We start from the raw sequence: 72,089 nt of genomic DNA, 5'->3' as shown, positions 1-72,089 counted from the left end.
CTCATCGCCATTCATGAAAACCTGCTCCAGTATGGCTCTGCTACTGAGGCACCGCAAAGCGGCTTGATGCAGGATTAAAAAAAAAAAAACGCTGGACTGAGTTTTTCAGCTGCAGTAGGCCTACCAACTTGTCCTGAGTGGGAGGACTTTTGAGACAGTTTTGTTAATGGATATTGCAGATGCCATGAGAGATCCTGTGGTGGACCTCGCCTGCAGGAGTCTCATTGGTTGTTCAGCCTGGGTCCAGCAGTGGACTGATGGGAGCCCCTGCTGCCCCCCCCCCCCCCCCCCCCACACACACACACTTCCGGGCCAACCTCTTGAGGCTCAACGGGATGGAGGAGGTTTTGGAGATCCTCAGGGACACAGAATAGGATTTTGTAGGGTTTTAGGGCAAGGGTTTTAGGGGTTTTAATCAGGTTTAATTAGTTTTAATGTTTAATGTTTTACCTGATGTTGCAGGGTCCTCAGAGTTACTACAGGGGGTCCTCCAAATTTTGAGTGATCGAAACTTTTTTCTTCTTTTTTTATGTTAGTTTAGATCAGGCAGTGTTTCAGACACCTAGGGGGCCTTGGACATTCCTATAAAAGGCCCTGCAGCCATTCTGTCCACCTTTTTGACCTTCAAAGAGTCAGAGAGAGAAGACTTGTGAATGCTCACTGTAAGTTTGTTGACATGTGATGTTCTTAGTTAATATATTTGATTTATATTATCTTTGCACTGTCAATTTATGTTCTCTGGCTCTGTTTTAGGAAACTTGTGAGCTATTTTGTTTTGTAGATCGGCTATTTCACAAATGCTGGAATTGTTTGTTTGTTGCCATGCTGTTGCATTGTATTTGAGTTTGATGTTACTTTTACCATTACTGTATTCGTTACATAGGCCTACTGTGCATTTGTTCTGTGTTGTACATTCCAGAAACCATCATCATAATTACATGTCTGACCTCTAGGGCATTAACGAAAAAGTCTACAAGACTTCATTACACAAGTCGACTCCCACCAGAGAAAGTCGAAGTTGAAAAAATAAAATAGAATACTTTCTATTGTGAAAATAGCAGATCCGAAGGGGCACGGTGGTGCAGTGGTTAGCAATTCGCCTCACAGCTCGAAGGTCCTGGGTTCGATTCCCGCCGGGGGAAGCTGTGGACGCTGGGGGCGTGTTCCTCCACCCGCGTCATCAGCACCCACACCCTTGCTGGGGTTGGCGATAGGGCCTTTCTGTGGTGAGTTTGCATGTTCTCCCTGTGTCTCCTTGGGCATAGGCCCTCACACAAAAACATGCAGTAGTCCTGGTTTCTATACTACCTCCCCCTAGCCAGCCGGGTGCTCCCCTATGTCCCCTGGCGCGGCAGGGGGAGAGCGGAAACCAGGACTACAGGTTACAGGATGCAAAACCGTGGGATAAAAAATAATTAAAAAAGAAAAAGAAAATAGCAGATCTACATGCTCACAACACCTTCACAATTTCTGCCTCTAATATTTGACAATTTGGACAATGTTTAATTTGGCATTTTAGAGGTATTAAAAAGTCCTTAAATTGTCACTTAAGAAATGTGCAGATACCTTCTATACACTTAAACTTTATGTTAGTTTGTTTACTGTTGAGTGAGAAAACAATGTTTCACATTAAGTTAATCATCTGGGAACGTCGGGCCTACCCTTGGAAGTTGGCTGATGACCGCGGGTTGTTTCCATTAGACACTGAGAGCATCGCGCCGCCGATTTTCGCCATTTAATCCAATGCATTTCTCAAACTTTAAAGCTTTAAAGCTCTTTATCCCTGATGTATGTTTTTATGGCTAAAACTCTAGGCATGGCTGGCGAAATGACCAAATTATGATCGGCTAACAGTAGCTTTAGGCTATACTGGCCCATACCACGCATGCACTGACGCAATGGAGCCCTTTACAATACAATGGAGGTGGATCTGGGCACTTAGAGGGAAGGGGTCTGGCACCACAAGGGCACCGGATGTGTTAAACTAGCTTCAATATCTAACGAGTATAGTGAACGTCCGATCACAGCAGTATATCTGCTGCTAGGGCATTCATCGAATATTCGAATATCAAAGTTACTATTCAACGTTTTTCAATATTCGTATTTCGAATATTCGCTTTTTATTTTATTTTAATATATATAGTTTATAAAGGTTGGCTAGATAGGAAGTCATAAGAATGAGTTGTCAATGCCCCTGGAGGATGAATTTGTTAATGCTCTATACCAGGGGTTCTCAAACCTTTTTAGGCCGTGACCCCCAAAATGAACATATTTGAACTGGGGACCCCCACCATGACAAGCATTTGGAATTCTAGGTATTACATTAATGTGACTCGGTTTCGGCAGATAAATATTGTGAAAAGGGCAGATCTGCATGCTCGAGGCGTTGTGAGCATGCAGATCTGCTATTTTCACAATGTTCGCCTCTTGCTTACTTAATATTTGACAGTTTGGCCAGTCCTGTCGAATATTCCACTATTCGAATACTTTGAGGTCGAATAATTCGAATACTAAAAATCACTATTCGTGAATGCCCTAGTATCGATACATCTCTAACTGCTTTTCCCAAACTCCCAGTTGGAACATGCTCAGGAGCTGCTCCTCAGGATCAGCGTTTCCGGCAGCACTTTACAAGCCAGGCGCTGCGCCTGGTCTGAAATCTTTAGCGCCCGTCCAAGACGCATAGCGAAAAGCCCTAAACGTCACCAGTGCCTGCTTGTTTTCATCACATACACACGTCCAGAGCAGCCCACCGTCACAAATGTTCACCGGGGCTTTAACGGTGCAAGGACGAGATGTAGATTTCTTTTAAAACCACTATAGTACATTTTGCGATTTGGGACTAATACAGTAGATGGACTTCACATTCGCCTACACGACGCTGCGCTGCGGCGCCGCCCGCGAGCATGTTTCTCCTCCCGGGGAGGAGAGGAGGAGGAGAGAGTGGCTGGCACAATGCAGCCTGCCGCCCTGCCCTGAGCGGCTCAGGGCTGAGCCTTTAGTTTACCTCCGCGGTGGAAATCCTGGCTGTTACCCGCGACTCACGTAGAAAAACTTGCAAAAGTATTTAACTCCAGCACGGGAGGGATGTGTTACGTGTTGTGAACTTGTGTAGGCTACTGCATGAGAATCACGCACCACTCCGTGAGTTAGTTTCACAGGACTTTGTGCGGGTGCTCAATAAAACCTTCCGTGTGAAAAGCTTTACTATTTATGTTGGTTTAATGTGTAAGATTAAACATAGCAGCGCCAATACCACGTTACCTAACCCTACAACGATAGTATATCGTCCGATCACTGGTCATCACTCATCACCAGCACACAGTAGCACTAGCAAGCTAGGTAGCTATGTTATTGTTCGTCATGTCAGACCAACGTAAACCTGTTACCCCGGTCAATACATAGGCTTCAAAATAAGAGCCTATCGGTGGACTTCAAAACAAAATAAGAACGATTGGTACTTGTAAAGTAGCCTCTAAACAAGCTCGCCAAAGTTTGGTTTAGCTGTGTAATGCTGTGAGCTTGTAGATCAGCTATTTTCAAATAGCAGATGTACAGGGTCAAAGTAGCTAAACTGGTTTTGCTACACAATGTTGAATAAATGTGAATAATGATAGCATAATGTAGTTGCATTTTCCTTTTTCACACCAACTCATTCATATTTTGAGGGCAAAAATGATAACTGATTTAATCAAAAATCGAAATATGTTTTGATTTGTTTGTTATAAGCAACTTCTCTCTCTTATTTAACTTCACTTAATATTTTGAGGGCAAACATAAGAATTAATATAATAAAAATGTATCAAGAAATGCAAAATTTTCCGGCTCGCGCGCAAGCGCGCGAGCCTATGCTTCCCCCCTGGTCAAGACTTTTTCCTGCAGGAAACCCTGAGGATGGTTTCAGGGAGTTGAAGCCCAGCCATCAGTGGGGCTGTGGCGGCAACATCGAAATGATCGTCACGGAGGCCAATGGAGACGTCACATACCAACGTAATGTACGTATACTGTACTTATGGGAAATAAGTAATAGTCTGAGGGTTTCGTGCACAAATCGTGCACTTTGATAGTAGCATAACATTTGGCACACAGAACATGCCATATGGACCATTTTTGTGTCTTGGGAAACTTCAACAATCAAAGTTGGGCTCTCATATACTTTACTATACAGTAAAAAAAAAAAAAGCTTTAAGTAACAAGTAAGTAGTAGTTTAAGTTTAAGTAGTATAAGTAACTTTTACTTCACTCAACCTTTCCTTTATACAGGTCCATACAGGCAGGACCGGCACCTGCGAGGATGGTTCTGGAAGGCCATGGCCACTGGCTACCTGGCTACCTGCCTCTGCCTATCCTGAAGCAGAATTTCTGGACCTTTTGTGCCAGCAGAGAGACCCGCCGCCAGCTCCGCCGGTACCCCGCGATAGGTGACTTCATCACCTACATGGAGGACACCTATAGGTGACTTCATCACCTACATGGAGGACACCTTTAGGTGACTTCATCACCTAGATGGAGGACACCTTTAGGTGACTTCATCACCTACATGGAGGACACCTATAGGTGACTTCATCACCTAGATGGAGGACACCTATAGGTGACTTCATCACCTAGATGGAGGACACCTTTAGGTGACTTCATCACCTAGATGGAGGACACCTTTAGGTGACTTCATCACCTAGATGGAGGACACCTATAGGTGACTTCATCACCTAGATGGAGGACACCTTTAGGTGACTTCATCACCTAGATGGAGGACACCTTTAGGTGACTTCATCACCTAGATGGAGGACACCTATAGGTGACTTCATCACCTAGATGGAGGACACCTTTAGGTGACTTCATCACCTAGATGGAGGACACCTTTAGGTGACTTCATCACCTAGATGGAGGACACCTATAGGTGACTTCATCACCTAGATGGAGGACACCTATAGGTGACTTCATCACCTAGATGGAGGACACCTTTAGGTGACTTCATCACCTACATGGAGGACACCTTTAGGTGACTTCATCACCTACATGAGGACACCTATGTGGGGGAACATGCCCTGTTCCCACCAGCAGTCTGGTGTGTTCATCACTGTCGGTCTGACAACCGCAGCAACAATGCAGTGGAGGGTAAGAACTTGGATGTATTTACTTTATTACTACTACTACTACTACTACTACTACTATTAATAATTATCTCTAAGCAACATGTGAATGAAATGTTAATGAGGGCCATGTGTCCTGCATTTATCCTAGTTAAATCTATGATTATTTCAGGTTTCCATCGCAGATGGAATGCCCGTGTAGGCAGGCGCCAGTCCTCCATCTGGGTGTTCATCCCAAAAATCAAGGGCGAACAAGCTGGTGGAGACGGTGTGCGCCCAGGCTGAACGCGGGGATCGGCCACCCACCACCCAGCGACTTAAGTGGCGCAGCTGAACGCGGGGATCGGCCACCCACCCAGCGACTGAAGTGGCGCAGGTTGGAGGAGAGGTTCGAGAGTTGATTCATACTAAGGAAAATGTTATAATAAAAGGCTGTGGGCATGGGGGTCCAAGGAGCAGGTGGAGGCTTGGTCCTTTGAGGAGCACCCACAGTGTGACCACGTGAAGCTGAAATACAGTGGACTACAGTGCACTTATTGTGCACAACAAAATGTGTTCACCCATTCATGTATTAATGATGTTAATGAACTGATTATTTTCTCCAACAGGCTTCAGATGCTCTGACGCCAGTACCGCCGAGGGACAAGAACCCTCAATGAGTTCTGGAATGCAGTCCAGCACTGCATCCATAACTTTGTGTAGTTTATTTTATTTTATTATTATTATTTTCATTTTCATTTTATTTTTATTCTGTGAGGAAAATATTGTACTTTTATTTCACTACAAGTAGGCCTAAAAATGTTAGTCGAACTAGGCCTAAACTCATTTTGAATGTTTTTATTTTATTTATTTATTTCATTTTTAAATATCCAATTGTGCCGATGTGTACCGGCTGATGTTTATAATTGTACAAGGAACAGTATATAACTTTTTTATATTTTATTTCTTCATTGCAGTAGGCCTACTGACATTTTTACTTAAGCAAAACCTTTCCACTGTGCAAATTGTTAATTCACATATATTATGTTCATTATTTATAGGTCAGTATCTCCTCAAAACTTTGGCGCGATTCAATGTGCCCTTTTTGTTAGCTTATCGTTTTGCCTTTACTTTCCATCCATGCACTCTGCACATACACATTTAAAATGAGGGCTTGCCCTCAACTGTACTTCCGAGTATAAATAAAGGTGGTGATGATGATGATGACACACCATATAGCCTAATCCACTCATGCATACTGTATATTAATACATGTTTATATTTGCATTTAATTGTTCAGTTCATGTATAACACTGCTTGTCTGCATTGTAGTTTGATTACCATTTTACGTCAGTAACGCTCAAAGAGAGCAGTGCCTGCGATCTTGACAGTTTGTACTTTTATGGACATTATTTTTTGGCGTGAAGCGAGACCAGTATTGTAACAATATTTGTAGTTTCAATATGTGTCCGTCCTTTGAATGGGTTGAACCCACTAATGTTGAGTCCTTTTGTACTGAAGAGATGAATATTGTGTAGCCTATTTCAGCAATATGTATAGGGTGTTGCAACCTCGTGGTTTTATCCGGTTTTGGGTGATTGTATTGCAGTTATGTGTGTATTCCCCGCACAACGGTGTAACAAGGAGCTGTGAGTGTGATCAGTAGGCTACAATACTTTTTTTGTCATGTCCACACATACCAGACGGACCACTCGGTGTCTGTGCGATTACCGATTAAGCTTGTGAGTGGACAATGGAAATGTGCGCGCACTAGCCTGGCTGACATGGTAGTTTATATCAGGGGTTTTCAAACTGGCACCCCAGTAAATAACTTTTTCATCCATGGCACCCCTGAGTTACACTGTTAATTTTTAGAATGTTACACCCCGGGGTGCCCCGTCACCCACTTTGAAAACCCCTGGTCTATATCACACTGGAGTTAACATGGATCCTGGTCTATATCACACTGGAGTTAATGGAAAACCCCTGGTCTATATCACACTGGAGTTAACATGAGAAAACCCCTGGTCTATATCACACTGGAGTTAACATGAGAAAACCCCTGGTCTATATCACACTGGAGTTAACATGAGAAAACCCCTGGTCTATATCACACTGGAGTTAATGGAAAACCCCTGGTCTATATCACACTGCAGTTAACATGGACTCCTTGGGCTAAAAATGGCCTGACAAAACAATGGTTTAGTGATGAGTCATCACTTTTCACAGTTTTGTGGGCATTTTGTGGGACCATTTTTAGCCCAAGGAATGTTTCTTTCTTTTTTTTGTGCAAAACAAATGCTTGCAATGGATTCAGAATAATGACAAACCCCTAGATAGACCCCTCACATCCTACTTAAAGCCCAATTTGATGTGGCCGCTGTTAGAGCAAGAGCTGGGCTACATCTGTGCAAAATGTTGCACTTTTAGACTGATTTGCATTTTCTCCCCTTAAGGCTCTGCACTAACAGCATTGTCCATGCTCTTTTAACCATCTTGTGTGCCAATTTATGGTATTTAGAATTTAAATATGTTAAATGTTAAAGGAAACAGCCCAACCACAAGCTCCCAAGCTGACACATTGTTTACAAAGCCTAAAACACTGCAATCACTTTGTATGCCATTTATTGATCAAGTTATATGTTGTTAAAAAAAAAAAAAAGAAAAAAAAAAAAACTATTCCACATTTGGGTCGAGACTGTTTGGATTGCAAATCTACTGTACAAGCTCACAACACATCGCAACATGTTGTGAGCTTTTAGATGGTCACTAATATTAGTCAACTTAATACCATTATTCTTAAGAACAGTTTTTGTTCTTTAAATATTTCATTTTACATCTGTGTAACACTGTCAGATCCTAGATATTCAGTGCTTGTTAGACACGTTTCTGATGCTTGTTTGTGTTTCAACTTTGATGTCTTCCCTCCAGTTGATATATACACACACAACGTGTTCTTTATGTTGTACTGGCATTTATTGAATGAGAGGAAAGAGGCTGCAAAACTCTTCAGCCACGATGCAAATAATGTATTTAACCAACGTTTTGACTGTTGCCAGTCTTCATCAGGTTTTGTACAGGCATTTATTAGCACCATGCCATCCAATGCATCAAATGCTGTGAGAACTCATTGGCCACATCAACTCTGGGGAAATAAATCTTGAAATCTTCTGTAACCTAAACTCTTCCTTGATCTTCATTTGACTCTTAATCATCATATCTCTCTTGACTCTCAAAACAGCAATAAAAAAGAACAGCAGAGAGCACTGCTGATGTTATATTGCTGTTTTGAGAGTGTGTGTGTTGCCTCAGTGCTCTGTTCAGAACTATGAACTGCCTCTACCTCAGCTCTAATTAACAGCTCCTAAAGCACCCTTGCTCATCAACAGATCTGAATCAGCTGTCAAGAAGTCAGTGTGACCTGGGGTGGTAAAACCTCAGTACACAGGAGGAAAACAAAGACACATAGGCCATGGCTACACAGAGCTGGATATTTCATATATCCATGTCTACACGGATCCAGTGAATCGTCTGTTTTTCAATATCTTCACTTATTTATCCGGTTTAAAAAATATCCAGCTTTGCGGCCGAAATATCGAGCTTCAAGTGGCTGCAAGCCCCAACAGCACAAAAAAATTTCTAGCTTCAGAAATATCCAGCTCTGTGTAGCCATGGCCATAGAGACATGAAATGGACTAAAACAAGAACATTATGAACGTATTCAACCTTATTAAAAAATAAATATATATGCTGTATATATAAAAATCTGATGGCAGCTACATCTTGTGTACAATTATGCTGCGCAGCACTGTGGTCTGCCTTTGGTTGTTTTGTGTTTTATACATAAAATAAAATACTTTTAACTTGTTTTGTCTTGAACACACCTATAGGTATATAAATACATTATTGACTTGCTGCCATGCGTTTGTCTTATTAGAAACATTACATTTAATTAGGTGTGCATTTAGATTTTCCTTCTACAGCCTGAAGTAGAATCCTTAGCTTTTTAAGTTAAGTTCATGTTGGGTCTGCTGTCAAGATGTGAATTAGCAGAAGACCAAATTACAAAAATATTGCAATTTTAGTTGTCTACATTTCCCCTGTATGTATCTGGATGTTTTAGTTTGTTATTTTGACAAGTGAATTGTCATGTTGGTTAGTTTTTGTCTCATTGTTTGTCAAATGAAATGGGACTGTCTTTTGTGTTCACATGTTCTGAGTTGCTCAACCACCTAGATTGGACCAAGCCTAACTTCATCTGGTCTCTGTCATCCTTGACCTAATATCTAGAAAATAAATCGATAAAAAGGCTACCGTTCCGGACCTATACAGGCCATCGGTCGGTAACCTTTCCTCATAACAACACACATCTTCACCCTGCAGCAGTTTGTCTCACACAGGGCCAGGTGCTGACTAACACACTGGAGTATATATAGACAACTCTTAACAGGACACAGGTGAACACCGTGGGCAATTAACACGTGATTGGCTATGAGTCTAATAGGACACAGTTGATTGGCTATGAGTCTAATAGGACACAGTTGATTGGCTATGGGCCTAACAGTTACAGGACACCAGAGATGGACAGAGTAGGCCTACTCCAGGGGCGTCAATTGGGTATGGCAGGGGTAGGCAGCTGCCATACCCTGGGCCCAGGGGGGTCCAGGGGTATGCAGCTGCCATACCCTGGGTCCAGGGGTATGCAGCTGCCATACCCTGGGCCCAGGGGGGTCCAGGGGTATGCAGCTGCCATACCCTGGGCCCAGGGGGGTCCAGGGGTATGCAGCTGCCATACCCTGGGTCCAGGGGTATGCAGCTGCCATACCCTGGGTCCAGGGGGGTCCAGGGGTATGCAGCTGCCATACCCTGGGCCCAGGGGGGTCCAGGGGTATGCAGCTGCCATACCCTGGGTCCAGGGGGGTCCAGGGGTATGCAGCTGCCATACCCTGGGCCCAGGGGGGTCCAGGGGTATGCAGCTGCCATACCCTGGGTCCAGGGGGGGGAAATAAAAGTTACTTTTAAATAAATCCATGAATGTCTCATTGTCTATCTGTGCTGGTTATTATGTTGTTAAATTACAGTAAAATAACTACAAATGCAAAATGTTACACAATGGTCACTTTAACAAGGTATTATAATTATATTCTCCACACTTTTATTCTCCCCATCTTGACAAAATGGTATATTCCCAGGTTCCGCAGGTCAGCTGCACAGGTGCAATGCACTTGAACAACCGTTCCAGACTGCCATATCCAGGCCAAGAAACCATAGAAACAGGGGGGAAAAAATTAAATGTACTTCTTAAAATAAATGTATCATGCCTGTTGCCAAGGTACATGACTGGTGTCTTCAAGACACCAGTCATGTTGCCATACCTTAGCTTTTTCGGAACTGACGCCACTGGCCTACTCGACCCCAGTACCTGAGTTAGAGTACAGACACTCTACACAACAAGTAAAAGTAGCTCAGTCAAATGTTACTTGAGTAAGAGTAAAATTGATTTTAAATGTAAGTATTCAAGAGTTCATGTTTTTAAATGTACTTAAAGTAAAAGTAAGTGTAAGAGCACATGTATTATTCACATCAATAGATGAATTACTGTATTTTTCACAATTCATTTATGGACCAACTTGCGCATTAACAAACTGTGATTTTTGCAACTCGACTCAGTAAAATGATGACGGCATCACATCACACAGGACCCCCCAATTATTTTGGGGGGTCCCCAGATGATTAACTTAATGTGAAACATTGTTTTCTCACTCAACTGTAAACAAACCAACATAAAGTTTAAGTGTATAGAGGGTATCTTCACATTTAATTAAATAAAGTGACAATTTAAGGACTTTTTAATACCTCTAAAATTACAAATTAAACATTGTCAAAATTGTCAAATGTATAGAGGCAGAAATCACGTTGTGAGGCGTGAGCAATTGTAGATCTGCTATTTTCAAAAAAAAATTGCAACTTCGACTTTCCACTCTGGTGGGAGTCGACTTGTGTAATGAAGTCAACTGAGTCGACTTGTCGACTTTTTCGTTAATGCCCTGCCTTGAAACTCTTGTTTCAGATAATTTTAAGCCACCTGTACTGATGTACATACATTGAGCTACTATGTTATACAAAGCCTGCAGAAACACCTCTAAAAACTGTAATAAAATGAATGGGATCATAAAAAAGGACACTTGTGTCATTCTCACGTTTTATTTAACACCCCCCGCACACACATCACATCAGGCAAGGCATCTCAATCTCCCCCTCACACAAGGTCCTTTCATTATTCTGCATTTGAGCCACGGACCACCATTTGATGAGATTTAACCTCTCAGAGCCAAGATTTAGTCTTGTCCACACTATGGCATTAACGAAAAAGTCGACAAGTCGACTTCATTACACAAGTCAACTCCCACCAGAGAAAGTCGAAAGTCGAAGTTATATATAGTTATATAGAAAAAAGTTTCATACTGTTTCCAGGTACGTCAAATATCATCGTGTGATTAAAATGTGATTAATTGAGATTAATGTATTACAAAGCCTGCCTACTGGAATCAGTTTTAACCCTGTCAGCGCATGCACAAGTAATTTAGTTTAGGGTTAAAACTGATTCCGGTTTGGTAGTTCTGGCCAAAGTGTAGTCTGTTTTTACTACAAAATGACGTCATCCGGTCTAGACCGGATCAACCGACCTGTTTAGTAAACGAATACCAGGCTTTCCCCAGAAAGCCAGGTGACGCGAGGTTCTCTCTTAAAGACACTGATCACTATCCACCTCTTTCCGCGGGAATTTACTGGAGATTTTTTTGCACCACACTTCCGGTTAACAGCAGACATACAAGCTCACGTCGCGTCGCAGATGCAGCCGTTGTGAGCTTGTAGATCACACTCGGCTGCGGCGCCGGAAGCTCCGTCCAACTTCTGCGCAATGCATTATGGGATGTTGGAAAGTTGTGGATAAGATAATCACAATTATTTTACATATTCCTCAGAATCCTTTCCCTTCCTCTGTATGAATTAATCTGTTAATCTGTTTGGTTAAAATTGGTTTTGGTCAAAATTGGTTTCTAAAAGTCCACAAGCTCACAAGTTCACTTGCACTATAAACTATTTGCACTATAAAAGCACATTTAAAGTATTAAAAACGTAATATATACAAATGATGTATTATGATTATTGTTAACGGACATTATCATTGTCATTAATTTGTGTATTTAAGTCATCATATCTTTCTTCAAGTGCAATGTTTGGTAACAAAGTCTAAAAGGTCAACAGAAATGTAATTTCTATTCTTCTATTCTTGTGTCAACGTTCAAGGCCAATATTATTGTTGTTGATATCATTGTTTGTATGATAATGAATCATCAACTAAAATGTAATGATGGTGTCACTCCTAGAAGTGTTCAGTAGTTGTGGATGTGTCTCGTTTGGACCAAAGAGTTCTTGGCTGCTGAAGACCAAGAACTAACTAGAAAGACTGTTCCTTCGAAACAGTGTGGGCTCGCTTCCAACCCAAAACAATAATAGTAAAAGTGTCAAGTTCCCAGGCAATGCTCTCTTTCATTTTACTGACGTAAAATGGTAATGCAAATACAATGTAGACAAGCAGTGTTATTACATGAACTTAAAGGACCAGGTCACCTTTGGGACAACCAGATCTTATTTTATTGTTGTGTGGGGACACGATCAACACAATGTTGAGTTATTTTTTGTGTTCAATCTGTGTTTTTAGATATTTTAGTATTTCAGTATGCTACAACTGGTCATATGATGCATTTTGCATCATATGATGCATGAGATGATGCAATATCATGCTACAAAGCATCATATGACCAGTTGTAGCATGCTGAAATACTAAAATATCTAAAAACACAGATTGAACACAAGAAATTACAGGATTGTGTTGATCGTGTCCCACACAACAATAAAATAAGATCTGGTTGTTGTCCCAGAGGTGACCTGGTCCTTTAACGGTATGGGGGGGGTACGTTTTAGCATGAAAATATCCACCTGTTTCCGCGAGAATTTACTGTAGCATTATGTGTGGGACACATCCGGAGAACAGCAGACATACAACCTCACACCACCTGCACAATGCACGATGGGACGTTGGAAACGTGTGGATACTACCATGTTAAGTGCCAAGCAGGAGGCACATGCTCAGCAAGGTTTACTTAACTTACCGAATAAAATTTATTCTCATTTTCTGAAAATAGCACATCTACAAGCTCATAACGTGTCACATTGTATGTCAGATGCACAGTGTGTGGTTACTGTATGTTTTGTATTAATACAATCTGCAGGAGATACTACTATGATAGATAAATAAAGAAATAATTAAGATAACAATAAAAACAATGTGGACGGGTAAACAAACAAGTTCGAGACCAGTAGCATGTTGAGAACTGAAGTTATGGCTCTTTAAAGCCCGGCCATTTGGGAATTCGCAATGCTCCCCCTGGAAACAGCTCAGGGACCCACCAGAGGTCCCCGAACCACACTTTGGCAACCAGCCATGGACCCCCTGGAAACCTTTCAGGGACCCTCGGGGGTAACCGAACCACACTTTGGGAACCAGCAATGGACCCTCAAGGACCTCCAGGTTTCCCTATGTTTTGTATTAATTCTAAAATCTGCAAAGTAACAAGTAACTGAAGCAGTCAAATACTGTAATTGTAGTGGAGTATAAGTAACAAAAATGGAAAGTAAGATATGATGAAAACATAATAAAAATGGTGTCATTCTTTAGTGCTGAATTGTGCCGTAAATTTTATAATTTGTGCTGCTATCATTATTGAGATATTCTACACGACACCACTGTTCTGCTGCTATCTTCTACAATGAAATACTGCTGCACCGGCAATCAGTATACTGCTGCTAAATCTGCTAATTCATAACCATATAAATATTTATATATACATATAAAAGCACAATTGATGATTTCAACTGCACAAATTAGAGCACATCCAGCACAAAAAATGTAGACCATTTTTCCCGATTTGTAGCCAAACAATTGGGGTGCAAGCCTAAGCAAAACTATAACTTAGAATAATCCCTTATTCTTTTTAAGTAAAATTTCTAAAACACTACAAAACATGTCTCAAAGACAAATACAAGCAAACGTCTCCACAGTAACAGTTGTTTGTGTGTGTGTGTGTGTGTGTGTGTGTGTGTGTGTGTGTGTGTGCGTGCGTGCATGCGTGCGTGTGCGTGCACATTGTAGATCAACTTCATAGCAGTATTAAGTGGTCCATCTATGTTTTTTTATTAATAATAAAATCTGCAAAATAACAAGTAACTGAAGCTGTCAAATGCTGTATTTATAGTAGAGTATATGTAACAAAAATGGAAAGTAGAATAAAAGTACCTCAAAATTGTACTGTAGGTACAAGTACTTGTATATACTTGAGTAAATGTACTTGGTTACTTTGCAGCACCACTAGCCTTACATTAAGACGTCTCTGCCGAGACTTTCGCATTGTCACTGCAGGGCCGACTTATGTAAGGCTACATCACCACAGAACAGCCAATGACAGCCAAGCCTTTAATCACAGCTGTGTCAATCAGTAGAGTGTAGAGGGACATTTATTTATAGTTTTAACTATAACTATAGTTTTATACATCACACAGCTTAGACATTTGGATCAAATCAGACAGCAGACCTGTGTGAACGCATTGATATAAATAGCATATCTGAAGTGTGAATATTGCAGCCACAGCGACTTAATATAAACATGGGTCCCTTTCCTCTGTCTCACTCTCTCCCCACTCACTAAACCCATTGAAAATGCATTGGGTGCTTAAAGTTAAACATTTTTATTTTTTTATAATTAAACTACAAAACATTTCAAAACCAAAAGTACAAGCACACGTGTCCTCAGTAAGCTGAACACATAAAAATTTGAATGGTGTTGAAAGGTGTAAGCGTTTAAGAGATGAAGCGCGCCAAAGTTTTGAGGAGATACTGACTGACTGATAGATAAATAATGAAGATAACATACGTGTGCTCGCCTTCCAGGCGAGCCCACAATTATTTATGTAAGAACAAACTATTTTAAACACTTATGGCTTTTTATATGTATCTGACTCATGGACGGATTAACCCCCGCGAGGGCCCCTGGCCTATAATTTTTTAGGGGCCCCCCCACCCTCCACCATAACCTCCCTTCCTCCCGACACGCACTACCCAGCTCGAATTTTAAGCCATGATGATCATCTGTGGGCCAATTAGCCCTATTCACGACCCGCCCACTCAGCATCCCCCGGGTGCTGAAGTCCCGTTTTGAAGGGGAAAATCCTACTATAAGCCTATAGAGTTAGCACAGAAATCGCAGATTTAATGCAATTTCCGAATAGCAAAGTATAAAATACGGCTAGCATGATCAAGAACACAAGATAGTAAACAGCACAAAGCATTATAATTTACTTTACCGTTAGAAATAACGATTTGTCCAGCTATTTCTGTTATAGTTTCCCCTTCTAAATTGAAGTCAGCACCCGGGGGATACTGAGAAACGGAAGTAGGTGGGCGGGCCGTGAATAGGGCTAATAAAGCACCTGTAGACAACAGAGGAGGGGCCCACACATTTGGTTTTGAATTAACATATACATTTAATTTTAGTAAGTTGTCAATGACCACGCGGCCCAGTTCCCCCAAGGGCCCCTGAGAGCCAAGGGCCCCTGGCAACGGCCCTACCGGCCCAATGGTTAATCCAGCCCTGATCTGACTGTGCCTGATTGAGATGAACTTTTTCTATTTTCATAAAATAAAATGCTTTGTAAACATCCTAATCGTACTCTGTAGTTCGCTTAATAGATGTAAACTTTAATTAAATATTTGGCTCAGTCTGCGATTAATAAATGCATTATGATGTTAATAATAGGACATTATTTGATGCTCTATCAACAATACCATTAATATTTTACTAAATGGTTCCTGTGTAAATATATTAAAAATGTCCTTGACATGAAACAGTTTGAGCGCCACTAAGACATCAGACTCATCTTACCAGCGTTTTCAATCCTGCCATAATGTACTGTCATTCAAAAGTATGCAATATTACACAATACTAAGATTTTATATTGTACTGTCATCAGGAAACTCTGTGCTATTCTCCTGCCATAAACACAATGATCAATACATGATGTCATACAACGTCATACTGTACTATAATACTGTATATCGCCCAAACATGTAAAAGAAGATTAATGTTCTGATTTAACATCAGCCTGTTTTTACTGCAGTACCTTTGTCAACCTGTAGGTGTCCTACCAGACCACAGGAACATAACATAACTCTACTCAGAGTGGTCAAAATAATGTCCTATTAACACAACATAAGAAAGGGGAAGGTCTCATGACCCAAACTATCTAATAAATTATTCTCTTGAACTTGCAAGATCGAGGCATGTTTGGTTTCATTCTTTTCTCTATGAACTATACGCAAGGCCAGTGGTTTTCAAAGTACCCAGGGGTACATGTATTTTTCATTCAGTAGGTGGGGGTAAGTGGGGAACATAGAACCTGGGGAACATAGAACCTTTTTTTGCGGGGGTAAATAGGGAACATAGGGAACATAGAACCTGGGGAACATAGGAAATGAGCTCAGTACGGTGTTTCTCAAACTGGGGTCCAGGGACCCCCAGGGTTCCTCCAGTGGGTTCTAAATGGACCCTTACAGGTCCATGTGTTTCCATTTATTCATTCTCCAGAACCAACCGTCTCAGTTCAGTCAGTGTGTTGGTGTTTGCATGACTTTCATCACTGACTGATTATTGTTGTGATCACTGAAGTGTAGTTACCCAATGTGGCCACAGGGTGGCATCTAAGTGCAGCATCATGTAGTTTGCTTGTTAGTGCATGTTTTTTGTTCTTGAAATTACTTAAAAAATAGCACATGTACAAGCTTGTGATGTGCTGTGAGCTTGTACATCTGCTATTAGTGAATTATACAATAGGTTACAATTATTGTGGCTCTGCATATGGCATAACATGATGTTCTAAGCCAATAGCAAAGTGAGGTCTGGGGACCCCCAGGGCTCCTTGGGGGGATGATTCAATCAATTGAACCATTTTATCCATTTTTATGTTGGCTATTCAAAAATAGCATGAGCTACAAGCTCACAGCTTGTACATGTTTGAAAATATTTGAAAAAAATATCAAAAATGTTTAGAAAATTGTTTAACGCAAATGCTCTCTTCTGGGGGTCCCTGTTCAAAATCATGTTCAGATTGGGGGTCCTCGGCCAAACATTGGGGGTCCTTGGCATGAAAAGGTTAGAGAACCAAGGCTTAAAGGACATCCCTCATCTTACAGGATGTCATTTGTATAAACTGTAGATGTGAGTGGACTTTATTTAACAGACTACGTGTGTGTGTGTGTGTGTGTGTGTGTGTGTGTGTGTGTGTGTGTGTGTGTGTGTGTGTGTGTGTGTGTGTGTTTAAAGTGAAAATGGTGCATTTATATAGCGCCTCGGCTCATATATCCACCCATTCACACACACATACATTACACACACACACACACACACACACACACACACACACACACACACACACACACACACACACACACACACACACACACACACACATACATTACACTGCACACACACACACACACACACACACACACACACACACACACACACACACACACACACACACACACACACAGGGTGGGGATGGTGTTACGTTACAGCACACACTTGTGTTTGTCTTTCTCTCCTGATTTCGTCAAACTGGAGAAACTCCTGTTTAGTTTAAAGACCTACCGTCTGTTCTGTTTTATACACTCCTGTAGTCTTTTGCAGTGTTTCTCAAATGGGGGTACGTGTACACCTAGGGGTACGTGAGAAAAACTAGAAAATGGCAATATTTAAGCTATTTTACTGACAGACTTTGTGGGAACCTTCTCATTTGTAAATTGTTAAAGCAACCTAGAAATACTGTTCCTACAAAACAGTGTGGGCTCGCTCGTGACTATATTCTAATCTACAGTGTGCTAACTGTCATGTGAAGCTCAACCAATACTCCAGCTAACACCACTCCCAGATTTTCCACACCTCAATTGCACCTCATTGGCCCTGCCTTTGTACTGTCTGCGACGGAACTCACTATATAAATATATATATATATAAATAATGAAGATAACATAGTGTTCTCGCCTTTCAGGCGAGCCCACAACAATAACTAAAATAAAAACTCTTAATCAAATAAATTGTTCAACGTGACTATATTCTGAAGCGTGCTAACTGTCATGTGAAGCTCAACCAATACTCCAGCTAACACCCCTCCCAGATTTCCACCAATTGCGCCTCATAGGCTAAGGGCCCTGCCTTTGTACTGTCTGCGGCACAAATATGTGACAGAACTCACAAATATGTGACAGAACTCACTATATATATATATATATCTATACTATAATTTTGCGAATGTCTGTCTGTCTGTCTGTCTGTCTGTCTGTCTGTCTGTCTGTCTGTCTGTCTGAAACAGCGTTTCTCCTCAGTGGCTGGAGCAATTGATCTGAAATCGCATCACCATTAGCATATGAACACACCTAACATAACTGTGAAGCCCGTTTGTCACTTTCACAAATCGTATGCTGTATATTAGCATTTTTATGGTGTATCTACTATCTATTCTGCATCTAGCATGAGGCACATCTATTCTGCATATAGCATGAGGCAACATGTTTAACCAGCTCTCTCTGTGTGTGTGTGTGTGTGTGTGTGTGTGTGTGTGTGTGTGTGTGTGTGTGTGTGTGTGTGTGTGTGTGTGTGTGTGTGTGTGTGTGTGTGTGTGTGTGTGTGCAGGCAGGCAGGCGGGTGGGCGGGCGGGCGGGCTGGGGGGGTAGCCATTAAACGAAACGGGTATTTCTTACATTGATGCTCCTACATATTATCATGCAAGCACCAGTTAAAGTTACTTTCCATCCCTCATATACTGTATGCAGCACAGTGCACATCCCATAACCCACACACTGCACATCATTTTGGAGCTCATATCTTTGAACGGGTAAGGGCTAGTTTATATAATAATGAGGATAACATAGTATTCTCGCCTTTAAGGCGAGCCCACAATGATATCAATACCGTGACTCGTACCACTGTCATTGAATAGGAAGCAGTTATTTGCTATTATGCTGTTTTATTGTGAACATATTGGCATTGGAACTGGACTTTTGGTGTAAATATGTCATAGCAAAATGCTGTATTCAGGGGAACCACTGGTCTGGTCACTAGACCAGTGACCAGTGGTCTAGTGTGTAATCACTAGACTCTAGTGATTAATTTAGACCACCACTCCATTATTCTGTATAAGAATTTGTCTTTAAAACATTGAAATGTAGACACCCCCCACCCATTAATTATGATTAGATCTAGTTGATCCTGGGGAAACATTTAGCTCCTCCTATGTGACCTCAATCACAGTTAGAGGAGAGGAGAGAAGAGGAGAGGAGTAGGAGAAAATGTTAAAACAATATAATAATTTTATATAATAAAAATTGAGTGCGTGGCCATGGCATGCACACTGACTGCACACAGAGTAAGAAAGTTATTATATGCCATACGTTGTGTTTTGCTCTGCAGTGCCTCTGTGTATGTTAGTGACACCCGACACCCTTTGAGTTAGCTCCGCCCCAGTCGATCTGCAAGCCCACAACACACTGCTGATATAACGTGGTGTGGACTTGTAGGTTAGCTTTTTTCCCCCTGCACGAGACAAACAGCAGACACTAGCAAGCAGACTCTATGGTGTTGGGTTGGGTATAGACACAAGTGGTGTTTCCATAAACTTATTCGAATTAGGGAAGCGAATTATCAGAAATACGCATTAAGACAAAGCGAATTTAGCATGTTTCCATTTGCGGGTGTCATTCGAATTAGCAACGTTCGCAAGAGTTGATCGGGGTGATTTTTTTCAGACCGAACCTGAGCACTGCACCGTCTGCACGTCTGACTGCTGTGACTCGGTCGCTGTCTAGTAGTGGGAAGAAGGGATTATCGATCATGGCCCCAAATAACTTTTAAATATATTACAATTGGCGACGAGTCTCTTACGAAATTGGCAAGAGTTCCTCTCAATACATAAAGCTACCGGTTGACCGGGAAAACCGCGGTCGCGTCGCTGCACAGTGCAAGTTTCAGCGTCCTCTGGAAGGTCAGGTGGCCGATCTGCAAGCTCACAACGCGGCGCGGAGACGTGGATACGAGCTGCTGTGCCTGTGAGCTTGTAGATTGGGCACGTCAGGCACGCAACACCGTGGGATGAGGAAGGGTTCGCTCGCCACCGATGGCTTGAGGTGAAAACGGGAGGAATTTACACATGGTCCGTGTCACTCCGTGTGTAACAAACAACAGGTTTGTTTTGTGGGCTAACGCTATACCATGGACAAAGCGGCAGGGGATGAGGAAATGGACCTAGAACGTCATAATCTATTCGCATTTATTGTCTGACCCGTTTCCATTCACTTGAGCGCATTTAGTTTATTCGATAAAGGCTCAAAATCCTCCTCCTCCAAGCGGATAACCTTTTTTGCGGATAATGAAAGTTTATTCGCATTTTGAAGTGTTTCCATAAAAACATTTTGCGAATAAGCCGTTAATGCGCAAAAAGTGGCTTTATGGAAACGCCACTATAGACAGAGCTTGTAGGTCGGCTATTTTCACTACTAATTATTTGTGTTTGGATCAGAAATTAATATTATGTAATAATTCAGTTCCACAGTCACTTGTTAGTTAAATAAAAACGTTTCCTTATGGATTTAGTCAACAATGACAATCCAAGTCAAATATAGCATTTTTAATATTGCTACTCTGTGAAAGCCAATATATATATATATATATATATATATATATAGGCATAAAAGGGATTATGTTAGTGTGGTTCCCCTACTTGATATGGGCATACCCATATATGGATGCCACATCGACTACATACAATGCCTTTTATGCCCATGTATGGAGGTCCCTGTCTGTAGAACCAGCCACACTGGTTAGACTGACATTTATAGTCTATATAAGTTATATAGACTTAGGTGTCTTAATAGTAAGTAAAGTAAGTATAAGTACTTAATTTATAAGTAAAGTAAGTATAAGTACGTACTCAACTTTACTTTGTTTAATTATCACACACACACACACACACACACACACACACACACACACACACACACACACACACACACACACACACACAGGGTGGGGATGGTGTTACGTTACAGCACACACTTGTGTTTGTCTTTCTCTCCTGATTTTGTCAAACTTCTGTAGAACCAGCCACACTGGTTAGACTGACATTTATAGTCTATATAAGTTATATAGACTTAGGTGTCTTAATAGTAAGTAAAGTAAGTATAAGTACTTAATTTATAAGTAAAGTAAGTATAAGTACGTACTCAACTTTACTTTGTTTAATTATCACACACACACACACACACACACACACACACACACACACGCGCGCGCACACACACACACACACACACACACACACACACACACACACACACACACACACACACACACCACATGTCCACTCCTCACCCTAATGAGCAATGGGTTTCAGAAGATAAGCCACTCCTCCTCGACTCTTTGCACATGTATTTCTGCCATGCACATCAGCAGCATCTGAACAGTCAGGGGACAACCTACAACCTTTAACAATGGATTCACAAAGTCAACCTACAACCTTTAACAATGGATTCACAAAGTCATGTCAATTCCAAAATGTTGACTTTCACTACAAAAATGCAGTGTTATTTTATCTATGGTATTGATTGATTAAAGAGTTTATTAGCAGTTTGCAATAGAAAAAAATCGCACCCGTGCGAAGTGAGCGGTGCAAATATATTTAGGGAGATACATTGTGGACAATTTTCAAGCCTTGTTTTTCTTTAAATAATCATATATGCTTTGTGTGTCTTCAATCAAATGGCCGTGATCAATCAATAGCTGTTCTAACCATGAATTAGCCGAATTCAACATGAGTAGTTTAGTATTCACAATCGCCAAGTCAGCATTTATCAGCATCGTCAAGCTAGCATTCACAATCACTAGGTTAATAATTAATATTCACAATATACATCATCAATATAAACCAATTCCATTCAATCATTTACATGATGTCATTTCTACATCACAATAGATGATATATAGGAAACATGATCAGACTTCCAACAATTAGGAAGTCTCCATAATAGGGTTAAGGTTAGGGTTAGGGTTAGGGTCAGTGGTGCCACAGTTTTGTACTAGTATAATACCTGATGATCGTATTTTAGGGGGAGTGAAATCATGGCACTTAACAGCCAGTTAGCCAGCAAGAGGAGCCTCGGGCAAAGTCTCTGCCAGAAAGAGACCAGAAGGCAGGGGATGGGATAGACGGTGCGTGGCCTGCCTGGCGGAGGACTGTCAGCTAGGTCCCTGGATCTAACTAGGAGCTTTTGAGGGGGGGCTATTGGTCCATGCACGTGCACTGCTGGCTCACCTGCTCCAAGGAACCTGACCCACAAAAGGCCACCCTGGCAAAGTTGGTACATACGCCAAATAACGGTTCTGCTGAGCTCGTGGCTCTCCAGAGGGACCAGGGTGAGGATGGCGAGGAGATTCTGTCCTTTGAGTTTCAGAAGATCCGCTACGTCTTCGACCGAGAGGAGAAGAAATGTTTCCTCCCGGTGGCGTTCCCCATCAGCCACCCAATGAGCCACTTCCAGGTGTGGCGTGGCTACCAGGAGGAGACAGACCTGAGAGCGGCAGAGAAGCGATACGGCACCAACCGCGCTGAGATGATGGTGCCTGATTTCCTGGAGCTCTTCAGGGAGAGAGCCACCGCCCCCTTCTTTGTGTTCCAGGTGTTCTGTGTGGGGCTGTGGTGTCTGGATGAGTACTGGTACTACAGTGTGTTCACACTCTTCATGCTGGTGGTGTTTGAGGCCTCGCTGGTCCAGCAGCAAATGAGGAACATGTCTGAGATCCGCCGCATGGACCATAAGGACCATAAGCTGGATTTTGCCATGTCTACATCCGGTACCTAAAGATTAGAATACATGAGGATAATGCATTCTAATGACCCTGAAAGGTCATGTTCAGATACTTTGAAGACAAAGTCATTCGAAAAGACAAGTCTGGCATGTGGCAGAGTGTTATTTCTGACGATATTTGATGTCTTCTTGCAAAATGATGGCTGAGAAGCCCAAGACCAAAGAGCATGAAGAGCAGCTGGAATGTCATACACAGTTTCTATTGCTTTACTTGACAATGACAAAAGGATCTGTAGAGTTGCAGACAAATACTGGACTTGTTTGGTCGAGACTTTCCCACATCTGCTGTGGAGTGGTTCTAGACATTCTAGACATCTTGCAAACATTCTCTCTGTCACTCAGTGCTGACATCCGCAAGGATCTGCCAAACATGACATTATTATAGGTATCACCTTCATGATCACTGTCCCAGTTTAGCCAGAAGGCTGGCAAGATGAGAGACCGATTGTACAAAATTCAACAGTAGTTGCAGATCCAAAGAGGAGAAGGAGGTTCTATTGTATTTTCGCTCCCATGAAGTGTCCAGGATATGGGGTTGGTTAGGCGTGGTAAAGCTCGTACTTCGATCTACATGATAATCATAAGCTGTTTATTTATATTCTTTGAATTTCAAAATTGTCTTGAGCTGGATATCTCTATAATACATGAAAACAAACCACACTTTTAGACAGGGCCCTGTGATTAAAGCGCTCTGTCTAAAAGTGTGGTTTGTTTTCATGTATTATAGATAAATACATGACTCATACAATTGAGAAATTCAAAGAACGTCCTGACCTGACTCCTGTCCTGTCCTGATCTAATACAATTTTGAAATTCAAGGTTAGCACCGCTCAATAATTTTTTATGACGTATTTAGGCGGCCTAAACGCGTTCTAAATCAGAGTTAACCAATCGGGTGCCTATGTGACTATGACATCATGGACAGATCAACAGAATCGAAGTGTTTCATTGGTCTAGCGGACTCATGTCATCATCATTTATGACATCATGGTTTTGGTAAAAAAGCGGTCTATAGGAGCGGTTAGCACCGCTCAAAAAAGTACAGTTTCGTGACAGCACAAATCACTGGTACAAGTAAAAGGAGATCCTAGTAAGCTTTACGGCTTATTTCCACAGGAACCACTTTATGTATCTCATATAGGTCTAACATTGAAAGACAGAGGGATAGAACAGAGTACTTTGCATAGGATAACATCAATTATAAAAGCAGAAAAGAAAATAATAAAAAACGGGGCAGTAAAAACAACAGATGGGTCTAGTCTATTTAGGCCTGAGGGTGACTTTTCAGACCAATGTTGAAGGAGGTTAGGGATTTGCTCTCCTTTAAGGCCTGCGTAGGGCGTTCCACATGTTGGTGGTATAGCAGAAGAACGAATTAGAGCCTTGTTTAGTGGTAAATTTAGGTTGATCGTGATTAGTGGAGCTGCCTCTGGTGTTGTGATCGTGAACATCCTTGACCTTTAAGAAGTAGTTTGTCAGGTACATGGGTATCTTGGAGGTGTAGTGTATCTTGTACACCAGTAGTTAGTCAGGTACATGGGTATCTTGGAGGTGTAGTGTATCTTGTACACCAGGCCCATTGCAAGATGCTGTACTCTGTCATTAGTTTATTGTTATGTGGTATTCATAATCATAATGCTTTAATGTTCCAAATCTCCCTGCCTCCCTCCCTCTCTCTACTTTACTGTAAACCACGTGTCTTCAGCAGCAGTTGAGTTGGCCCATGGCCATGTGCATTGTGCAACTGCCAGAGAGAGAGAGAGGGGGGGGGGGGGGGGGGGCGGAGAGCCGGACACACACGCACGCACGCACGCACGCACGCACGCACACACACACACACACACACACACACACACACACACACACACACACACAGAGTCAGAGAGAGAGAGGGAGAGAGAGAAAGGGGGGAGGTGTTTAAAATGCTTGTCGCAGAGTCGGTGGAGAAAGGAAACATGCACAGACTGGATAACCCAACAACACGATATGCCTACGGAATATTATGGAACACCAGCGATGGTTATGGAGGGACTGCTACCCGTTTAGGGTAATTACTGTACTTTATGTTTTAGTTTATAATCACTGACTGTACTTTATGTTTTAGTTTATAATCACTGACTGTACTTTATGTTTTAGTTTATAATCACTGACTGTACTTTATGTTTTAGTTTATAATCACTGACTGCACTTTATGTTTTAGTTTATAATCACTGACTGCACTTTATGTTTTAGTTTATAATCACTGACTGTACTTTATGTTTTAGTTTATAATCACTGGACTGTACTTTATGTTTTAGTTTATAATCACTGACTGTACTTTATGTTTTAGTGTAGTTCTACTGAGGCTACAGTCATGTTGTGTTGGAGGAGGGGAATTACACTTGGAATAGCCTCGGAAACCCAGGCTTCTTGTAATGTCAGTTATAGACAGTGTTGGATGAGTATAGTGACAGAGACTCCGAGTCTATCTCTGACAGTCTCAGACTGTCAGAGATAGACGTTTAGGCTACGCCTTGGCCAGGAACGATGTCTAGCAGATTCTAGCCTAATAATAAAGTATGGCCGAGTTGTTAATAGAACTTCACGACCGTTTTGAATGCAACTTCAAAACCTGGGTGTCATTAACAATAACAACAACAGCAGCAGCAGCAGTAGCAGTAGCCTAGTCAGTGAGAAAGATATGCCGTGAATAAGATTAAGAATATAGACTGAATATTAACAACATCTATCTAAGCCCATCCTCACCTCCCCTTCCCACTGTAAATATCTGCTTCTTCTGTTTATTTTATTGGTGTCGGGCAGATTCGCCTAAAACTATTGATGTGGTTAAGGAGTTCATAGGATAGCCGTGTGTAGGACTAATGGTCACCGTTTGACAGCCAGGTAACACCACTGTCACAGTCACTGTAATATTTAAATGACAAAGAGATAATATGCAAACATGGACAGTCAGTCTGACAGCAGAATTGAGAGTAGGAGAAATGAGTCTTCAACTGCGGTGAAAAGACTCTTGTCTGTGTGTGTGTGTGTGTGTGTGTGTGTGTGTGTGTCTGTCTGTCTGTCTGTCTGTCTGTCTGTCTGTCTGTCTGTCTGTCTGTCTGTCTGTCTGACTGCCTGTCTGTCTATTGTGTGCTAGTGCAACGGTTCTCAACCTGTGGTTCGGGGGCCCAAATTATTTTAGGGGGGTCCCCAGATGATTAACTTAATGTGAAACATTGTTTTCTCTCTCAACAGTAAACAAACCAACATAAGGAGAGGGTAATTTGGCCAAATTGTCAAATATTAGATGCAGACATTTTTAACATAGCAGATCTACATGCTCACAACGTCTCGTTGCGAGGCGTTGTGAGCATGTAGATCTGCTGTTGTCCCAATCAAACCGTGTTATACAAAATGTAATGGTTCAGGGTGGGGGTCCCCGGTTAAAATATGATTATTTGGGGGGTCGTGGTCTGAAAAGGTTGAGATTGAGAAGCACTGGGCTATAGTGTGCCTACAGTAAAAAGACAACAAATGCATGGCGTTGTATTTGAGCTTGTTTTCATGCTGGGTGAATCCTGTCCTCACGTCAGTCAGCCCAATGATCTTCTATTGTGTGTTTAAACACTGACTACAGTTATAGCATAGGCTACTCATAACATAATAACTTGGGGGTGGAAATGAGACATGTTGGGACTTTCCCAACTCGTTCCCTGACTCTTATGTGTTGGTTCCTCTGTGTAGAATAGATGAGATGATATTAGGGGTGTAACGATACATTTTAATAGCGATTCGATACATATCACGATACATGGTTGACGATACGATACATGGACAATATTGGTTCATTCATGGCAATACGATACGATTCGATTTAATTATTTGAAATCGTTATAGTAACAATTTTTAGCAAATAAATTAAATCTGTGTGAAAGGTGTGGATAGTGCAGCTTTTTAAGGGAAACATGTATTATTATGGATATAAATAAGTAAAGACAGTGATTATCTGCCAAATACAAGGACATTGTATATTGACAAACCTGCACCTTGACATGAACCCAGAGATTACAAACATTTATCGATAGCTATGGACAGGAAAAGTAATTAAACCCCTCCTTTAAATGTTTTCTTCTTAAAAATAGGTATAGGTAGGATCATTACAATCGATTCTTTGCACTGCCGATTCGATACGATACAAAATAAAACAATACGATTTGATTTTTGCTGTTTTCATTTCGATTTTTTAAGTTAAAAACGATATTTCGATACAGTTACTATATCGTTACACCCCTACATGATATCATCTAACTGACTGTAGCCCTAGAGCTGTAGAGGCGGGTCAAAGTCACATTATAAGGAAATTAAAGTGCGCAGCTCGGGAACCATTTTGAGACACGACAACAACTGTGAACTTGACAGTCTGTGCGGATGACAAAACAAAACAGAATGGACCAAACTTCTTAACCAACTTTACGTAAAGTAAGTGTTGTTGTTTTAATATTCACTACTAGAACCACTTGGTTCTCACAGGAACAGTTTATAGGCTACTTTATGCTTCTGGTTTCTACTAAAGCTACCACTCCCTGTTGTCTAGTCTGCCTGTCTGTACTTGTTCTCTGTGGTTAATCTGGTTATGAATCTTATGATTGATGTCACCAGCAAAATACTTATTTAGACAGAGTAGAACATTATGAAATAATTATGTTGATTATTTAGCCCTATAAGTGACGTGTGTATTTGGTATAATTATTTATGACCTTTTATGACGGTAAACCTGCTGCTTCAGCGTTGCACTCTGCAGTCTTTTCCCACTCGGCTGAAACCTTGACGGTTTCATCGTGAGTTAACAGTGTCATCCGGTCTGGAGCCCGCCTACTGTATCCTGTTATTTGCGCGCACACACACACACACACACACACACACACGCACACGCACACGCGCACACGCACACGCACACGCACACGCACACACACACACACACACACACTGCTAGCGGAATGGAGCACACGTTTCCGTTGCAGACCAGATGTGCAACATGCAGAAAGACTTGATCCCAGTTTCTATGGTCTGCTCTGCTTGAATATAAGAGGAGGCTGCCTATGTCTGCCTATGACTCACCTTTTCAGACTCCACCTAAACCCATAGCACTACTGAAACACTCAATGACCATACATGAAGCTAGTTAGCATTGTTTTAGGTTTTTAGAATCTCTTTTTCTTTACTGATTATATATATATTTTTTATTTAGTTTTTGGATTGATATTCATATGCGTTTGTTATATTGTTGTTGATGTACTGACATGTTATATTGTTTATTATAGTGATGTATTATCTGCTTATTGTAAGTCGCTTTGGATTAAAAGTGTCTGCTAAATGCCTAAACTGTAAACTATGTGAGGGAGAAGTTGTTTTAAGGGTGTGGTGTGGTTTGGTTGGTTTCCTTTTGAGTATTTAGTGTTTGTGAATGTAGTAAGCAATGTTACAATTAACAGTTATGGAATAAAAATAATTGTAATCCAATCAAGAAAAATATGTACTGTATATTTTAAATATTTTAATACAAAGGAACTGTTGAGCTAGCTGACATCTCAAAGCTGCCAGCAGTCCATGACTTGTTTTAGTGAATGAAACATTATTTTAACCAGGGTACAGTATGTTAATCAATATTATTATTAACATGATATTCAAAGGTCTACCTTGTTCTGTTGGAACATGAGCGTCTCCCTGTTCTTCTATTGTGATATTTCAATTCTGTGGTGCAGTAGGACACCTGTTGGTTGACAAGAGCTACTGCATGCATCTGCATCTACTGTAGTCTCATCATTATGATGGTGATATTGTTGTTCATCTACTGTAGTCTCATCATTATGATGGTGATATTGTTGTTCATCTACTGTAGTCTCATCATTATGATGGTGATATTGTTGTTCATCTACTGTAGTCGCATCATTATGATGGTGATATTGTTGTTCATCTACTGTAGTCTCATCATTATGATGGTGATATTGTTGTTCATCTACTGTAGTCTCAGCATTATGATGGTGATATTGTTGTTCATCTACTGTAGTCTCAGCATTATGATGGTGATATTGTTGTTCATCTACTGTAGTCTCATCATTATGATGGTGATATTGTTGTTAATCTACTGTAGTCTCAGCATTATGTGGTGATATTGTTGCCTCATAGCAGCTCACAGTTAATATTTCAACATATCATCCTATGTCATTGGCATATTGATAATACAGAATGAGATTGAACATATTACTGACACTGTTCTAGTTGTTGTCGGCAACTAAACAAACAAAAAAAAGGCGGCCAGGTGCGAGGCCTTGTCAACCGCACCACTTGCACAACCCTAGTGGCTGCTCTGTGTGTGTGTGTGTGTGTGTGTGTGTGTGTGAGTGTGTGTGTGTGTGTGTGTGTGTGTGTGTGTGTGTGTGTGTGTGTGTGTGTGTGTGTGTGTGTGTGCGTGTGCGTGTGCAGGCTTGTGCACACATAGACATCAAATGGGGCTTGAGCCCCTGCCCTTTTATCTCTCTATAAAAAAGTGCCCTCTCCAGACCATGAATGCAGTTTTTACTATGGTGAAAGAAATGCAAATGCTCTCTTTCCATGCCATAACTGAAGGCAGCATTCAAGAGAATGCCATGTCCAAACTAGGGCATTCACCAAATATTCAAATATTCAAATATCAAAGTCACTATTCGAACTTTTTCACAGAAGTCGAATATTCGCTTATTTCTTTATTTATTTTTCTCTTAAAAAATATATAGTTTATAAAGTTTGGGTAGATAGGAAGTCATAATAATGAGTTGTCAATGCCCCTGGTGGATGAATTTGTTAATGCTCTATACCAGGGGTTCTCAAACCTTTTTAGGCTGTGACCCCCAAAATAAATATATTTGAACTGGGGACCCCCACCCTGACAAGCATTTAGAATTGTAGTTATTACATTTAATGTGACTCGGTTCCGCAGATAAATATTGTAAAAATAGCAGATCTACATGTGTTGTGAGCATGTAGATCGGCTATTTTCACAATGTTCACCTCTTGCTTACTTAATATTTGACAGTTTGGCCAGTCCTGCCGAATATTCAACTATTCAAATACTTTGAGGTTGAATAATTCGAATTCTAAAAATCACTATTCGTGAATGGCCTAGGCCTAGTCCAACTCTCTTGAACTTGAATGCAGCATGTTATTATGTTGAAAGAACTTATATTGAAAGCATTACCCTCTCTGTGTAGAAATCCATGCCGTTACACCACATCTACAGTATTCACTTGATTGCTTAGTTCAGTGTGGTATCAAGCTCCGTAAATAACCGACCTCCAAGCTCACAACGCGGCGCGGCGCAGCGCCAGCGTCACGTGTGCGCGCGCGCGCGCGTGTGTGTGTTTTGTACATTCATTCATTAATCATTTACTATTTTCTGCTAACCTTGACAGGTTAAATAAAGACCAAAGATGAGTGAGTGTGTGGAGAGAGAGGAGGAGGAGGGAAGAGACAAACATCTCATCCACAGAGCAGAGTCTCCAACAGCCAGCTGTGGGTCTAAAGATGAACCTGGACCTCCACGCTTAAAGTAAGACAATCCTCCTGTACCATATACACACCATGGCAGTGGTGTAAAGTAACTAAGTACACTTTTGAGGTATTTATACTAGGGCTGGGACTTTAACTGATTAATTGCGATTAATTAATGACAGAACATTAACGCGATTAAAAAAATTACTTATTTTAATCGCACTTAGTTTTTGCACCACAGAACCTTCAGTTTCGGGCAAACCGATCATAGCGATGCACCAACGAAGAAGAGACAACAAACGCAAAGGGAGAAGTAGCCGATCAGAGCGCTTTGCTTTGCCCAGTGGATGCGAAATTTAGATTAAAAAAACTCACTTGTTGATTCACTCGTACAACAAAATGTGTTTTACTTGAAAAAAAAGCTTCTCAGGTCAAATATTTATATGCGATTAAACATGCGATTAATTTCGATTAATTAATTACAAAGCCTCTGATTAATTCGATTATTTTTCTAATCGAGTCCCAGCCCTAATTTATACTTTATGGGTACATCCAATTTGCAGTACTTTTACTTCTACTCCACTACAATTATATGACAACTTTAATTATGGCTTTTTAAGAAAGTCCAAAGCAAAGCCCATTGCCTCCAAAGCATGCTAAAGCTCACTTAGCGCCGAGCGAGCCAGATTTCAATATGAATCTGCGCTTATAACGCCAGGAAATAGCTATATTGAATCCCCAAAATCACATTACATAAACAGGTACACGTGCCTGCGGATGCCACAAGATGACCACTAGAGTGAGCCATAGCTCATAGACTTTCCATGGTCCCATGTTAAGTCAGAATAAAAAACAAGGTTCATGACATAACAGGATGGTACAATGACATGCTCTCCATTGACATTCAATGGACAGGCCGCGGGCCGCCATTTGAGCTCAATACTGCTCAATTCGTGCTTGATCGTCTCAAACCACCATTGGTATGGGCATCGGAACGTATATAGATGCCACACAGAAAGTTTCCGAATCAAAATCCGACCTAGTGAAGCTACGTGAGGGTCGGATGGTTTGCATTGAGCCTAGCGGCTAACAGAGGCCTACGTAAACAGGAAGCTATGGCTTAAAGGTGACGTCATAATCGTATCCTTTTTTTTCACGGTTTTCATCTGTATGCTAGTCGAAGGTAAGCTAACCGTTCCGCTCCGTCTATCAACCCAAATTAAAAGCTTAAACAATGCTTTTATATAAAAGTCGCTCCGAGTCGCTCGGCACTAAACGCCATCATTAGTTAGTCGCCCCGAAAGTCGCTCGGCGCTAAGTGAGCTAACATGTCTTTTACGTTTCTTACTCAGTCACATTGTTGGAAGTGGAGGACATATGGTCAAGAGATGAGGACAGGGGAATTGGGAGGAGAGGGGTCTATGTGTTCATTCACATGATCATTGTATGAATATTGTTGTGATTCCAGAAGTGTTGACCACAGAGCAGAGTCTCCAACACCCAGCTGTGTGTCTATGAAGAGTGACTGGTCTATGGGAAATCCTCCTCACTTCAGTGAACCTGGACCTCCACACACACAGTATGTCAATCCTCCTATTAACACTATACAATATACACAACACCATAACACAATACACAGTCTAATAACAGTATCCTCCCCTTTCAAGCTTTATTCATAGCAGTGGTTCTCAACCTTTTCAGGCCTTGACCCCCAAAATAATCATATTTGAATCAGGGACCCCCACACCCTGACTTGGAATGTAGTAGTTGAGGCATTCAATTTAGTTTCACTCCGTTCCATAGATAAATAGAGTGAACATAGAAGATCTACAAGCTCACAACGCCTTGAGATGTGAGGTGGTGTGAGCTTGTAGATCGGCTATTTTCAAATGTACTTTCTTGTTGTACAATTTACTGTGAGTGAAAGAATTGAGTGGGCCAACAAATGATCATGAACACATTGACTTCACAATGATAATTGTATGAATATTGTTGTGATTCCAGAAGTGTTGACCACAGAGCAGAGTCTCCAACACCCAGCTGTGTGTCTATGAAGAGTGACTGGTCTATGGGAAATCCTCCTCACTTCAGTGAACCTGGACCTCCACACACACAGTATGTCAATCCTCCTATTATACAATACACACTATAACACTATACAATATACTAGGGATGACCAAATGGAGAATCTTTCTTAACCGATAACCGTAAGGCCCTATCGGTTAATTAACCGTTAACCGTTAAGGACATGTGTTAAAAAATAAGCTATTTTAGAGATTTAAAAAAGGAAAATACACCATACTGTTTTTCCCCATAATAAAGTGCCATATTTACACACTAAAAACAATAAAACTATAGGAGAAACAAGAATACAAATGTTTCCTAAAAGAAATGTGTTTTTGCAAAGAAACAATGGGATTGAAATAAAAAGTCTAATGTGATGTGGCTGTGCCAGGCACGTGCACACATAGACAAAAGGGGGCTTGAGCCCCTGCCCTTTTATCCAAGTGCCCTCTTCAGACCATGAATGCATTTCTTTTTTACTATGGTAAAATAAATGCAAATTTCCCCTTTCCATACGATAACTGAAGGCTGCATTCAAGAGAATTGTCCACCTTACTTTTTTATAGTTTGATTACTTTTGATGGAGTAATAAAGGGTTCTTTTCTTCAACTTTTTCAACTTTTTTTGGATTTTTTTATGAAAAAGGTTTCTTAAATTGTCACTGTCATTTGGCGACCCCCCAAAAATCATATGGGGACCCTCCTGGGGGTCCCGACCCACAGGTTGAGAACCACTAATCTATAGAATTCAAGGTACTATGTGTGCTGTTTGTGAAAGAATTGTCCAATTCACAATGTGTTCAATATACAGACTGACTGTGTGTACTTTGTTTATATGATTTTATTTCATTCATGTTGACATTCATTCAGTAATCATTGTGTCGTGTTCCTTTGTTTACATGAAGTTCAACTATACAACAATGTACAGGAGATAAACCCTGAGATGTTGTGCTATGTTATTGTTCTGTAATGGGACAACAAATGATCATGAACACATTGACTTCACAATGATCATTGTATGAATATTGTTGTGATTCCAGAAGTGTTGACCACAGAGCAGAGTCTCCAACACCCAGCTGTGTGTCTATGAAGAGTGACCTCTCTAAACATCATCCTCCAGACTTCAGTGAACCTGGACCTCCACACACAAGGTAAGATCACCTACGTATATCTGTGAAGTTCACCTGGAAAGTGTTTGGTTAGAGATATGGACTGTAAGAAAATACCAAATACACACATTATAGTGAAACACTGATCTTCTGTGGAACAACACAAACAATGTCTTGTACCTGCTCACAGATGTGGACAGTAGGGATGGGATAATATCCCTGTTATCGTTTATCGTTTAATCGTTATCGTTATCGTTTATCGTGATAAAAAAGATTTAATTCATTGTGATATCGTCCTCCGTCATTCACTGGGATCAATTCACCTTTAATTTACTGAGCTGCATATCCGGTACCATTTAAACACGCTATAATTGGTAAAAGATACTTATACTATATGTACTTGATACAGTCTTTTTTTCACTTTTTTTACATAAATGATTCGTCGACGCGTCGGAATAACCCCCACGACTCGAGTCGACTTGATAAATCCTGAGTCGAGGACAGCTCTATTTGAAACAGGGACCCCCACACCCTGACTTGGAATGTAGTAGTTGAGGCATTCAATTTAGTTTCACTCCTTTCCATATATAAATAGAGTGAACATAGAAGATCTACAAGCTCACAACGCCTTGAGATGTGAGATGTTGTGAGCTTGTAGATCGGCTATTTTCAATGTACGTTTTGTTGTACAATTTACAGTGAGTGAAAGAATTGAGATGTTGTGCTATGTTATTGTTCTGTAATGGGCCAACAAATGATCATGAACACATTGACTTCACAATGATCATTGTATGAATATTATTGTGATTCCAGAAGTGTTGACCACAGAGCAGAGTCTCCAACACCCAGCTGTGTGTCTATGAAGAGTGACTGGTCTATGGGAAATCCTCCTCACTTCAGTGAACCTGGACCTCCACACACACAGTATGTCAATCCTCCTATTATACAATACACACTATAACACTATACAATATACTAGGGATGACCAAATGGAGAATCTTTCTTAACCGATAACCGTAAGGCCCTATCGGTTAATTAACTGTTAACCGTTAAGGACATGTGTTAAAAAATAAGCTATTTTAGAGATTTAAAAAAGGAAAATACACCATACTGTTTTTCCCCATAATAAAGTGCCATATTTACACACTAAAAACAATAAAACTATAGGAGAAACAAGAATACAAATGTTTCCTAAAAGAAATGTGTTTTTGCAAAGAAACGGTGGGATTGAAATAAAAAGTCTAATGTGATGTGGCTGTGCCAGGCACGTGCACACATAGACAAAAGGGGGCTTGAGCCCCTGCCCTTTTATCCAAGTGCCCTCTTCAGACCATGAATGCATTTTTTTTCTATGGTAAAAGAAATGCAAATTTCCCCTTTCCATACGATAACTGAAGGCTGCATTCAAGAGAATTGTCCACCTTTTAGAAATGTCAGCCACTGCCTCTCTAACATTCTCTGCACGTCCCTGGCTGCAGCAGCGATACACTCACACATCTACTTCGCCCTTCCCCCTCTCCTCTGTGTGTGTTGTGTAGAGCAATAACTTACAATCGTATGACTTTTGGAATGGTTGAAACATCGGCTAAACGTGATGTCCATTTCATTCATTTTCTTCTCTTTCGCCCGTGTTTTGTGTGTTGATGCAGCGATCACTTTGAGCTTTGTGTTATTTTCACATAGCCTCTGTAACCAAGACGAGTTGCGACGCGTTCCACACGTCATGTAACATTAGAAAGTTGTGTTTTAAGCTCTTCTTAAACGGGATTCAATATGACGGTCTGTTCTGGAAAATCCTATCGGAGCATTTGTTTCCTGAAGAACAAGTCAGCGTGCAGTGTACGATTCCAAATCCAGCGCCGCAGACTCGCAGTAGCGCATGCATGCATGGATGTTACACAGACATTGGTGTCCAGAAATTGGTCACCACAGCGCGTATAGTTGCATGGTTGATGACTTGATGTTGCATAGATATTGGTGTACGGGGCTTTTGGTGTGACACGTGAGTTGCTTTTCTTTTTTTATCGGTCACAATTAACCGTTATAATAGTGATTACCGGTAACCAATTTCTTATCGGTCTAACGGTAACGGTTAACCGTTGGCCATCCCTACAATATACCCAACGCTATAGATATACAAGCTCACAATGCCTTAAGATGTGAGGTGTTGTGAGCTTGTAGATTGGCTATTTTCAAAAAATGATCCTCTCTCTTATATTATTTGACCATTTTCTTACTTTTTTATATGATTACCGTACTTTTGATTGAGTAATAAAGGGTTCTTTTTTTTCAACTTTTTTAACATTTTTACTTAGTATGAAAAACGTTACTTAAATTGTCACTGTCATTTGGCAACCCCCAAAAATCATATGGGAACCCTCCTGGGGGTCCCGACCCACAGATTGAGAACCACTAATCTATAGAATTCAAGCTACTATGTGTGCTGTTTGTGAAAGAATTGTACAATGCACAATGTGTTCAGTATACAGACTGACTGCGTGTTATTTTGTTTATATGATTTTATTTCATTCATGTTGATGTTCATTCAGTAATCATTGTGTCGTGTTCCTTTGTTTACATGAAGTTCAACTGTGCAACAATGTACAGGAGATAAACCCTGAGATGTTGTGCTATGTTATTGTTCTGTAATGGGACAACTAATGATCATGAACACATTGACTTCACAATGATCATTGTATGAATATTATTGTGATTCCAGAAGTGTTGACCACAGAGCAGAGTCTCCAACACCCAGCTGTGTGTCTATGAAGAGTGACTGGTCTAAACATCATCCTCCAGACTTCAGTGAACCTGGACCTCCACACACAAGGTAAGATCACCTACGTATATCTGTAAAGTTCAACTGGAAAGTGTTTGGTTACAGATATGGATTGTAAGAAAATACCAAATACACACATTATAGTGAAACACTGATCTCTGTGAACTTCAACTGGAACAACACAAACAATGTCTTGTATCTGCTCACAATGTAGACAGTATAGGGATGGGACGATACACAATATTATTGTTTATCATGATAAAAACACTCACGATAATCCTATCGTGGAGATTTAATTCATCGTGATATCGTCCTCCGTCATGCACTGGGATCAATTCACCTTTAATTTACTGAGCTGCATATCCGGTACCATTTAAACCCTCTATAATTGGTAAAAGATACTTATAACATATGTACTTGATACAGTATTTTTTCACTCTCTATCAAATGTATTTGCCAACAAATAGCCGATCTACAAGCTCACAACGTGTTGCAAGGCGACGCGTTGTGAGCTTGTAGATCTGCTATTTTTTGGCAAATGTTCCACCCCAGGATAATGGATTTTGATTATCAGGATAATATTGTACATCACGATTTCTTCTTTCACAATAATCGTGATATGAAATGTTGATATCGTCCCATCCCTAGTAGACAGTAGTAGAGTATCTCACTGTCAGCTGTAGTGACCTTTGATTTACTGATTAGGTTGTCTACTGGTAATAATGTGTGTTTGTGTCTGTTCACCACAGAGCAGAGTCTCCAACACCCAGCTGTGTGTCTATGAAGAGTGACCACTCTAAACATCTTCCTCCAGTCTTCAGTAATGAACCTGGACCTCCAGGCACAAAGTAAGATCACTGATCTTAGAAAGACTTCAACTAGAAAGACACAATGAATGTCTTGTATCTCAGATAAAACACATTGTGTGTCTTGATGTGTCTGTGAGCAGATACAGTATCTTCTCACAGGTGTAGACAGTTGTAGATCAATATAAATGCTCTATGAGGTTATGGAGCATCACAGTGGGCGTGGTTTACTGGTCCCACTAAAACATCTCCCCTTCATTTTCCTCATAGACTTTCACACAAATATTGTGTATAATATATAACAATTATGTTAAGCCTAGAACCAAGCCATCCAGGATTGCAGTGAATCATGAACATGAAACCTTTGTTTCTATAAAAAGAACATTTAGAAAATTGCTAAACAAAGGGTAGTTATTAAATGCAATATATCAAATAATTGAACATTAAAATATGTTTTCACATAGGATCAAAGGTTTTATGTCATGATTCACTGCCATCCTGGAATGCTTGGTTCTAGGCTTAACATAATTGTTATAAATATTTTTGTAAAAGTCTATGTGGAAAATGAATGGGAGATTCTTTAGTAGGATCAGTAAAGCACCTCTGCTGCGATGCTCTATAGGAGTGTATTCACTTTTTTACTAATTTACAAATTTACTAATTTTACTAATTTACAGAGCCAATAAGAATCATGAATAATTCCAACACCAAGCAGTATAAGAAATATCCTTCTATCCACCATGAATATAATCATAATAAATAATACAAATAAATATCCTTCTATCCAGCAGGACTATAGTCATAATAAATCATTCTTCTCCTCCACAGGAAGAGGAAGAGGGTGTGTGTTGTGACAGAGCAGGCGTCCAGGTGTTCAGTGTGTGAGGAGGTTCTGACAGATCCAGTCTCTAGCAGCTGTGGACACTGGTTCTGCAGACAGTGCATCACCTCATACTGGGAGCAGTCTGCTCCAACAGGACACCATGACTGTCCCCAGTGTGGAAAGATCTTCAGGACCAGACGTAGACTGAAGACACCCAGACACACCAGCAGTGGACACAGTAAGACTGGACACAATTTACACTAATTAGCATTCCATGTTAATTACTTTAAAGGAGATATAGTCAACTTTTTCTTGAAAAACAGATGCTAAAATAAAAATAATTTTTCGAAAATATTTTATGAAAAAATAAGCTTCATATATGTGTTTCTATTCAAAAATGACCACAAACGGCGTAAAATAATGATAAAATAATCATTTCGGCCATTGTCAGACCGATACTTTGTTTACATTCTAGTCTATAGACTAGGATGTAAACAAAGTGTAGGCCCTACAATGAAAAGTAGACTATAGCTCCATTAATATTTGGATGGTAGAAGACATTTTCAAATAGTGTAGCTAAAGACAAAATGATCACACAATATCATTTTCCTGGCATTTCTTTTCTTTTCTATTTTTATTTTATTTATTCTAACAGAGGACATGTGACACTAATGTGTGTACACAGCTGTAAGGATGTAAAGTTATACATTCAACTGAATGTTTAAAATGTCTTCATTGTCTTCTCATAGCAGGTGTCAGTGTGCAGGAGGATTTAAAGCTTTATAAGATCACTTTGAACAGTCTGGATCGTGTGACAGACGTCACTGAAGTGCCCTCCCTCAGCAGCATCTTCACAGCGCTCTACATCACAGTGGGAGAGAGTGAAGGGGTTAATAACCAACATGAGGTCTACCAGCTTGAGACGCTCTCCAAGAAGAACACCCTCCATGACCAACCAATCAACTGCCGTGACATCTTTAAGCCCCTCCTCCTTGGCAGAGAGACACCAATCAGAAGAGTTCTGACCAAGGGAGTCGCTGGCATTGGAAAAACCTTCTCTGTGCGTAAGGTCGCTCTGGACTGGGCAAAGGGTTTGGAAAATCAAGATGTCATTCTCCTGGTTCCCTTCTCATTCCGGGAGCTGAACTTGGTCAGAGATGAGCAGCACAGTCTTCTCTCACTGATCCATGTTTTCCATCCAACGTTGAAGAAGGTCACAGCAGAGCAGCTCGCTGTCTGGAAGGTTGGCTTCATCTTTGATGGTTTGGATGAAAGCAGGTTGTCCTTCAACTTCAACAATGACATCATCTCTGATGTCACAGTGACATCATCAGTGGACGGGCTGTTGACAAACCTCATCGAGGGGAATCTGCTCCCATTGGCTCTCATCTGGATAACCACCAGACCTGCAGCAGCCAATCAGATCCCTCCTGCATATGTTGACCTGGTGACAGAAGTACGAGGGTTCACAGATCCCCAGAAGGAGGAGTTCTTCAGGAAGAGGTTCAGTGATGAGGAGCTGGCCAGCAGAATCATCTCACACATGAAGACGTCAAAGAGCCTCCACATCATGTGTCACATCCCAGTCTTCTGTTGGATCAGCGCTACCGTTCTGGAGGACATGGTGAAGACAGACGAGACAGGACAGCTGCCCACGACCCTGACTGCCATGTGCTGCCACTTCCTGTTGGTCCAGACAAAGAGGAAGGAGCTGAAGTATGATGAGCCTCATGAGGGGAAAAAAAGAAACAAGAAAAGAAACAGAAAAGAGGGAGAGAATCAACAGAAGATGATGGAGAATGACAGGGAGGTTCTTCTTAAGCTGGGCAGGCTGGCGTTTGAACATCTGGAGAAAGGCAGCATCATGTTCTACCAAGAAGACCTGGAAGAGTGTGGTCTGGATGTGAAAGACGCCTCGCTGTACTCAGGAGTGTGCACAGAGATCTTCAAAAGAGAGGGCGTGCTCTTCCAGAGAGCAGTCTACTGCTTTGTTCATCTGATCATCCAGGAGTTTCTGGCTGCAGTCTACCTGTTCCACTGTTTCACACAGAAGAACATGGAGGTACTGAAGACATTCCTGGGACTTGACACAAGGGGACGTGATTACACCAGTGACGTGTCCTTGGAGGACTTCCTGGACGCAGCCAACCGTAAAGCCATAGAGAGTAAGAATGGTCACCTGGACCTGTTTCTCCGCTTCCTTCATGGTCTCTCACTGCCGTCCAACCAGAGTCTGTTAGGAGGCCTATTGGTTCAGACACAGTACAGTCCAGAGAGCATCCAGAGAGCCATCAACAACCTGAAGAAGATGAATGATCTTCTTGCCTCTCCTGACAGATGTATCAACATCTTCCACTGTTTGATGGAGATGAACGACCACTCAGTGCATCAGGAGATCCAACAGTACCTGAAGTCAGGGGACAGATCAAAGACAGAACTGTCTCCATCCCAGTGTTCAGCTCTGGCCGCCATGCTGCAGATGTCAGAGGATGTTCTGGAGGAGTTGGACCTGGACAAATACACCACAGACGTGTTTGGGCGACTCAGACTCATCCCAGCTGTGAGGAACAGCAGAAAGGCTCGGTTAGTAGTCATGTGAATAGAAAATTTAGAACAGAAACAATGTACTGTACCTTCACACCACTACACTATAACTAAACATGATAGTTAAATCAACAGTGATACGCACACACACAGACACACACTCACACACACACGCATGCACGCACGCACGCACGCACGCACGCACACACACACACACACACACACACACACACACACACACACACACACACACACACACACACACCCCTCAAAGTTACAACGGCCAATCTAAGGCAAAAGGGTGACAGAGCTTTTCCTGTGGCTGGCCCAGCTCTCTGGAACAGCCTTCCATCCAGCACTCTAGTCAAGCTCTCTCGGAGCCGCCGGCTTCACAAAGTAAAACGCACTGTGTCCATAAACCACAGGTTGATAAGTGTTGTAATCTTTTACAAAAACGAATAGCCTATTAACCAACTCCTCAAATGAAATAAGAAAAGTCCAATCTCTCTCCATTAAACACACAAAGGTTAAGTCAGCGCTCAGCACAGCCGTTGTGCATAACCACACACAAGCACATGACACACAAACTGTGTGCAGCCAGCAGCAGTCAGCAAGTTGATCAACCACAGCAAATAAAACAAATAATAATGGGTAGATGCCAGGCTTTACCTTTCAGAAATGAACACAGCCGGCATTACTGTAATGAGCCTCTGAAAATCCTCTCGTATAATCATCCTGGTTTTGGGTAAATTAATTCCTCTAACTCTGTGTGCCCTTCTCTGACGGTGGTGGACTTAATGGTGTTTTTTGTAATTCGTTCTCCTTCACCGCCTCTTTTTGTACTCACAGCCTAATAATCTTTATAGTTAGTCTTTTTTACATTATTTGCTAGTTATACTACCTGTCTGTGCTTCCTGTTTACTTGAGTTCAGACTTGGCGGGTTGAGTGGGTGTGTGTTTACCAGGGCAGGGCAGCTGTTTGGGCGCCTCTCCCTCCCCCGAAGAGGCTTGAGGTGAAGTGATTGGCACATTTTTTAACAGCTGCATGCACCGGGTTGGCCAACACTGCCGCTTTCAGTTTTTATTTTCTTTTTTTCCCTCCCTCCCTCCCTCCCTCCCTCGCTCGCTCGCTCGCTCGCTCTCGCTCTCTCCCTCTCTCTCTCTTTTCCCCAACACATTTTCGGCGCCTCTCAGAAGCGTCGCTCTAGGCAGTTGACTAGTTCACCTACATATACACGCCGGCCCTGCTTCCATCCCACTTAAAACACACCTCTTCACCCTAGCATTTGAGCCCTAGACCCCTCCCTCCCTGTGCCTTTTATCTGTCATTGTTTTATATCTTAAATGTTTTGTTTTTATAGCTGTTCTTACAAGGTTTTAAATGTTTACAAATGTTTCTATTGTTTTTGCTTTGTATTGTATTTGTTTTTACTGCGTTCTCATGATGTACAGCACTTTGGTCAACCTGCTTGTTTTTAAATCTGCTTTATAAATAAATGGACTTGACGTGTGTGTGTGTGTGTGTGTGTGTGTCTGTGTGTGTGTGTGTGTGTGTGTCTGTGTGTGTGTGTGTGTGTGTGTGTGTGTGTGTGTGTGTGTGTGTGTGTGTGTGTGTGTGTGTGTGTGTGTGTGTGTGTGTGAACGTGGTCTGATTGACCACCTCTAATTACAGACTTGTTGGCTTTGGTCGTTTCCTCCAGAAGGAACACATGGAAGTTGTGTCTTCAGCTCTCAGTTCAAATCCATCCCATCTGAGACACCTGGACTTAAGTTCCAACCACCTGGACCTGGACCACCTGGGTCTACTGGATCTACTCTGTGCTGCACTGAAAAGTCCTCATTGTAGACTGGAGACTCTACGGTGAGATTAATTTACAATCATTATTTCCATCAGTGATTTATCATGTGATTATAATATGAATATTGTGGCATGAATAATGTTGATATCATAGTAACACACATTGACTGGGATAATGAGGAGGTACAGTAACTACAGTATGTACATGTTCACTAAATTCACTCAAACCACTCAAAGACTGTCTGTCTGTATCAGGGTAAAAAATAATCCAAGTGGCAATATCACAATGCAGCTCTGTTACTAGTAAAAGTAATAAATACACTTTATTAACAAATACTCAATATGCAGAATGCCCCCTTTTTATGTTTTCAAAATTTGTCGAAATAAAAAAAAGTGTATAATAGGTGATAAAATAGCTGGTTTATGTATATTGCAATAATCTAAATCAGATCTGAAGTAAATCGTTACTAAAGTTTTCAAATAATTAATGAGTAAAAATTACAGTAATAGCCTCTATAGATGTAGTGCAGTAGAAGTATAAAATATACAAAGTTGACATAATCAAGTAAAGTAAATAAAGTAAACTAAACTTGTACTTAAGTACAGAAGTTGAGTAAATGTACTTAGTTCCATTCCACCACTGGTCTGTATCGTCTCTTTCTCCAGCAGATGTCCTTCCTGTGTCTGTGACATCAGCAGTTATCAGCTTCACTTGTCTTAAACTGTCCATCAATTGACCTTTGACCTGTTAGGTCTTATGTGTATAATGAAGCAATAAGCCACAAGAGGCATGTGGTTACCCAGTATTTTATAACGTCTGAAAGGCGTGGTGAGACACGAAGCCAAGCCGAGTGTCTCCAACCCTCTCAGCCGTTATAAAATACAGGTAACCACATGCCTCGCGTGGCTTCTTGCTTTTCTAAAACGGTTACAATATGGCAACATGAAAAATCATAGACATGTACCAATTAAAACTGTTCTATTTCACTAATAATTCACTGCAAGGTCTGCAAGAAAGTAGTTCCCAGCTACAAGAAAGTAGTTCCCAGCTACAAGAAAGTAGTTCCCAGCTACAAGAAAGTAGTTCCCAGCTACAATAAAGTAGTTCCCAGCTACAAGAAAGTAGTTCCCGGCCAGGCTGCAGAAACACCTGTTGCAATCAGAATGGGGTATAGGGGGGGCGCTTGGTGTTTTTACAAGCCCCATCCAGAGTCACTCAGTTACTGTCCTATGTGTGTGGGCGGTAGAGTTCTCAACGGGCCTGAAAATTAAGGCCCGGCCCTAACTGGGCCCTAACTGGGCCCTAACTGGGCAGGCCCAAGGCCCTACCCGGCCCTACTAGTTGCAGGGGTTGACGCTAACGCTTGCCCGACTGCCCGGGGCAGGCAAATAAAATGGTCGGGCAGGTGAAGGTTGCTACCAGGTTGCCCGACCGGGCAAGCGCACATTTTGAGTAACATAATGAGATTATCCGTCTTTAGAAACTTGAACAGGACTAGAGTGCTGCTCCGTCTCTCTCTCTCTCTCTCTCTCTCTCTCTCTCTCTCTCTCTCTCTCTCTCTCTCTCTCTCTCTCTCTCTCTCTCTCTCTCTCTCTCTCTCTCTCTCTCTCTCCCCTCAGTCCATCCCTCCTCCCCAGTCCCTACACACACACACACACGCAAACACGTGCGTGCTCCGTGCCTCCGTCGAAAACAGCTAATATACAAGATCACATTATGATGAAGACACGACGCGCACACAGCTGCAACTAGGTATAAATCAGTGGGTTTCATTCGTGCAAAACCTAAATGTGAATACGTTTGCAGGATCAATCCTCTCTCCAAAGAGTGTCTGTCGCGACGGGGATAGCTTCGCTGTTTCTATATGTCATCTTTTTGACACCCAACTCTAACCTTAACCTCCATGGGGTGAGTTGGTAAAACCCTCCGTCCGGACGAAATGATAGTCTTTCGAAAGAGCAAGATTTTACCGTTGCGACGTGCCGTGGCCGCCTCTCTTTGCAGCGAACCACGCAGAAAAGCTAGCCGCGAACCGCACACGGTAGTCGGCATCGGAGCGAGCCAAGAGCCGCTCTGATGCACAACGTTGTTTTCAGATCATTCACGTTGCGACACAAGCATAAAGCATTCGAAGAGAATCACAGTTTGTAAAGAGAAAACACCAGAGCAATAAACACTTTCTAACTGTCTTGAAACAAATATCTTTGCTCCACTTTCATTCATCCACTAAAACTACATTCTCCCTTCCACTTCAGTCAAGTGAGTCAACCTGTGGGTCGAGACCTCCCAGAGGTCCCCAAATGATTTTGGGGGGGTCCCTAGATCAGTGTTTCTCAATCTTTTTTGGCTTGAGTACCCCCTTTCCCTGATTTTTGATTCCAAGTACCCCCTTTACCCGACAACAACATTTTCCTTATACAACTGCAATTAAAACCATACATTTTGGTATTGAACCCCCTTTTCAAGAATATAACATCACAAAAAATAAGAAAGGGAGTGAGAGTTTCAAACGGTGCCTCCTGAACAGATTCATTTTCAACACTGGCCATAACATTTCAGTCCAGTTTTCATGTCAATAACTTGCATTCAAACACATCCCAGTTGCCTGGTACCATGTAATTTGTGTTATTAGCATCTATCAGGCTCCAAGTGTCATCATTAAACATGACAGTAAATGTTTTTTCTTCTTCTAATTCAATTGAAGTAAATTATTTAACTATGAATAATATTATCATGATTTATACTTCTATTTTTCTTTTGGGGGGGCATTTTCTGAGTACCCCCTGCAGTACCTCCGCGTACCCCTAGGGGTACACGTACCCCCATTTGAGAAACACTGCCCTAGATGACAACCAAGTCATAATTTAAGGACTTTTTTAATACATTTAAAGACAAGAAAAAAAGACCATTGCTGCATCAAAAGTAATCAAACTATACTATAAAAACAAACACTAGCCAAATTGTAAAATAATACAAGAAAGATGCAAATTTTAGCTCACAACTCTCAAAAACATTTAATTGGGGACCCATATTTTTTTTCTGGGACCTATTTGAATGACCACCTGTGGGTCCCGTGACCCATTATATTGAAAACCTAGCAACATCACTGCAAGTAGAAGGTAACAAATACGTTAAAATGAACGTTAATTCAAATGTTACGATTTTGCGATTATGAGGGCAAGTGGCCATGACCTGAGGGCAAGTAGAACATGACCTGTACTTGCCCGACGGGCAAGTGCCTCTGAGACCTTAGTGTCAACCCCTGAGTTGGCATACATTTTAGGCCCTACCCGGCCCGAAAACCTTGGGTCGAGTCGGGTATATGTGTCCCAGCACGGCTGACGGCTAGTCATTGAATTCTTTTTTCATTTTCATTTTTTCATTTAATTTGAAAGCTGGGAATCATAGCTACAAAATGATATATTGGTTGTGGAGATTGACCCAACAGTTTTGAAGATATGGCTTATAGAATGATGCCATGCTGAAATACTACTTTTGAGATATTCAAGTTCTAAATTTGGGAGGACCAACAGAATTATGTCCCGATCTCTCACATTAATTAAAAAAAGTCTTATTTACATGCAGAGTTAAGCTCTGGCGTTTAAGTGAAATGTAGCCCGATATTTATGACATGCTTTTGTGGCTTTATCACATTTTAGGAACAAAATAATAATAATAATAATTTCAGCCCTGGTCTAAAGTAGTGGCTACAGAAATGACTGCCCCAGTGTCATGGTCTATCATATAGTAATAGTAATAAAATAATAAAAACTAATATTTTATTTTTTCATTGAGCCCGAGGCCCTACCCGGCCCGACTAATTAGCATACATTTTAGGCCCTACCCTAGCCTATATGTCGGTCGGGTTCGGGTATGGTCGGGTTTGGAAAGAATTTAGCAATAAAAAAATAAAAAATAAATATTTTCTTTTTTCATTGAGCCTGAGGCCCTACCCGGCCCGACTAATTAGCATACATTTTAGGCCCTACCCTAGCCTAAATGCCGGGCGGGTTCGGCTATGGTTGGGTTCGGGCAGATTTGGGGACTCTAGTGGGTGGTGCTTAGAAGCCCCGCACGGCAGGATTTAAGAGAAAATCAAGCGCTCCCTTCTCTAGTTCAGCTTCACAACACTGTGGAAAGAAATAACACACCTGCATAGGCGGCGGGTCAATAAGGCCAGGGTAGGCTGTGCCTTCCCAAATGCTACGCTGGGTATTTTGCAAATTATATAATATATGAACCGCGGGGGCCCGGCCGTCAGCCTCCGACTGACGGTCAGTCTCAGTCCAAATGAACGTCAATCTGCCTGACCGTCATTGCGCTACCTCTGTTACACCTATTTCCTGTTATTTTTCTGAGTAAAATGTCACGCATTGGGAAGAAGTAAAGGGGGACACTTTATTGTGAAGGACAACAGGAAGAGCATTCACAGACAGACAATGTTGTTTTGTTTACGTTTAGTGAGAAGTGTAGTGATGATGGCTGCAGTGGACCGCGCACTTTCAAAACCTTTTGTAATTTGTATCAACTAAAATATACCACAGACACGGGGTTTGGCGGGGTGCAGCCTCGCCAAACGTTTGGCTCACCCGCCGCCTATGCACACCTGGGTTTGATATAAACTGATTCAAGGTGTGGATTATTGTGTCTTTTAGACACTGGTTTAATCAGAAACCAGCCAATCAGAATCAAGTATTGGAACTAACCATTAATATAAACTCTGTTTTCAGTCACTTTGCTGGATCATCTGTTTTCAACCTGTTGCTGTTTCCTGTCTGTTGGGAGATTAAGTAAAGATTATTTAGTTCATGTTACTCTGTCTGGTTTTCTACTCTAAAACCCAGACAGCAGGGTTCGAGTTATGTGGGGGCCAATGGGGGCTTAGCCCCCATAGATAAAGTCTGGGACCCCATAGTCAAAAACCCCTATGGGGTCTCTTTTTTTTGTGTTTTCTTTTTTTTTTTTTTTTTTTTTATCGGCTATTTTCACTTCTACTTGTTTGGGTTTAGTTTCTCTTGGTAACTGAAAAGCTTTTGGAACTGAATGATTATATGATACTGGTGTTGTCTGTCTGTTGGAGTGTTGGTACCAAGAAGTCCATCTACTATAACTATATAGACTATCTTGCTGGCTGGTGCATGTGGAAAGGGGCAAAGGGAAAGTGTAGTGTGTCGTTCCCGATTGTTTAGCAAAAAAAAACCCCGCGGAAACCCCATGTAGGGCCCCCATAGCTCTGGGAGTATAACTCGACAGGTCCTTTAATAGGTGGTTGTAAGCAGGTTCTCAGAATAATGTATTTTATAGCAGACAATCAAACATTGTGTGTTTTATTTCTCATTTAGACTGATGCACTGCTGGTTGTCAGAGAGAAGCTGTGAAGTTCTGGCCTCAGCTCTCAGATCTAATCCTTCTCATTTGAGAGAATTAGACTTGAACTTCAACATGTTGCCGGTGTCTGGACTGAAGAACTTCTCTGGACTGGAGTCTCTGCAGTGAGTAAACTTGGACTGTGTCCATGTTGGTTAGTGCAGTGATTCCCTTGTTTCATGTTCCAATGGCATAACCCTGCATTTTACCAGTGGTGTAAATTAACTAAGTACTTTTACTTAAGTACTTTACTTAAGAACAGTTTTGAGGTATTTGTATTTCCAAATTCCAATACTTTTACTTCTACTCCACTACATCTGGGATCCAAATGTTGTACTTTTACTCCACTATGTTTATTTGAAAACTATAGTTACTCGTTACTTTGCTGATCTAAATTATAATGTTAAAACATACATAAACCACTTTAGCCCTATTTTATACCTTGGCTATTTGAAAATAGCCGATCTACAAGCTCACAACGTGTCACATCGCGACGTGTTGTGAGCTTGTAGATCTGCTATTTTCAAACATTTTGGACTTTTACTTTTAGTTTTTTAAGTACTGTGTACTTTTGTACTTTTACTTTTACTCAAGTGTGTGTGCGTGTGCGTGCGTGCGTGCGTGCGTGCGTGCGTGCGCGCGCGTGTGTGTGTGAGTGCGCACCGACTCTGTGCAGGGCAGAAGATGTAATCTCTTCCCTTGCTCAATAAAACATAATGTCTATATTATCTGCTCTGTTAAAATTCAAATAATGACAATTTAAATTAATCCTACTTGATGCAACATTCATTCCACTCCTTGTAAACTGAGCTTTGCCACGTTCATAAAGGTATACTACAGTAGCCTAGTAAGAAAAGGTGAGTCACCTTTTCAATCACTTTTCTTTCAATCACACATATTTAAGTGTGCCTGCCATGCAATGCAATGGCAAAACACTTATTGTAATCCGCCATACTTAAGTCAGTCATGTTCTGGCAAATTTCGGCGCGTAATAACTGCCGCACGATTTACACCACCCCCGCAATATATACATCAAAACGTGCGGCTCGGCCGGGAATGGGGTGCTATTACTTTTCTTTCCGATCCGCGTTACCATTGCGACGTAATTCGCAAAAAACGACGCCAAAAAACCCCATTCACTTAGAATGGGGGAAATTTCGGCACGTAATAACTGCTGCACGATTTACGCCACCCCCGCAATATACACATCAAAACGTGCGGCTCGGCCGGGAATGGTGTGCTATTACTTTTCTTTCCGATCCGCGATACGATTGCGATGTAATTCGCAAAAAACGACGCCCAAAAACCCCATTGACTTAGAATGGGGGACTCCGAAAAAAAAACAGAAACTTTGGCGCCACATAACTCTGCCATACTTTTGCCTAGCAACGTGATTTAAACTTTAAAATGCACACACAACTTTGGTCTTTTTCCGGCCAATAGGGATGAGCTGTAATTGATGAAGCCCCGCCCCCTCTGTAACAGGAAGTGCCTCTATAACTCATGAACCGTTTGTCGTACAGACTCGCGGCTGGTGTCATAATTTTTTTTTTTCTCAAATTTTTTTTTCTCAAATTTTTTTTTTTCTCAAAAATTTGTTTTTCTCAAAAAAAAATTTTTCTCAAATTTTTTTTTTCTCAAAATTTTTTTTCTCAAATTTTTTTTTCTCAATTTTTTTTTTCTCAAAATTTTTTTTTTCTCAAATTTTTTTTTCTCAAAATTTTTTTTTCTCAAATTTTTTTTTTCTCAAAATTTTTTTTTCTCAATTTTTTTTTCTCAAAATTTTTTTTTCTCAATTTTTTTTTTCTCAAATTTTTTTTCTCAAAATTTTTTTTTCATCAAAAAAATGTTTTTTTTCTCAAAAAACTTTTTTTTTCTCAAAAAACTTTTTTTTTCTCAATTTTTTTTTCTCAAAAAATTTTTTTTCTCAATTTTTTTTTCTCAATTTTTTTTTCTAAATTTTTTTTTCTCAAATTTTTTTTTTTTTTCTCAATTTTTTTTCCCTCAAAAAATCAAAAAACTTTTTTTTTCTCACAAAACTGTCGTTAAAGTGCGACCCGTGATAACGGCCAAAAATGCGCCAAAACGCCACTAATTAGTCGAAATGGCTGACTTCCTGTTTGGTTTCTGATTGGCTGCTGGCCTTGTGACGTGGGTAGAGCTGCGAGGGCCCGGTCATCGCTGCTTGCAGCTTTAATTCATTAATCGTCCATGACCTTAATTGGGGCCTATTTCGCCAAACAGGAAGTGCCCCTCACCAAACAGGAAGTGACCCTTGATCTCGTGAACCGTTTGTCATACAGACACGCGGGTTGCGTCAAATGACAAGATTAAGAGTCCTTAAACTTAATTGGGGCCTATTTCGCCAAACAGGAAGTGCCCCTCACCAAACAGGAAGTGACCCGTTTTCTCGTGAACCGTTTGTCGTACAGACATGTGGGTGGTGTCATATGAAGAACAATAATGTTAACGTTTATGCAAAAAAATGCTAATGTTAATAACGCTAATGCTAACACCAACCGCTACACAAGGTTGCACAGACTTAGCGAGCTGCAGGCACACTTAAAATTTCTTAGAAATTTTCTTTTCTAGTTTTCTTTTGCAAGTTCCCACAATTTTAGCAAATTCCCGTCATTTCACTGGTAGCAGAAACACTGTAGTGTCAGGTAGTGGAGACGTTGTGTTAGACAGTCAGACATTGATGCATTGTTGTTCTACTTCCTACAGAGTGAAACATGGAGGAGAATTCTGGAATTCTAATCCTAATTGTCAACTCCTTACAAGATGTGAGTATCTGTCTGTCTGTCTGTCTGTCTGTCTGTCTGTCTGTCTGTCTGTCTGTCTGTCTGTCTGTCTGCCTGCCTGCCTGCCTGCCTGCCTGCCTGCCTGCCTGCCTGCCTGTCTGTCTGTCTGTCTGTCTGTCTGTCTGTCTGTCTGTCTGTATTTGTATAGTGTCTGTCTGTCTGTCTGTCTGTCTGTCTGTCTGTCTGTCTGTCTGTCTGTCTGTCTGTCTGTCTGTCTGTCTGTATTTGTATACAGTGTGTTATCCTCTGTTGGCCCCTCCCTCCCTGGATGCTGTCCTGAAAGCTCTTCAGTAGAGCTTCCAGTGAATGCAGGAGGTTTCTCTGCTCTTGGCCTGGTCCTTCACACCAGCTGATGCTTGTTTACAAAACACTCCCTCTACCTGACACACCTTCTGCAATGTTCAATCCTCCTTCTGCCACACATTCTGCTTAATGTCCCCCAAACACACTGGCCCTCATTTATCAACGTGGTGCAGTTCACAATGTTGGCGTACACCGAAATTTAGGCAAGTCTCTGCATTTATCATTTCAATGTGACTTTGACTTTGGTGTAGGGTGGGATCAGATCTCACGTCAAGTTCAGAGGTGGTGTAGGATTCATCTTACACCTCTTATTCCATTGTAGACATGTGGGGCAGCATTGTCTAACTATCTGACAGGCAATGGACACATGTATCCACTCGGAAATGTATATCTAACACACTAATAAATAATCCTGTGAAAATATAACATTTTATAAAAGCATATAGCCGGCTGCATAATGGACATGCACGCTGATTTTATTTCCAAGTTACAATGACAAGCAATTTAAATCTAGTGATATGGAAGCAATCTACATTAAGTGCTTTCACACTAACAGTCTATTGCAGATCTGGCTCAGAACAAGCAGAGATACGAACGCATGCGAGTGCATTTTCGGGACCAGCTCGGCGTGGCTGTAATCTTACATTTTCGTCGACCGTGAGCCTTCAATTTATACAGTGCTGTGAGTCCTTTATTAACTCATTCTGAGCCCAGGACATTAACGGATTAGGGGGTCCAGAGTGCCCCCTCCCGGCCCCATTAACGGCCGCTGTCTTATTTTGAAGGCCAGAAGTCTAGACCGGAAGTACTTCCGGTCTGACGTCATCGGATCGTGCGCCGGAACCGATGCGTGTCCACGTGGAGTTGTGTAATGGCCGACCGGGAGCTTTTATAACTGTAAAATAAGCGAGCATCTGCCTCCATCCTAGCTTCTAAAGTGTAGTTTTGAGATAATGGACATTAAAGATGAGATCGGCCGTCCACCTCAATGTTATGGGATGACTATTGTGTGCTCGTGGAGCCGTGATGATGACAAATCAGCGCGGATTTCGTCTCCGGAGCGTCGGCCATTGTACTAGGTATTTTTACTCGCCGTTACAGTAATATATTACTTTTCCCGCGACATCGCGTGGATGGCACTATAGATACTCTATTACTTTTCCCGCGACATCGCGGGGTTGGCTTTTAATGAGTTAAGGATAAAACCTGAAGGTCCAAACCTGGCTGTGTCCAGCCCAGAGCACGCTGTGGATGATTTATTTGGGGGTCCACGGCCCACCGGGGAGATGGCCAGCCCGTGCGGGAATTGTATATACCGGTACATGATTGTTATAGTTTAAGCACTCAAAGGCGCATTGCGCTCGTCGCCGATATTGGGTTAAAATGAATATCCAAACATAACCGTGGGGTCTCTCAATGTATACAGTAGCTACTGTACACTATGCTGGAGTTAATGATGAAACCCGACGCTCCACCTGTGCCCACAGAGCACCATCTTCCCCGTGGGCGCCGTGGATTTATTTATGCCACCTGGAGATCACTCAACACCAGCCAGCCTTCATCCATCAATGCTTAGAGCCTCATTCATTCTGCAACCACTGCATTCAGATGACCTTTAGTTTCCAGGATATCTGTCATTAATGTGGCGAGCCTGTGAGATCATGGCCATGGGGAATTATGATTGCTTGTAACCAAATGAACGCGCTCTGTCTGCGCACGGCACGGATATGGTTTAAATTAACACTTTGCCGTCCGAAATAGAATGGGGGTTGGTAGATTAGCCGTGAAATTTCTATTATTGTATTGTGATCTGAGACATAATATTATGTTTATAAACATGAGCCCGCCGCCACTCCTTCTTGGACAGCGCTGTTGTTTTTTCTTTTTTTTTTTCCCCAGGTCATTAGCTCACCGTGATTTTCTCGTTCTCCGTTGGGATAGAATGGGGGTTTTGGCCGATCATCGATCTCCCCGTGCGTTTCGCGTGCGCGATCCCTTCACGTAAATGTCCCCGCAAATAATCCATGTGTGACTCAAAAGCAGAACTGAAAATTTTCGCTAGCATAGCCCCTAGCATGGCTGCTGTAGAAGCACCAGGGTACAGACAGTAACCGAATGGGGGAATATGCCTTGGAAAAGGAAAGGCCAATGACATCACTTTTGCTTCATGTCAGCCCAGCCATGAGCTATCAATGCACGAGTGGTGACTAGTAGAGATGCACCGATCAGGTTTTTTGGGGCCGATACCGATCACCGATCAGCTGGAATCAATATCTGCCGATACCGATATTACCGATCGATCACAGCGTGGAAACAATATCTGCCAATCCCGATATTACCGATCGATCACAGCGTGAAATCCATAAATTCTGCTATTGTGTCACTGTCGGAGCATTTATATATTTAATGATTCCTCTTACACAACATTGACATTGTATATATTAATTCAATTCAACTTTATATTCTAATTGATTTGATTCGATTCTCAATATGATATATTATCGTATCGTAAATCATTTTAGTCCTAGGAAAATTCCTCCTCAAGAAAAACAAAACAAAAGGGTTTTCTTATAAAGACAGTGGCAATATTGTCTATCCTTCATTATTTTCAAGGTTATTTGGCTATAATGGTTAATAGCAACAATAATAGGCCAAATAGGCCCTTAAGATTTTCTGTACACTATATACATATTTGGGGTCCTTGCTCTTGGCATGAAAATGTTTGAGAACCACTGTTCTTAAACAATATCAGACAACAACATTTCTGTTTGACTGACCTTCCCAGTTTTTTATTTTTATAGACCTGTTTGCTGGAAAAAACAGGATATGGCAACACTTTTTATAGACCTGTTTGCTTGTTTCTGTCGCAGAAACTAAATGGCAACGCTTCATCCTCCTTACATCTAGTGCTAACGGTTAGCACCTGTGGAAATGACTGTTTTAAACTATATAAGGGAACTACAAACGTTATCCTTAGATCGACAACAACTACCTCCAACTGTTGTCCTCCAATGACTTTGGAATTATGTTTTTTGGAATTAAGTTTAACAGCAACGTTACAGCCTCTCTCTCTTCTCTCACGTCGCAGAGAGAGAGAGAGATAGAGAGAGAGAGAGAGAGAGAGAGAGAGAGAGAGAGAGAGACGAGCGGGAGAGAGAGAGAGAGAGAGACGAGCGGGAGAGAAAGAGAGAGACACGAGCGGGAGAGAAAGAGAGAGAGAGAGAGAGAGAGAGAGAGACACGAGCGGAGCCTCGTTAACCCAAAGAGAGAGAGAGACGAGCGGAGCCTCGTTAACCCAACAACACAGCTGAAAACGCATTCATCTGATCACTCAAATCGTGGATTTTACTTTGAGAAGTCAACACCTACAAAGGTAGAAGTAGGCTACTATTCCAATGGTGTATCCAATATGTTTAAAACAAACAACTTTCATCTCACTCTGTCCCCCTTTCTTCGGTGCATGTCTGTGTGTGGTGTGGGAGGAGGGGGGGGGGGGATTAAGTGGCTCACAGACAGAAGTGAACATGGAGCCGCACGCACGCACGCACGCACACACACACACACACACACACACACACACACACACACACACACACACACACAAGAGAAGAGAAGAGAGAACAGAGCTCTCCTTCGTCAGAAGCACGCATGCACAACGCGCACGTGAATCGAACGTCAACGTCCCTTTTGCTTCAATCCCTTGATCGGCTCGCTTTGATCCAATTATGGAAACACCGATCAAAACCGATATGGCCTTGATCGGCCGATCTGATATCTGCGCCGATCAATCGGTTCACCTCTAGTGACTAGGGAAGGTTAGACGATCGCCGATTTTCGGATGAAAATCTTTTATTTCGGTAAATACGGGAAAGTACGGGAAAGTACGATTGGCTGCCCCTCCCCCCCTAGGAAGTCCGATATAGTACGATTTTAACATTAAGGGGCTCCCCGTGGCTTTGAAAGGGTTAATATCCCAAAGTATTCATGGCAGTGACTTGTGTCATTCATGTCGGCTGCAGTGCTATAGCCTCCTTGTCAAAGATTGTGTGTGTGTGTGTGTGTGTGTGTGTGTGTGTGTGTGTGTGTGTGTGTGTGTGTGTGTGTGTGTGTGTGTGTGTGTGTGTGTGTGTGTGTGTGTGTGTGTGTGGGACGCGGACGTGAAGGGAAGTTTATTAGCCTTCTTTTCGTTGTTAGGACGTATTCCGCTTGTTCTGGCCGTGAAGTCGGGCGTTTCAATAATATTTAAGGCGTGTTATTTAAATTTCAGCCTGCACATTTATCAAGGCTGAGATCAAATGTACGCCAGGTGTGTCTGTTTAGGATGTGTTCGTAAATACCACTTGAACTTGGCCTACGCAAGATTTGGGGGCAAACAGACACTGTTTTTTACACTCCATTGATAAATGAGGGCCACTGTCTCTGGGTCACTCCTCCTTTCAGTTGGCTACAGACCATGACTGGAACAAGATGCAAATAAGCCTGGAAATGGAGACTTTTAGGCCCTATTTTGAACAAGCTCATATTCCTTAATAAAGTGATAACAGCACCATCTTTTGCACAATTGGTACAGTATTATGCAAGTTGCACTGAACACAAACATGCTGTTATGAACCTTGACCTAAAAACAGTTTAGAGGATCAGACCAGCTTTTATGCACAAACATAAATGTTTATTAAGACAGAGCCTCCTCACAGTCCTCAGGTATTATTGAGGTACTTGTACTTTACCTGGTTGTTGCCTAGTACCTAGTTACTTTTCAGATTTAAATTATTAATAAAATACACACAGAACCTAAAAAGCCTATAATGTGGCTTTTCAAACAAATAGCAGATTTGCAAGCTCAGAACACGCTGTACTCTGCGTTGTGAGCTTGTAGATCTTCTATTTGTGAAAGAGAAATGAAAAACATTAGCGCTCTTACTTTGTTGGTATGTTTAAACTTTGTTGAGTATATTTTGATTCCATTACTTTTGTACAGTAAAATTCGGAATACCGGCCTTTTATATTTTACTGTGGTATTACTACGTTTATTTAATTACGACCGTCAGGTGGCAAGTTACTATGAAAAGCTCCACCGGCTGTCTGTCAGTCCGTCTGTCATGTCACACGTCACACTTTTGGCTCTATTCTTATCTCCGCCACCATCAGGCCGATGTTTTGCAAAACACATTTTTGGACACTGCTCCTACAGATTTTGGCCTAAAATCATGTCATCAACATGGATCTGTCCCATTTCCCATATTCCCTCCTGATTGGCTACGATTGCCTTCTAAAGTTTGTTTATGCGACCTGACGGTCGCTTATCTCCCGATTAGGGAGTCTTACTGGTAAGTAAAACATTTGAATAGTTCTTCCACCACTGGCCTCATGTGTGACGTGTTGTGAGCTTGTAGATCTGCTATATTATGAGCGCAACACCCGAGCAGATACTTGTCTTTTAGTTCTACTGGATCTCTTCTCCACTAGTCCCTCCCTAACATTTTAGTCTATTTGTATTTATTTTTTACAAAATTGTCAGTACATTTCATTTTAGTCATATTATTATTATTATTATTTTTTTTAGTTTTCCACAGTGAAAAAAGTCTACAAACATTTTTCGGCATAGTTTTAGTTGTAATCAACACTAATAGCTTTTGTGTGTGTGTGTGTGTGTGTGTGTGTGTGTGTGTGTGTGTGTGTGTGCGCATGTGCGTCTATCTATCTATCTATCTATCTATCTATCTATCTATCTATCTCTCGGTAATGGTAATACTTTAAAAAAAAAATATATATATATATATTTTTTTTATGTTTCCTGTCTTGTTCTCTCATCAGACTTCCATCGTCTCACACTGGATCCAAACACAGCGAGCAGAACACTCTGTCTGTCTGAGAACAACAGGAAGGTGACTCGGCCAGAGGGGGAGGAGCTTCAGTCATACCCTGATCATCCTAACAGATTTGATGATAAGTGTGATCAGGTTCTGTGTACAGAGGGTCTGACTGGACGCTGTTACTGGGAGGTAGAGACGAGTGGAGGGGTTAGTATAGGAGTGGCTTACAGAGGAATCAGCAGGAGAGGAGAGGGTACTAATAGACTTGGGGACAATGATCTGTCCTGGAGTCTGAACTGTTGGGGAGGCCATTACTGGGTCTCTCACAATAGTAGGACCACTTCCCTCCCTGTTGATCCCTCTGGCTCCTACAGAGTAGCAATGTATGTAGACCATGCTGCTGGGACTCTGTCCTTCTATGATGTGTCCTCTGACTCACTGATACACATTTACACCTTCCAGTCCACATTCACTGAACCACTCTACCCTGGGTTTAGGCTTCCTCGTGGCTCCTCCTCAGTGTGTCTTTGTGAGGACATATAATGTCTCTGATGAGTTGACATCAACCAATATGGTTGTTATGGATGTGTTTGAACACAGGAAGCATTTTGGACATCCAAGGTTTCCAGCAGATAGCAACATAGTTTATGTATATATTTATGTTAGGGTATTTATATTTGTATATTTCCACATTACAGTCAATACTTCAGTGTAGAATACTACATACTCTGATAAAAGTAAAAGTCCAGAATTCCAAATTTGCTTGAGTAAAAGTGCAAAAGTACTTAAATATGATGAAGAATATCGGTTGATTACCTTTTTTCACTGACTAAATAAAAGCTAAACAAACACTGAGCTATGATGACTAAAACTAAGACTAAATATAGAATTGTCAATTTTGTAAAATGTTAGGGAGGGACTATTAGTGGAGAAGAGATCCAGTAGAACTAAAAGACAAGTCATTTTATGTTTGGTTGCGCTCGGGTGTTGCTCTCTGAAAATAGACGATCTACAAGCTCACAACGTGACGCAGTGCGACAGGTTGTGAGCTTGTAGATCTGCTATTTTCAGCACGCAACCAAGTATAAAATCAGGCATGCCATCACGTCCCACCAAAATACATTTTAGTCAACTAAAACTAGACTAAAACTAAAATAAAAAAATATGACTAAAACTAAATGGAATTTTATTCAAAAGACTGATAAAAATTACATAATAATTTGCTGTCAAGATCAACACTGACTTGAAAATATCTGATTCAACAAGCATCACAAATTAATGTGTCACATTGAGACACATTGTGAGCTTGTAGATCAATGTCTGAAATGTACATAGACTGGCTGGCTGACTGAAAAGGTTTTTCTGCCTGACAGTAAACAGTTTATGAGAAAGGACCAAACACAACATAGCTTTTCCTCATCTCTAAGGCCTCCCATACATGAAATGGATTCTAGTATAACATTTTACTGCAAAAGTGGTGAAACTGTTTAAAAGTTATAAGCTAAACCTAAAAAATAAAAACTTTCTGTTTGGGGGTTATGACATATACACTCATGTAGATTCACTATATATGCCACTCAATGTATATGGTGTCCCAAATGGGGGGGGGGGGGGGGGGCTCTCATAAGGATTGCATTGGCAGCTGCAGTACACAGTTCTACCTTACCCAAAGTGGTGGTGGTGTCTCAATCGTGGGCTGGAATGTGTAAACGGCCGTGTCTCTATAGAATCACACTGTGGTGCTCTAGACATGTTCTCTGTCTGCTGTCTCCCCTCTGCTCTGTATGGCTAACACATTCAGTCTCTATAGAATCACACTGTGGTGCTCTAGACATGTTCTCTGTCTACTGTCTCCCCTCTGCTCTGTATGGCTAACACATTCAGTCTCTATAGAATCACACTGTGGTGCTCTAGACATGTTCTCTGTCTACTGTCTCCCCTCTGCTCTGTATGGCTAACACATTCAGTCTCTATAGAATCACACTGTGGTGCTCTAGACATGTTCTCTGTCTGCTGTCTCCCCTCTGCTCTGTATGGCTAACACATTCAACTATCAAATTAAATGTTAAACACTTCATCTGTTTAGAAAACAAGAAGATATGTTGACTAAGACAGTCCATACATTTGGAAACATACTTTTACTTCAATATTGTCTTCAGTTAAAGTAGGATTATTTTAAAAGTAGGCTAACTACAGTTGAATTGCAATTTGACTTCTATGAGCTGGCTTGCAGTGCACCGTTCTCCCTTACCCCAAGTGGTGTCACTGTCTCAATTGTGGGCGTGAATCTGTAGGCGCCCGTGTGTCTCTATAGATGCCTTAACAGTATATGCACGCGCAGGTCTGCACCAAATGAACCCCACCGCCCATATGATGCAATGGATAAGTGGTCACTGCGCTCACGTTTAAAAATGCATTCCATGTTATATTGCACGTGACGTTGTTGCTTATGTTTAGCATAACTTCCACTGGAAAAACAATTTCTTGTCCAAACAATACCCTGTAAGGCAGGGGTCTTCAACGTTTTCAGGCCAAGGACCCCTTAGTTGAGAGAGAGATGAAGCAGGGACCCCCACAACCCATAGATTCCATATAGTTTCATCGTTTGACGGCACAATCATCAGTGTATTTTGGTTTCATGTCAATTTGGGTTTTCAGATACAGTATTTAACCACTTGAACCGTCAATACTTAATAAACTTAACCTTTCACTCTGTACTTAGTCTGCTCTTTTTCTCCTCTACACCAAAGCTCTTTGCCGAAAATAGCAGATCTACAAGCTCACAACGCCTCGCAGCGTGAGGCGTTGTGAGCTTGTAGATCTGCTATTTTTGGCTAAAGTTATCAGAATATGGACGCTAGGGTTCAAGTGGTTAATATAAAAAAGGAGAAAAAAAAGCTCCTATCACACAAAGATTTGGAGAACCCCCTGCAGTAACTCTGAGGACCCCCTAGGGCTCCCGGACCCCCTGTTGAAGACCCTTGCTGTAAGGAGTCATGTGACATCTTCAGGGGTTTGTGTCTGTTAAGAGGTTGTTGTATTTGTGGACGTAGTCCATTATGTATGTTGATGATTGGTCGCAGTCACTGTCAGTCATTTATTTGTATATTTAAGTCAAGACTCTGAACCCCCAGTTGCTCCTGATGAGCAGTAGGTGGCGCTGTATAAATGCACCATTTACCTTTTTATGTTCCATGCAACTTTTATTTACAAAGCCTAAAAGGCAAGTCTGATTTAAATGTTCCAATGTCCAAAGACAAATACACAAATCATTGATTGCAATAATTTGTATGACAATCAATTTGCACTGTCCTAGTGTCTATTTCTGTTTCATTATTATTATTGCTATGTTTTTGCTTTTACATATGCATTATTTTAATTTTGTGTGAAGCATTTGTTGTGTGATTTGTTTTTGTTCTTTGCAACAAAGGAAGGTGACTCTGCCAGAGGGAGAGTCACAAATTATTTTACCAATATGTTTATATCCATCAGACAATTCCAATTTACTGTGGACCTTTTTTCTACTTTTATAAAAAATAAATGTTGAATAAAACCAAATCTTTGCAGTTTCCTTTATAGTGGTGTACTTTAAATCCTCAGGTCAAGCTCATTAAGTCTAATCAGCTGTGTGATTAATATGAAATGCATTATGCTGTCTGGGCCTGTTCCCATACACACCCATTGTAACTTCAAACTCCATTTTAACCAGGATAAAGTCATCAAAAACACCCTTTTTTTCTGGTGACTCATACTGTCCTACTAATACATTTAGTTTTTAATATTCTTTTGTGGGAAATGGAAACATTCAATACAATCAGATTAACGTTCATGTTTCAGCATGGATTTATCACCTTCTGTTTTTAGTTACTGCAGTACCCCTCTTCAACCTGTAGGTGTCCTACCTGGCCACAGGATCATAACATAACATACTCTATACTCCAGAGTGGTCAAAATAATGTCCTGTTCACAAAAGTAAAAACTAGAAGCAGTGCTCTTCTGAGCACAGGTCTCCACCAGGTCAGGTAGGTCCTGGTAGCGCGCCGCTACATGTGAAAAGGGTGTCATGTTTTCTTTGGCCTTTAACGGCAATGTGACATGATTGCATGCATGATTTGAGGCATTTTGATCCAAAAATGTGTTTGGCAAAAGTCGACCTGCTGGTGGCACCATAACAGGCCAATGTGAAAAGAGTGGTTGTTCCTTGAGCTAGTGGGAATGTGCATGCAGAATGTCTCTGTAATCACAAGCTGCCTGTAGAGATACTGTCTACCCATTTGTGTGATTTTTGGACAAAATCTGCAGGAGTACTGGCAAAAGTTAGTTTTGCAAAAGTCTGCCTCATGGTGGCGCTAGAACAGGCCCATGTGAATTAAAAACGTGGGGCAGAGGTTCTGAATTGGTATCCAGGGAGTGTGTGTGCACCGTTTGGCAGTGACCAGGCCAACGGCGCCAGAGATTAGCTGGTAAAACCTGATGGACGGACGCACAGACACACAGACACTCACACACGGACGGACGGACAGGGTCGAAAACGGAGTCTCTCCCCATGCCTTTCGGCTGGTGGAGACAAAAAGTTAGGGATTGCAGTAAATTGTAATGTTGCTCTAATACATGATTGTCTTGAACTAGCAAGAGGCAGTGTGCAGGTCTAATCTTTCATCCTACTACTTTTTGTCTTTATTTAAAGGCCAGTGGTTCTCAAAGTGGGGTTCCGAGGACCCCCAGGGGTCCTTGAGGGGGTTCAAGGAGGCCCACAGCTAAATTAGTCTGTATATAGTGTATAGCATCACATCAAAGAAGGAAAAATACCACATTTTATAAGCATCTCTTAATTTAGAAAAAAATATATTGCTTTCTACAAAACAAATATCTACCTTAAATTAAATACATTTGTTCAACCAATGAAAAAAAGGAGAGCACTCAAAATGGCCAGGGGGACAGGCGGGCAGACTTGTGCACTTTAGACAAAACATGTTCAATAAAATATATTTTTTGCGTGCACTTTTTAACTATCAATAAAAATAAAACAATTGTGGGAAATACATATGAATTAGCCCTATTCACGACCCGCCCACTCAGCATCCCCCGGGTGCTGAAGTCCCGTTTTGAAGGGGAAACTCCTACTATAAGCCTATAGAGTTAGCACAGAAATCGCAAATTTAATGCAATTTCCGAATAGTAAAGTATAAAATACGGCTAGCATGATCAAGAACACAAGATAGTAAACGGCACAAAGCATTATAATTTACTTTACCGTTAGAAATAACGATTTGTTGGCTTTAAGTCCAGTATAGTTTCCCCTTCTAAATTGAAGTCAGCACCCGGGGGATACTGAGAAACGGAAGTAGGTGGGCGGGCCGTGAATAGGGCTAATTCTATTATGTTTAGTTGTTTTGAAATAATTTAATTTAAGAGTAGGCCTAGTCATGTCATGTGACATGATTTTCTTTTGGCATTCACGAGCGATGGAATGGAAGACGGAAGTAAGTGAGTCTTCCCTCTTCCTACCTGAACCCACAGACATAAAAAGGTCGACGCCTCTTCCGGCTCTCTGGTACCCGTCTCGCCTTGGTGGGCATTTTTGATTGACAGGCTTGGAATTCTTCTGTGTGCGTAAGGTCGGTGGGCAGGTTTGAATGGAAAAGTCCCGGAAAAGACGCGTTGTGATTGGCCAGTAGTGTTTTTGAGTGGCAGCCTGCCCTCGACACTTCCTCTTTTGAGCCCACCAAGGCGAGACGGGTCGCTCCAATCAACTGCAGTGGGTGGACGAGGTATCTAGCTTTTTATATCTGTGGTGTGTACCTGTAGCGTGACTGATAGCTCAAACAAATTCAGCAGCAAACATGGATATCCGTCCATTTCTGAAGCGTAAAACGCCAACACAGGAGCCGCAGCCGCCTGACGACGGCAGCCAACAGCAGCCAACAGCAGCCGGTCCCGACCATAGCAGCAGATTCTGCCGAGATACCAGCGGCCCCAGCAGAACCACCACCCAGCCCGGGGCCATCAGTTAGAGTGGATGAGGCCCCAGAACCACCACCCAGCCTGGGGCCATCAGTTAGAGTGGATGAGGCCCCAGAACCACCACCCAGCCTGGGGCCATCAGTTAGAGTGGATGAGGCCCCAGAACCACCACCCAGCCAGGGGCCATCAGTTAGAGTGGATGAGGCCCCAGAACCACCACCCAGCCCGGGGCCATCAGTTAGAGTGGATGAGGCCCCAGAACCACCACCCAGCCCGGGGCCATCAGTTAGAGTGGATGAGGCCCCAGAACCACCACCCAGCCAGGGGCCATCAGTTAGAGTGGATGAGGCCGCGGGGCCTTCGGTGGATGATCTTGGGGAAAAACACAAGCAACCTGTTCTATCTGAATTCCCCCAAAAAATGATTGGAAAAAGCAAAAGATCTTTTTACACCATTTATTGCAATAAGCACCCATGGATGGAATATTCTATTGCAAAGGACGCCGTCTTTTGTTTTCCCTGCCGGCAGTTCCAGAATGACAGCAGCGTCAAGGATTCATTTCGTAAGGATGGAGTGAGTGACTGGAGTAAGCTGGGCTCTAAACTGGACAAACACAATATCTGAAGGCCATAAGAACTGCATCATTAAATGGGACTACTTTAAAAAGAGCGCATCTACAGGCTCTATTGCAGCTAAACTATCAGATAGTCATAAAGCTACTGTTGAGAAGAACAGATCTTATTTGTGCAAAGTGGTTGATGTCTGTTGTCTAAACTTGAATTGCCTTTCCGTGGACACAGGGAGGGGAAAGAGTCAGACTCACAGGGCAATTTTCGTGAGTTTTGTAGCTGGTATTCTAAATATGATTCTGATTTTGAAAGCATGCAGTCAAATTATTTTAAGGTCCAAAATTCCAGAATGAAATAATTGAAATATGTGCTAATTTGGTTTATGCAGACATTGCAAAAACTGTGCAGGATACTTTTTTTTTCTTTTTTCTATTATGGCAGACGAGGCCAGGTCCTCCAAAACGGAACAGTTGTCGATGTGTTTAAGATAAACAGAGCAGCTTGAAATCAAGGAGCGTTTTCTGTGTTTCCTTGACTGTTCAGCATCTCGTGATGCGGCTGGGATCGTGGACGCTATAAACACAGGACTGGAGATGGGTGGTCTCAAAAACATCCCAATTGTTGCACAGAGTTACGATGGTGCCTCTGTAATGTCGGGGCACCTGTCAGGAGTACAGCAGCGCATCAAAGAGACCTATCCCTACGCAGCTTATATTCACTGCTTGGCACACAAACTAAATCTGGTGCTTGTAGAGTGTTGCACTGTCAATCGCAGCGTGAAAACATTCCTGAACGTTATTGATAAACTGTTCTCTGTATTTGCACAACCGTCAAATCACCATAAATGTATTGAAATCCAGAAATCACTGCACATGAAAAACAGGAAATGGTACAGCCCAGTGAGACGAGATGGGCATGGAAGTGGAGGGCCGTGCATGCAGTTAAAACCCACTACTCTGCTATCACTGGGTGCCTAAAAGACATTAGTGATGAGGGAGGGAGATGGGCTGTTGATGCCACTGGCCTAAATGAACACATGACAAGAATGTCATTCATTGCATGTCTGGTTTTATCTGAGGATAAACTGCGTGTGATCCACGTTACACACAAGGCCCTGCAGTCCAGCAACTCCACGCTCTGCCAGGCTGCAGAAAATCTAAAAGCTCACTTCAAATCTCTGAGGCAGGCAAACACTGATACGTGGAGCCAGGGGCGTCACACCAAATTCTGGGCCCTGGGTACAAGGATTCACTGCAGGCCCCCCATGAATGTTAACTATTGAAAAATAGCAGATATACAAGCTCACAGCGCGGCACCGAGTGCCGCGCTGTGAGCTTGTAGATCTGCTATTTTTGAAAAATCGTGAAAATGTGTGCAAGAAACCTATGTCAAGGACCCCCAAGATGATATGTATATGGCCACGGACCCCGATCTCAAAATATTTCGTTCCAGGGACCCCCCCAGAAGCAAAATTTGAGTTAGAAATGTTCGCTTAAAAAATACATATATTCAAAGGTTTTCACACATTTTCACAACTTTTCAAAAATAGCAGATCTACAAGCTCGCAGCGCGGCACTCGGTGCCGCGCTGTGAACTTGTATATCTGCTATTTTTCAATAGTTAAAGTTACTAGGCCCCTCCACCTTGGGCCCTGGTAACTCAGTCCAACTTTCCTACCCCTTGTGACGCCCCTGCGTGGAGCACGGTGTGGGAATCAGAGAAAAGGTTCAGCGAGGACAAGGTGAAAGACGTGGCGGCGGTGACTGTAACTGAGGAGGATGCTGAAGCAGCAGCAGCCCCTGCCCCTGGCCCAACTGCAGACCACTCCAGTGACTCCACCCCCCTCCTCCCTGTCGGGTTTCCTGATAACGTCTACTTTGGGCCAACGCCAAATGGATGATGAAAGTGAGACAGTCACAGAAGTGAGTCAGAGTGTGACAGAGAGTGACACATTTCACCAACACCTTTATCTGCCCGTATTGGATTCTCTGATCGCAGAACTTGACAGGCGGTTCACGGGCAGGGGCGTCACAAGGGGTAGGAAAGTGGGACTGAGTTACCAGGGCCCAAGGTGGTGGAGGGGCCTTAATTATTATTAAAGTGGGACTGAGTTACTAGGGCCCAAGGTGGTGGAGGGGCCTTAATTATTATTAAAGTGGGACTGAGTTACTAGGGCCCAAGGTGGTGGAGGGGCCTTAATTATTATTAAAGTGGGACTGAGTTACTAGGGCCCAAGGTGGTGGAGGGGCCTTAATTATTATTAAAGTGGGACTGAGTTACCAGGGCCCAAGGTGGTGGAGGGGCCTTAATTATTATTAAAGTGGGACTGAGTCACTAGGGCCCAAGGTGGTGGAGGGGCCTTAATTATTATTAAAGTGGGACTGAGTTACCAGGGCCCAAGGTGGTGGAGGGGCCTTAATTATTATTAAAGTGGGACTGAGTTACTAGTAGGGCCCAAGGTGGTGGAGGGGCCTTAATTATTTTATACTTTAGCTATTGAAAAATAGCAGATATACAAGCTCACAGCGCGGCACCGAGAACTAAATATTTTGAGATGGGGGTCCGTGGCCAAATACATATCATTTTGGGGGTCCTTCACATGAAAAGGTTTGAGCTCCACTGACATCGAAACATAGATTTTTCAAAAAACCTTAGAAGGATTTGAAATATTCAAAGATTTTCATGATTTTTCAAAAATAGCAGATCTACAAGCTCGCAGCGCGGCACTCGGTGCCGCGATGTGAGCTTGTATATCTGCTATTTTTCAATAGTTAAATCACAGGGGCCCCACAGTGAATCATTGTACCCGGGGCCCAGAATTTGGTGTGACACCCCTGTTCACGGGGGAGTCAATAGAACTTGCACAGGCATGTGCAGCAGACCAGCAGTGTTTAAATGTGACAAGAACGGAGTGGAACCTCTCCTAGAAAGATATGCACAGCCACTGAAAATCCATCCTGTCCTGCTTGGAGCAGAGATGGATCTGGTGAAAGCCTCGCCTCGTCAAGCACAACAGTTTCACTTGACCTTGACCATCTTAAAAAGACAGTTAAAAAGGACAGCTATCCCAATCTGTTCAAGATGCTACAGTTGGCACTGACTCTGACAATTGGATCTGCTACCACAGAGAGGAGTTTCTCTGCCATGAGGAGGATTCCATGTTGGCTGCGCTCAACAACACTTGCCATTCTGAACATTGAGGATGACTTAACAGCAAAGTTGTCGCCTGAGAAGATTGTGGATGTATATGCAGGACGCAAGAACAGGCGTTTACTTCTACACTAGGTGAGACAATGATTCAATATGACTTACAGCCTGCTGTTTACTGTACTGTGTGTGTGTGTGTGTGTGTGTGTGTGTGTGTGTGTGTGTGTGTGTGTGTGTGTGTGTGTGTGTGTGTGTGTGTGTGTGGGGAAATAAATCTTGAAATATTCTGTAACCTAAACTCTTCCTTGATCTTCATTTGACTCTTAATCATCATATATCTCTTGACTCTCAAAACAGCAATAAAAAAGAACAGCAGAGAGCACTGCTGATGTTATTGCTGTTTTGAGAGTGTGTGTTGCCTCAGAGTGCTCTGTTCAGAACTGTGAACTGCCTCTACCTCAGCTCTAATTAACAGAGCTCCTAAAGCACCCTTGCTCATCAACAGATCTGAATCAGCTGTCAAGAAGTCACTGGGGTGGTAAAACCTCAGTACACAGGAGGAAAACAAAGACACATAGAAACATGAAATGGACCAAAACAAGAACATTATGAACGTATTCAACCTTATTAAAACAAAAGAAATATATATCCACAAGTTTCCAACATCCCATCGTGCATTGCGCAGAAATTGGACTGAGCTTCCGGCGCTGCAGCCGAGTGTGATCTACAAGCTCACAACGGCTGCATCTGCGACGCGACATGAGCTTGTATGTCTGCTGTTAACCGGAAGTGTGGTGCAGTGTGGTGCAAAACATTCTCCAGTAAATTCCCGCGGAAAGAGGTGGATATAAACATCTGATGGCGGCTACATCTTGTGTACAATTATGCTGCGCAGCACTGTGGTCTGCCTTTGGTTGTTTTGTGTTTTATAAATAAAATAAAATACTTTTAACTTGTTTTAGCAGCAGGCTGTCTTGAACATACCTATAGGTATATATAAATACATTATTGACTTGCTGCCATGCGTTTGTCTTATTAGAAACATTACATTTAATTAAGTGTGCATTTAGATTTTCTTTCTACAGCCTGGAGTAGAATCCTTCGTTTTTCAAGTTAAGTTCATGTTGGGTCTGCTGTCAAGATGTGAATTAACAGAAGACCAAATTAAAAAGGTATTGCAATTTAAGTTGTAGACATTTGCAATTTTAGTTGTATACATTTTCCCTGTGTGTATCTGGATGTTTTAGTTTGTTATTTTGACTCGATCTTAGTGAATTGTCATGTGGGTTAGTTTTTGGTTCATTGTTTGTCAAATTAAATGGGACTGTCTTTTGTGTTCACATGTTCTGGGTTGCTCAACCACCTTTATTAGACAGATTGGACCAAGCCTAACTTCATCTGTCATCCTTGCCCTAATATCTAGAAAATAAATCGATAAAAAGGCTGTTCCGGACCTATACAGGCCATCGGTCGGTAACCTTTCCTCATAATGACACACATATTCACCCTGCAGCAGTTAGGCTCACACTGAGCCAGAGGTGGGCAAACACACTGGAGTATATATAGACAACTCTTAACAGGACACAGCTGAACACTGTGGGCAATTAACACATGATTGGCTATGAGTCTAATAGGACACAGTTGATTGGCTATGGGCCTAACAGTTACAGAACACCAGAGATGGACAGAGTAGGCCTACTCCAGGGGCGTCAATTGGGTATGGCAGGGGTATGCAGCTGCCATACCCTGGGTCCAGGGGGGTCCAGGGGTATGCAGCTGCCATACCCTGGGACCAGGGGGGAAAATAAAAGTAACTTTTAAATATAAATTCATGAATGTCTCTTTGTCTATCTGTGCTGGTTATTCTGTTGTTAAATTACAGTAAAATAACTACAACTGCAAAAGGTTACAAAATGGTCACTTTAACAAGGTAGGGGTTGGGGGGGGGGGGGGGGGGGGGGGATTAAATGTACTTCTTAAAATAAATGTATCATGCCTGTTGCTAAGGTATGGCAACATGACGGGTGTCTTCAAGACACCAGTCATGTTGCCATACCTTAGCTTTTTCTGAACTGACGCCACTGGCCTACTCGACCCCAGTACCTGAGTAAGAGACGCTCTACACAACAAGTAAAAGTAGCTCAGTCAAAATGTTACTTGAGTAAGAGTAAAATTTTAAATGTAAGTATTCAAGAGTTCATGTTTTTAAATGTAAGTGTAAGAGCACAATGTCATGTATTATTCACATCAATGGATGAATTACTGTATTTTTTCACAATTCATTTGTGGACCTTGAACTAGGGCATTAACGAACTGTGATTTTTGCAAGTCGACTCGACTCAGTAAAATGATGACGTCATCACATCACACAGGACCCCCCAATTATTTTGGGGGTCCCCAGATGATTAGCTTAATGTGAAACATTGTTTTCTCACTCAACCGTTAACAAACCAACATAAAGTTTAAGTGTATAGAGGGTATCTTCACGTTTCTAAAGTGACAATTTAAGGACGTTTTAATACCTCTAAAATGACAAATTAAACATTGTCAAAATTGTCAAATATATAGAGGCAGAAATCACGTTGTGAGGCGTTGTGAGCATGTAGATCTGCTATTTTCACAAAAGAAAGTTTATTTTTTTTCTTTTTGCAACTTTGCGACTTATGTAATGAAGTCGACTGAGTCGACTTGTCGACTTTTTCGTTAATGCCCTGCCTTGAAACTCTTGTTTCAGATAATTTTAAGCCATGTTATACACAGCCTGCAGAAACACCTCTAAAAACTGTAATAAAATGAATGGGATCATAAAAAAGGACAGTTGTGTCGTCCTCACGTTTTATTAAACACCCCTCGCACACACATCACATCAGGCAAGGCAATCTCCCCCTCACACAAGGTCCTTTCATTATTCCCTTTCATTATTATTTCATTATGACCTGCATGATCTCTCACATTAATTAAAAAAAAGTCTTATTTACATGCAGAGTTAAGCTCTGGCGTTTAAGTGAAATGTAGCCTGATATTTATGAAATGCTTTTGTGGCTTTATCACATTTTAGTGAAAAAAAAAAAAGTAATTTCAGCTGTTGTCTAAAGAAGTGGCTTCTGAAATGACTGCCCCTGTGTCACACTCAGTCAGTGATGAGATGTAGCCTCTCAGAGCCAAGGTTTAGTCTTGTCCACACCAGGGCATAACGAAGAAGTCGACAAGTCGACTTCATTACACAAGTCAACTCCCACCAGAGAAAGTCGAAAGTCGAAGTTATATATAGTTATATAAAAAAAAGTTTCGCACTGTTTCCAGTTACGTCAAATATTATTGTGTGATTTAAATGTGATTAATTGAGATTAATGTATTACAAAGCTTGCCTACTGGAATCAGTTTTAACCCTGTCAGCGCATGCACAAGTAATTTAGTTTTGGGTTAAAACTGATTCCGGTTTGGTAGTTCCGGCCAAAGTGTAGTCCGTTTTACTACAAAATGACGTCATCCGGTCTAGACCGGATCAACCGACCTTTTAGTAAACGAATACCAGGCTTTCCCCAGAAAGCCAGGTGACGCGAGGTTATCTCTTAAAGACACTGATCACTACCCACCTCTTTCCGCAGGAATTTACTGGAGATTTTTTTTGCACCACACTTACGGTTAACAGCAGACATACAAGCTCACGTCGCGTCGCAGATGCAGCCGTTGTGAGCTTGTAGATCACACTCGGCTGCGGCGCCGGAAGCTCCGTCCAACTTCTGCGCAATGCATTATGGGATGTTGGAAAGTTGTGGATAAGATAATCACAATTATTTGACATATTCCTCAGAAATCTTTCCCTTCATCTGTATGAATTAATCTGTTGAAAAACAACATTGGTTTTGGTTAAAATTGGTTTTGGTCAAAATTGGTTTCTAAAAGTCCACAAGCTCACAAGCTCACTTGCACTATAAACTATTTGCACTATAAAAGCATATTTAAAGTATTAAAAACGTAATATTGCCCTACAAATGATGTATTATGATTATTGTTAACGGACATTGTCAGTCATTAATTTGTGTATTTAAGTCATCATATCTTTCTTCTTGTGCAATGTTTGGTAACAAAGCCTAAAAGGTCAACAGAAATGTAATTTCTATTTTATTGTGTCAACGTTCAAGGCCAAATACTAAATTATATAATTGTTTGTATGATAATGAATCAGCAACTAAAATGTGATGATCGTGTTGTGGATGTGTCTTGTTTGGACCAAAGAGTTCTTGGCTGCTGAAGACCAAGAACACATTATTCTCTGCAAGAACAAACTATTTTAACCAAGTATGGCTTTTTATGTATCTGACTGTGCCTGATTGAACTTTTCCTATTTTCATAAAATAAAATGCTTTGTAAACATCCTAATCGTACTCTGTAGTTCGCTTAATAGATGTAAACTTTAATTAAATCTTTGTCTCAGTCTGTGATTAATAAATGCATTATGCTGTTAATAGGACATTATTTGATGCTCTATCAACAATACGATTAATATTTTACTAAATGGTTCCTGTGTAAATATATTAAAAATGTCCTTGACATGAAACAGTTTGAGCGCCACTAAGACACCAGACTCATCTTACCAGCTTTTTCAATCCTGCCATTATAGACTGTCATTCAAAAGTATATGCAATATTAAACAATACTAAGATTTTATATTACACTGTCATCAGGAAACTCTGTGCTATTCTTCTGCCATAAACACAACGGTCACTACATGTCATACAACATCATACTGTATTATAATACTGTATATCGTCCAAAAGATTAATGTTCCAATGTTCTGATTTAACCCTTTTAGCCAGCCAAATCGCCTTCCATCGCCATTTTGAGGAGGGTGAGCCAGCCAGATCGCCAAACGTCGCCTTTGGGATCATTTTCTGATTTTTTTGGTATTTTTTTGACATTTTTTGAGCTATAAATGACCATTCTAGGTTCATATAAGCTTAAGCTATGAAAATGCGATGGAAATGACATCATCGATGACGTAACCCGGAAGTCGTTTGCCCATAACATAGCATAGGCCTTTTTTTAGCATGGAAAGCTAACGTTTCTTTATCAAACTTTACCATATTTAGACGGATTTTCATTCGGAAAAAAGTGGCTGGAATGACAGAGTGGTCACCCAGGAGCAAAAACGAGTGTACACGGCGTGCACACGACGTGCACGCGCTCCAGGATCGCTCCCGTTCGTCCGGAATGGGACCATAATGGCCGCCCCATAGGCGGCCATTATGGTCTCGGCTGTCCAGCCCATGGTCCAGGCTGGAAGACCTAATCGTTGGGCACTCTCTAGTGGTATAGTACGTGTACTACAGTTTGCAATCATACTTATGCCTGGTGGGTTTCTGTACTCATAACTTGGAAATTAATAATATTCCTGGCAGTATAGGCGCACAAGCATATTGTAAATGGCTGTGTATGTGTTTTAACATCAGCCTGTTTTACTGCAGTACCTTTGTCAACCTGTAGGTGTCCTACCAGACCATAGGAACATAACATAACTCTATACCCAGAGACAGAAGTGGTCAAAATAATGCCCTACACAACATAAGAAAGGGGAAGGTCTCAGTCA

At 41.6% G+C, this 72,089-nt stretch overlaps 1 protein-coding gene across 1 annotated transcript; it reads left to right on the top strand.

Moving 5' to 3' along the window:
* Nucleotides 1-22,527: 22,527 nt before the first annotated feature.
* On the top strand, nt 22,528-65,252 carry LOC308306788 (protein NLRC3-like; the record flags this gene model as incomplete). Its single annotated transcript, XM_080751830.1, has 9 exons — nt 22,528-22,854; nt 22,948-23,089; nt 38,245-38,427; nt 39,008-40,772; nt 42,406-42,594; nt 47,875-48,024; nt 50,627-50,685; nt 63,896-64,016; nt 65,054-65,252. The coding sequence occupies 9 exons, from the start codon at nt 22,528-22,530 to the stop codon at nt 65,250-65,252; spliced, it is 3,135 nt and encodes a 1,044-aa protein (XP_080607956.1).
* Nucleotides 65,253-72,089: the final 6,837 nt, after the last annotated feature.

This window comes from Nannobrachium achirus (genome assembly GCF_963921795.1).
Source record: "Nannobrachium achirus genome assembly, chromosome: 1".
Lineage (NCBI taxonomy): Eukaryota > Metazoa > Chordata > Actinopteri > Myctophiformes > Myctophidae > Nannobrachium > Nannobrachium achirus.
This window is presented reverse-complemented; position numbering and strand designations above follow the sequence as displayed.